The 72,089-nt window shown below is 39.2% G+C and overlaps 1 protein-coding gene and 1 pseudogene across 1 annotated transcript; both read left to right on the top strand.

The window, feature by feature from the left end:
* Window positions 1–4,875: 4,875 nt before the first annotated feature.
* LOC117998549 lies at window positions 4,876–5,487 on the top strand (annotated as a pseudogene).
* A 7,687-nt stretch (window positions 5,488–13,174) lies between these two features.
* Window positions 13,175–52,939, top strand: RAB11FIP2 (RAB11 family interacting protein 2). Its single transcript, XM_035029967.1, has 5 exons — window positions 13,175–13,527; window positions 19,297–19,739; window positions 20,437–20,905; window positions 45,183–45,228; window positions 51,023–52,939. The coding sequence occupies exons 1-5, from the start codon at window positions 13,175–13,177 to the stop codon at window positions 51,248–51,250; spliced, it is 1,539 nt and encodes a 512-aa protein (XP_034885858.1). The 3' UTR covers window positions 51,251–52,939.
* Window positions 52,940–72,089: the final 19,150 nt, after the last annotated feature.

Below are 72,089 nucleotides of genomic sequence, written 5' to 3'. Positions count from 1 at the left end.
CCCTTTAATAAATGCTCTTCAATTTGGTTTCTTAAAAATAGATATTTCATTGTTGATGTGGTTAGACTCTATTCAAGGTGTAAAATTAGTATGTGCCAACACAAAAGGGGGATAGTTCTCTTAATAACAGTTTCCATGACATGTCTTAAACGCTATGGCTATTTGGGGGAGATCCAAAAGAGCAGAGTGAGAAATATTTATAGCATGTGAATGTAATGAAAAATGTAATCATGAACAAACAATACATTAAATTGGTAGGACATCGTTTACATCAGATCACAAGAATGAATATCAAAAATACAGTCAATATTTTTGAAAAAACAACCAGCAGTGAAAAATTTATTTATAATACAAACCAGAGACTCCAAAATAATTTGTGGTTTACTTAATTCTTACCGTTCATCCCGTATTCTTTTGAATAAGCTGAAGGAAGGCACCCGAGTAACTACCTCAGCTGTTTTTAATTTTGATATTGAATTTTCAGTGAGATGAAAACTCTAGTCTGTATAACAAAAAGAGATGGCATGTCATTTTTAGAAATTAGGATTTTTTTCCCCCTCAATGTAGATTCCTATTTAAAAAAAATGTATTACAATAAATTACTATATTTCCAAATTGTCTCATTATTTCTGGGCAAACAATAATTGCATATAAATTCTGAATAAAAGAATATCACGTTGCATCTTATGTGTTCTGCAATATGCACTCATAGAAAATCATTACAGTAACAAAACCAGCTGCATGTAATAGAAAGCAAATGATTTACAATGTTACTATGAGAAACTACTTTATTTCATATTATCATAAAAAGAGCAGAACTGAATATTTGCATGACAAACAGAAGAATCCAGGAAATTCCAAAAGCAACTCTGGTTTTCGTTTTTTTTTTTTTTTTAATAGGTATTAATGCTGGAAGGTGATTTGAAAGCCTTCTACTCTAGAGAATATTAGCAATTATAATTAGCAGTCATTATTAGGCCAACAATTTAAAAAAAACTGCAAACATTAATAGAATACAGAAAGAAATACTTGGAGTAATATATGCTTCTATCATACAACATCTACGTTCCAAGAGCTTACATTTAGTGATTTTTGAACACTTTATTTCATTTAAGCTGAGAAGTAGAATGTATTTTGTTCCTAAAGGAAGCTTGACCCTGAAATCTGAACCACACTGAAAGTGTTCAATGTCTATGTTTTAGTATCTTTTGTATGTCAATAATCGTATCTGCCTCCCAACAGCACAGCCCAAGTGACTTGGCCCTGCCCACATCCCTAATGAAGGGGAAACCCGATGCAGCCCACAGGTCCCCAGCTCTCTCCTTCCACCCTCCCTATGCACAGGTGATGGAAACCGAGCTGCTGTGATGTGGCCTGCCTCAAGAAAAGTTGAGCTGGGTTGACAACACTCCTTCTGGGTCATGAACTTAAGTCCTGGCAAGGAGAAGGAGCATTCAGATGAGGAAGATGTGAGAGCCGTGAGGCAGGGACAAGACACAGAGTCCAGGGTAGGAGTGGGTAGTAAGCCACACAGTGAGAAGAGGAAAAGAGACTGAGCTGAGAGGCACATCCGTGGTGGATCACAGGGGCAAGCTGTAAACCCCGCTGCTGAGAATCCCAAACGTCTCGTGCTCCAGCTCGGATCTCTGGGACACCAAGCCCAGAATTGGCTCCTAGACTTCAATATCCATATCTCTATTCCCTATCTCTAATTTTGCTCCACTTAAGCAATTTAACTGGTAGGAATCTCAGGTTTGTGCAGCCCAAAAAACCTATAAACTATATACATAGTATAAAATTATACATACTAATAATATATATCCCATACACAGCTTATAAATAATATAATAAATGGTATATAATATTATGTGATTGCATATTTTATATTTAATATAGTATAGTATAATGTTTACAATATATAATGTTTACATATAGTTATAATAACATATTATGTACTATTAAATATATTAGCAATCACATACCTATTATATACTATATATTGCATATATAACATTGTAGGCATATATATATATCACTAAATCAGACACAGGGCCCAGGACTCAAATATCTATGCCTGAAATCCAAGCCCCAAGTTCTTCATTAGAACTATCAAATTAGTGTTCTCCTCAGTGATCATGCTTTTTAGACAATCAACTGGTTCAAGTTATTTAATAAACTTTATGGTCAGAGCAGTGGATGAATATAAAACGTATTTTAAGCATAATTTAAAAAATATACAAAATGAGTACAGTAAACTTGTTTATGTTTTCATTACTTACCATCATGTGTCACAGTGACATCCTACTATAACACACCAAATGCTACAACAGGGTAGGCATCCCTCTGAACCTTGGTGTTCTTCTAGGATGTCTTTGCTTTAGAAACTTGAACAGTATTGGTACCCAATGGATGAAGGATATGTGATTAACTGTATCAAGTGCTGCTCATCAGCCAAAGAGGACGACTGAAAATTGACCCAGGCAATATGTAGGTGTAGAATGGCTGAGACAAAAATCTGATTGGAGCATGTTCAAGAGAAAATGGGAGAAAGAGAGCAAGTGTGGACACATCTTTCCGGAAATTTTTCTCCAAAAAGAAATGGAAAAGTGGGATGGTAGCCAGAGGGGATGTAAGGTCAAATGAGTCATTGCTTTAATATGAGAAATATTAGAGACTCTCTATGTGGATGAGATTTGGTCCAGCAGGTCCCAGTCTCCCTTTTCCCCCTTCTCCCTGACCAGTGACATCTTTCCTCAATTGCATTCCTTCCAAAATTCTTCATTTACTGCATGAACTTTGGTTTTTATACCTCTTTCCCTCCTGGCTACTTGGAAATGGCAAAGCTGAGAATGGATCCTGGAACAGCAATGAGTCTGGCTCTGCTTGATGCTGCCTGAAACTGGGAGGAAAGTCACAAGGGGACTGGGTACTACTGGGAATGAAAAACACATCAGTTATTATCAACATGTTATCAACCTTACAGCCACATGAGCTTGCGAGAGTATGTTTTTCCAAGAAGGCACTAGGCTTTTCATTTCACAATAAATTTAAATTCAATCTGTCAATACAACGTAATCTATCTTTTCTGCAATGGTCAACCAGTTTTGATCCATCACATATATTTATCCACTTAGCTATCAAGTTCTTATTTATTCACTGCCTTATAAAGCTGATTGGATTTAACATAGTTTGAATGATAGCAAACTAGAATTTTCTTGCCTTTAAATCTGTTCAACCCTTAATCATTTTAAGCAACTTTTGATGCTAGGAGAATGTGTGAATGCTAAGAGGTATATATTTAATAGATACACACCTAAAATTATGATAAAATCTTATATTTATAAAATTCTTATATTTATAAAAAGTTTAATAAAATGCTTTTACATACATTATTGTGTTTTACTCTGCAGCAAATATCCAATAAATGTAATTGGTAGGTTGAGATGGTGTGTGAGTTTTGTACTCCCGAATGAGAACCCAGTATTTTTCCACAAGAGACTACGTATCAGTATCAGCATTTTGTCTTTTGATTATGAAAGTGCAAGAATTCAGGAATGTAAACAGTGATTTTCTTTTCTCAACGTGTTCACTAATACATTTCAATCCCTCTGCAGTTTATGGATGTCCAACCGCTGCTTGACGGAAGATGCTACGAGTTGCAAAATAGATCAATTGTTTTTTGCTTGTCTGTGCTTTCACTAAAGCAGTGCTAGGCTCTGGGATTGTGTCAAGGATATTATGATAATGCTCAAAGCCAACTGGAGTACAGGAGTTGTTCAAAGGATATGAAGGATTTGGTTTCCAAGCTTCCTGCCTCGTCCTGATGAGAGTCATGCCTGAAGAGGAGAGTTCACCACACAGACTCCCTTCATTCTTCCTGATGGGTTAGGAAAACACAGTGGGAATGTTTGTGTTGACTGTAATGTTACCTCTTTGAAATTAAATGAGATTGTGATGTTAAAGAGTTTAGCATAAGGTGAGCAATCAGCAAATGTTAGCTATTGTTTTTATTAAAAGAGATAACATGCTTAAAATTGGAGTAGTGGTACATGGGAGTCAGAAAACACTGATTAGTTGCCAATGTTTGTTACTAAGTGTGCCAAAGGATGGCATACTGTTGTTTTCAAATTCATTGTTTTCACAATTCAATGTGAAAACCTAGTATATTAAAATATTATCTGATATATGATCAATTAAGTTTCTAATTCAGCTACTTGTAGAGATGGAAGCTGTGTAATTTAGGGAGTCCTTATTTTTCTGCAATTCAGAAATCAGATTAACTCTTATGAAGATGTTAAAATGATAGTTTAACAAATCATTATTAAATTTCAAATGAAGGTTTGAAATATTATTAAGGGGTTCTTATATTTCTGTTTGGAAAAAGGGTCTAACAACGTTGCATTTGGCTTAGGACAAAAGTAACTCAGGGTCTTCATTCCCTGGCTCTCGCCCACTAGGCATCTGCTGCAGCCCCAGATCCTTAATTACTTGGTGAAGAACAGCCCAGAACAACTGTGCTGTCCATTCTTTGCCTTCAGATATGAGGAAAGCAGTTGCAAAGAGAAGTGGAGTTGCGCCATCAACCCAACATCAACAAACATCTTTTGAGCACTTCCTACATACCAGGCCCTCCCTTAGCTGTGCCCAACCCTTCATTTAATCCCCCCAACAACCCATTGTTTAGGCAAACAAACCTAAATTTAGAGAGTTGACATGATTTGCCCAAAGTCACACAGGTAGTTAGGTGCCCAAGGGATGAAACATATCCTGGGCTAGGCACTCAAGGAAAGTTGAGCGAATGTCTGTATCCCAGGAACTGTGGAGAAAAATCTTGTTTTAGAAAATGTTGCCAGCCCTTGATTCTAGAAGTGCCTAATGCACGAGACTTCAGGAAGCCAGTTTGCTCCATTCCTTTCCAGTGTCCAAGTGCATACAGAAAAGGAAAACAAAAACCCTCAAAATTACAAAGAGGATTTAGGCAAAACTTTTAACTTAGAAATTCGCCTCCTACGTCTACCTGTCCATGTCTTACTACTTTGACCGCGATGACGTGGCTTTGAAGAACCTTGCCAAATATTTTCTTCACCAATCTCATGAGGAGAGGGAACATGCTGAGAAACTCATGAAGCTGCAGAGCCAACAAGGTGGCCAAATTTTCCTTTAGGATATCAAGAAACCAGACCGTGATGACTGGAAGAACGGGCTGAATGCAATGGAGTGTGCATTACACTTGGAAAAGAGCGTGAATCAGTCACTACTGGAACTGCACAAACTGGCCACTGATAAAAATGACCCCCATTTGTGTGACTTCATTGAGACTCTTTACCTGAATGAGCAGGTGAAATCCATCAAAGAATTTGGTGACCACATAACCAACCTGCGCAAGATGGGGGCTCCCAAATCTGGCATGGCAGAGTATCTCTTTGACAAGCACACCTTGGGAAACAATGATAGTGAGAGCTAAGCCTTAGGCTTTCTTCCCATAGCCACAAGGGTGACTTTCCTGGTCACCAAGGCAGTGCATGCATGTTGGGGTTACCTTTACCTTTTCTGTAAGTTGTACCAAAACATCAACTTAACTTCTTTCATTTGTACCATTCTTCAAACAAAGTAATTTGGTACCCCTTTCCCCCCCCCAAAAAAAAAATTCACACAAAGCCCTTCATACTTGGATGGGAGTGGTTTTTTTTTTTTTTTTTAACTTCTTCAATATTTTTAAGACTTCAGGTTACAAGGGCACAGTTATAGGCACAAATTACATAATGTAAATACCTTATCCTCTTGCATAAGCCTGATAAACAACCACAGTAAAATACAGTGGCTCATTGATGTCAGACTGTCGGGGAGATGTTCTCGGTAATCTGAGATCCAAGTACGGCGATAAAAGAAATTTACAGTTGCTATTTTATTGAGGAAGAATTTAAGTTGCTCAAGGTCATATAAGCCATTTGCTGTTTGAGTCAAACAACTTTTGTCAGTTCAATGTTCCTTCCGTTATACTACTTAACTTCCTGGAAGCAGGTATTTCTTTTAGGTCTACATTGCCAAGCTAAGTCCTATGCTTAATTTTGTATCATCAGTGATGATTCCAATAACTAGAAAATGATTATAATACAGTCTTATGATAATCCTTCCCTATATCTTAACCTGTAAGTGCTCTGAAGGTGACCTAATTCAGGGCTGGGTAAAAGATAAGCACCCAGTTCCAAGCCAAAACTATCTTTATTATCAGATATTCAGATGGACTAAAACATTGTTCAGGCTGGTTGAAAACTGCTAGGTAGAAATGGTATAAAATCTGACCTTGGAACAAGAAGAGTTGGATCTGTCCCTCAAAATGCAATCCCCCACTCCACCCAGCCAGTCTTGTGTATAACACACACACACACACACACACACACTATATCAAATACTTTTAAAGCCCTTTGCTTTGTTTAGCATAGATTAAATAAGTAGAAAGGGAGAGACTACTAGATTACCAGATCCTACGTAGGGAAAAAAAAACATAACCACCAAATGTTTTTGCCAACTGCCCACTACTTTAATGTGTCCCAAATGAACATATATATATTAGTTCCAGAGATATAATAATTTTAATCCCTTATTATTTGTTTAAAAATCCTCCATCTTGGATTCTAACTGAAAATGAAGAACTGCTAACACGTTTACAAAGTACAAAGGTGATAAGTTTACATAACTCTGATAAACATTACTTTCAATATTACTCAAAATTATCCAGTCTCTGTTAACCTCCACATACATCTGTCTATACAAGTTGCAATGTTCTAGGAGATTTCAGAAAGGCTCATGATGATGAGACAACTGAAACTTGAAGACAGATCTAAGTTCCACAAAACTTTTTTCCATAACGATAATCTTTGCTCTTCAGTAATTTCATATATATGTAAATTTATTTGATTTTATAAATATAAACTAATCACATATAAATTAATATCTATGAGACATAACTTAAAAGAATATACTATAAGTTATACATATTATATGTTAATAGTGCATATAGTATAAAAAGATAGCAAATAGTATATATAAGTTAATAGGAGTTAATGGGTATTATATGGCATGTATAATATGCATAATTTATAATATACATTATATTATATGTCATATCTATTATGTAACACATATATATCATACACATTATATATAAATAGTACATATTTATATATACACAATAACATACATTACATATAATATAAAAATATATATAATACATACAAAAGGACTTTGAGAATTCTGAAGATGGAAGGGAACCCAGTGGCACAGAAAGATTATGACTTGTCAGGATTACAACTCTTCAGTTGCAGACCCAGGAATAGAACACAGATCTGATGCTCAGGCCCATGGGTTTTCCACACTACCTACCATTCACAAATTCCTAATAATTTCACAGCCAGTTGTCAAAAAGAGGCATGATTACGAAAAAAAAAAATTCCCTGCACATGTACATAGGAGACATAGACAGATATGTCTGCAGCATTGTTTATGATAGTAAAAAATGGGCAACAATTTAAACATCTTTTGGAAAGAAAAAGAGCAAATGGGGCTTATTCATCTGGCCCAATACCATAGAAGAGCTAAAGTAAATCAATTCACCCTCTGTGCATCAACATGCATAAGTTTTTGTTGAGAGAACAAAAATTTCACAACATAATAGTATGATAGCATGAGGTGGAAATTAAAAGCCACACAAAATATTCTCCTGTGCAAATATCTATTCTGGTCCATAAATTCCTACCCTCCTCAGTCAGCATGTCTTCATAGTTCGAAAAAGCTACAAATAATACGAACAGTAGTTGTGTTTATTACTACAAGTGAAGAGTTTAAGTCTTTCCCAAACCACTTACACTTAGGTGTAATTTCTTCCAAATCTCGAGCTGTTAAGTGTCAATTTCCTCATGTACAGTCTATTAATAAAAGTTTTATTTACTTCCTTTCTGTGATGATCATTTTCATTTGGGAGAGAGAATTCTCAAGGCATTTGGAAGATTTTTTTTCTCTTGAATTAGAGGATCCTTTATTAATAAGTTACATAGAAAGGGAATCTGCTTTAGTATATTGACCAAATTCAATTAAATTAAAATGCAATTTGCTTCTTCGTGTTGTGGACGTACTACTTCGAATTATTAAATATTATAGAATGCTTTAGTGGTTCCTATTATAGACTCTTATTTTACAGATGAAGAAACAGAGGTCCAAGGAAGGAAAATTACTTCCCTAAAGAGATGTAGCTAGTAATAGGCAGACTTGGGATTAAGACCCAGGTTGCTGACTAGAGTTCTTTATATTACACACCACACTGCTTCTCAAGTACCACAAACTGTGTCCATACACTGCTCCATCCCAGAAGATAAATCAATCAATCCAGTGATGAAAACAAAATGATCATCAAAACCCCCCAGATACTAGCTTATTGTGATAATTTCAAATCAACTTGCCAAACACTCTTTTCTTTCTTTCTTTCTTTTTTTTTGACTGGTTATGTGAAGATTAATCTATCTATGTATCTTCAACATAACTCTGGAGTTTTGCCATATGTACATAAGTTTTGTATATATTTGAGTTGTATGTATATTTGAACTGTGTGTGTGCATGTGTGTGTGTATTTGAAGTCTGAAGATTGTGATATTTTGGGAAAGCTTCTTGTTGCCCTTATGTCTCTGAACCTCCAACTGGAAAATAATGAATATCTGTTATATAATGTACATGGGAGTGACCTAGTGGGTTATTTAAACACTAAGAGCACTATAATTGTCCTACAATCGATTCACAAGGTGCAATTTTAGAGACGCTGATGCCCAAAGGGAAAAATCTTTCACAGTGCTTGGAATAAGTCTCCTTATGGGACTTGACTTAAAGGTGCAGCACTTAGTAAATATTTTCAACTGGTGAAATCCTCCACTATTGGAGAATAAGTGTTGACTATTTTTACTTTCTGGTAAAATTGTTCTTATTCATTGCAACAGGCATTATAACAGTTTAAAATTAGAAATTTCAGCATTTTACTCCTTTAAGATGTGTTATTTTCCTAAGCCCTGGTATTTGGTTTCTCAATACCAAACATCTCTGCACATATCATTAGACATAGGATATGTGCAGGATTAAAAAAAAAAAAAAGTGACTCTCTTCAACTCTGGTATGTTGTCTTTATGTATGCAATCCTTCTCCCCCTTTTAAATTACTGCCCCAGTAGATCTTAAAATTAGTAAGAAGGATTTTTAAAACTATAAGACAATAAACATTTTGCAGAACCACTTTGATTCCAGATCTTAAATAACTGCCATTATTTTTCTCTCTGAGCCAACTACATATTTGACCTAACTGACATGGTTTTTACTCTTTTAATAAACAATCAGAAAAGAAAAACACTTTCTTATAGGAAATCACTTCACTTTTACCATGTAATTCTGGCTTCTATTTAGCTCATTTTTGTTGCTGTCGTTTATTTTCTTCTCTGGGGCAAAAATAGGCTATTTTCTTATTCTGGCTTACAAACATTAGGTCATAACTTCTGATCTTGCCAGATAGTAAATCTAAACAATTTTGGCTCTAGCGAGGTTTTGGGAAAACTCAAAAGAAATTTAGGTGCTACAGGAAGAGATGCTAGTAATTCTAGTTGTTTAGCTCTTGCCTTTAGAGTATTCCCTGAATTGTGTTGGCGGAGTATGTTGTTGCATTGCTGTGAACTATTGCTGCCAACTTCCACCCTAGAGATAACTATATTTCAGAGATGAGTGAAATGATACTTGTAAACAAGTTTATAATCATTAATAAAGCTTACCAAACAATTTAAGCTCTTTAGAAACACACATCCACTATCATAATTAATTGCCTATCGTTTATTTATTTACATTTAATAGAGACATGAAGACTTTTAAAAGTGCAATTTGTAAAAATTCTAAACTTCAATTTGTTTTCATGATGTTTATTTTGTTTTTGTAAGTTTCAGGTGTCAAATTATTTCTCTCTAGAGAGGCTGGTTGAAATTCCACCATTGACTATTCAGTGCACTCTCTAAAAATCCCTAAGAATATTTTTCTTTAAAGTTGACAACTGCTCACTCTGGGATCCAGATGCTATATTCACAGTACGATGATGATTTTGTTTTATTTTCCACATATGGTCTTTTCATACACTGTGTCTCAGAGATGGAAAATTCTGCTTTTTTTTTTTTTTTTTTTTAACATTTTTATAGTATGCTTTCCGTAGAATGACCTAAAACCAGGTCTTTTCACTCTAGATGGTATCTAGCTCAGGATTACTTAAGATTAATCTATAGTTTGTTTCCCTGAAGATTCTGGTGGTAAATCTGGTGTCTCTTTCTGAAGCACCTACTTCATGCAGAACTCACACCAGCCACCGTGTGTAAACAGCACTAAAAAATTGGGAGTTTCTAATACATGAAAGGAAATCTATAGACACCAGTTAAGTGTCAGTGGGTCCCTGAAAGAATGTGCTAGAATTTGGGTGCTCTTTGAGGTTTGTGTCATTGTCCTTTAGTGTTAGAAAAGTACCTTCCATCCACAAGACTAAAATAACATATAAGGTCATTCCCTCTCCCACTAAGGTTCTTCAACGACTGCTCTTCTGACGCAAATATACTGGGCCCTCGCATACCTCCATTCAATAAATATTTAATGAAAAGGCCCTTGTTTGTTAGTTTTAAGGGCCGCAGCTAGTATCCTGTAAACATGGGACCCTGAGGAACATGGAGAACATAATGTCTTCAAATGGAAAAGTTTTGAACCTTGCCTAAAAATAATAAACACTCTATCTTACTCTTATGGTCATTTTTAGTTGGAAAAGTATATGCACATCTATCAAATTGTTTTACTCTCAAAATTCATCCTATAAAGGGAAAAGAGGCATTAAGTCATTCACTAAACCAAGTACCTACTGAATGCTAGGCACTGTGAAGGGATGATCCATGATACACAAGGCAGTCCAAAGAATTTAGAATTTCCTTGGGAAGATAAGCCATGAACAGAAATAAATACAATAAAAGTAGTATATAAATATCTCTTATAATTGAGAAATAGAAGGGCAAAAGGAGACCCAGTGCCACACTATGCTAGGAAATGTACATTATCTCAGAATACTCCTCCAAACTATTTTAGTCACAATAAAATAAAAAGCTATCTACAATCCAATAGCCATTTTATCTACAATGTATGGACAAAGAGATGGAGGCTCCCAGAATCTCAGTCCCTGGCCCAAGGAAGCTAAGTGCCCATCACAGGCTACATACTGAATTTCCAGCAGAGACAGAACATCCCAGCAGGGCTCCTGACTCATCAGCCATTACCCATACTTTTCGCAGTAGATCTGGCTAGTCCAGAAAAAGCTCAGTATTAACAGATCTCCCATTTCCTTCTCTTAAAAAGCCTCCTCCTTTCCAACAGCACTGGTGTCCATCAGGTTGTGCCCTTAAGTGTTGTGGACGTACTACTTCGAATTATTAAATATTATAGAATGCTTTAGTGGTTCCTATTATAGACTCTTATTTTACAGATGAAGAAACAGAGGTCCAAGGAAGGAAAATTACTTCCCTAAAGAGGCAACAGTCTGTAGCCCTTGGTGAATGAGAATCATCTCTGGGTTTGGCTTCGGAAGTTGGATAGTCTTACGGGGCTGGGAGCGCCCAGAGGGTGTCCTAGACACAGTCTTCTTGCCCCTGGAGAGACTGAGGGTCAGGGAGGGGAAATGACTTGTCCAAGGTCACACACTGATGGTGGCCGACATGGGGTTCAGGAACCAGGTCTTTTGGCTCTAGCCAGTGTCTCTCCGGATCTTTTTTAATTCCTGTGTTGGTTTGGGAATCTTTTATCTGCTTTCCTCTCTTCCGTTGGGGGTGGGGGACGTCTTTCCATGGAATTCGAGAAGAGTGGGTAAGGGGTTGGGGAAAAGCGTGTTTTCGGTCAATGAAGAGGACTGACGCATCCCGCCACCATTTATCTAACGCCCGCTCTGCGCCAGGCGCCAGGCATCAGGGTACAACCAAACTGTGTTAGTTTCCAGGGGCTGAAATCGGGTCTCTCCCTAGATCGTGCAGGCCCGGGCCTTGGTAGCCACCTCTAGGAGCACTCCGCCGCTCCCCCCTGGAGCCTCCCTGCCGGCCTGTGCAGGCCCCCCCGTCCCCGGGGCCCGGCGCCCTTCCAGGCCCCAGCAGCGAGCGCGAAACCGGGGAGGAGCGCCCAGCCCTGGGCGGGGAAGCTCGCGCTGCGCGCCCCCGGTCGCCACGGCAACCAGGGAGGCGCTGACCCCTGACCCCGCAGCCCCGCCCTGCCCCGCCCCGTCGCGTTCCCGAGCTCAACATGGAGAAGGCCAACCCGGAAGTGCCGCCGCCGCCGCCCGCCGGGTGTTAGGAGCAGCCGGCCGGGCGAGGCCGAGCCCCGTACCCGCCGTCCTGCAGCCCGTGGGCCGCCGGCGCTGGGGCGGCCGCGTCCCCTGCCCCCCGTCCCGCTCCACGGCCAGGCGACCCGCCCCCGCCCCCGCCCGAGAGGAGGAGCCGAGGCGAGGGGGAGGAGGGGGAGGAGGAGGAGGGAGAGGGAGAGGTTTGCGAGAGGGAGCCAGGCCGCGCGAGCCGCCGGCGGTTCGTATTACCGGGGTCGGAAGGAGGAGCCGGGCCGGGCCCGCCGATCGGCGCGGGCGGGCGGGAGACGCGGCGGAGGCGGGGGCGGCCCGGCCGTGAGGAGGCAGGCGTGGGGCCGGGGGCTGCGAGGGTGGGCGGGCGAGCTCTAGTGGGTCGGGCGGGGGGCGCCCTCCCACCCCCGCAGCCCTCCGCGGGTCCTTGGCGGCCAGGCCTCACCTGCCCGCAGGCCCGGGAGCCGGGAGCCGCCGCCCACGGTCCGTCCCCGCGGCCGGCGGCGCGTGGAGGTGCGGACGCCAGGCGTTGGGGTCCGCGCGGAGGCCTGGCTGTGCGGCCAGGGGATGGTGGGCCCCTGGGCTTCTGCAGTGGAGAGGGCACCCCCAGAACAGCCGTGCCTCCGGGCTGCCCCAGCGAGGCGCTTGACAGCGAGCCCTGGGGAAGTTGGGCGGCTGTGAGTTCGCCTGTCGCCGTTAAGTGCCCTTAGGATGCAGCGATTAAGGAATTAGGCTCTCCCTCCGGGAGGGGCCCTGCCTGCGCTTGAGAACTCGGTGCGGAGAAAAGGACGGGATGATGCTGTCCGAGCAAGCCCAGAAGTGGTTCCCTACCCACGTGCAGGTCACAGTGCTCCAAGCCAAAGATCTTAAGCCAAAAGGCAAAAGTGGCACCAATGACACATACACTATAATTCAGTTGGGCAAGGAAAAGTACTCCACCTCTGTAGCTGAGAAAACCCTTGAGCCAGTCTGGAAGGAAGAGGCCTCTTTTGAGCTACCTGGATTGCTAATGCAGGGGAATCCAGAGAAATACATTCTTTTCCTCATAGTTATGCACAGGTCCCTGGTGGGTCTGGATAAGTTTTTAGGGCAGGTGGCAATCAACCTCAATGACATCTTTGAGGACAAACAAAGAAGGAAAACAGAGTAAGTTATGTAATTTATTTTGAATTTGGGGGAGATTAACTATACCTTATTTATGGATATTCTGTTCTTGGAAATTATTTGTATAGCTGGGGCATTGGTTTTGGATTGAAATATGACCTAGTTTTAAGCACCATATCTGCACGAATCTGAAGTAAAAATAGCCCTTGTGAAGAAATATTTTTTAAATGGAGGCATTAATGATCCATTACTCTCTCATTTTTAAGGTAAACGTCTTAAATAATTGAATATTTTGCACTGAATTTTAAGTAAACTGGCATTGTTTCACTACTTATAAGAGGACTGGATCACATAACATATGTTCAAATTGTTATGATCATTAAACATTACAATTTGCCAGGAAATGGGACATCAGAAAATTAAATCCACCAATATAAGGTCTCATATTGAACTCTGAAGCTGTCAAAAGATAAATTACCAAATTTAGAGCTCAGTATTTCATTGCAGATTTACAAACACAAATTGGCTTTTATTTTAGCTCAACCATTTTTCGGGGTCAGTACATCTTGATGGAGTCTAAAGCTGTTAAAAGAAAAAAATTTTAAAAGTGTTTACAAACATTCCTAACCTCGAATACACGCTAACATTTTCCTGTGAATTTACAATGTATTGGAGTTAGTATATTACTTCAGAATTAATTTTGTAAAGCCAGCGTGTTTAGACTATGTTAAATGCTCTCAGATTGGAGACAGTGATTCAGTTCTTGTGATGAAGTGATTTAATGACCTCTTCACTGCAAACATGACCTTTAACCTACGACTTTTAAGCTTAGGATAGGTATAGTCTCATTTAAAAAAGGATAATATAAATTAGCACTTGGATATTATGTCTTAAGTTGAAAAATGATATGTTTTTAGAGATAGATATACTCACCCTTGCTTAAACCTGTAATTATTCTGATCTGAGAGAACCTTAAGATTAACGGAATTAATGAGAGAAAAATATAGGTTGAATTTATAAGAGGACTTCAAGTTTCCAAAGCAGCTTTGGTGTTTCTTTCAGTCATAACTGAAATTTATTTGCCCTTTTAAAAACTTTTGATAATGGTAACTTTCTTGAAGTTCGTGTTAATTTCTTGTATTTTAGAACAAGTGTGTCTTATTATTTTCTGTACATCTTCCTGCAGTCTTCTCTTGATTTGTGTTTTTATTTTTATTACATTTTTTTAAATTAGGACTTCGTGTAAGATTTAATATGTGAAGGGTAAAAGGGTAGAGAGATAAGAAGTACTAGGAATGCAAGAGGAAAACTGGTAAATATTTAATTAGGAGATAATATTTTAAGAAAAATTTTCAAAGAATGTAAAGTTGAATATATACGGGTGATTTTTGACAACTGTTTGTTACCTACAAAATGGCATTGTTTCCTCTGAGGAGTTCTTCATCAAATTGAAACTGAAAAATGGATAATCAGCAAATAATTTGCTTCAAATCACCAATTTTGGATGACACTTGCTCTATAATATTTAAAGTGCTTTGAATGTAAACTTTTAAGTATATTGTAACTGCAAATTTTATGCTGCGTTTTTTGGTAGTTTTTATGTTAACGAATGACCTATTACAGGCCTTCTCTGAAATCTAAATTTTCTGAGTGAAAGTAGGCCCAACTGTGAATCCAGAGATTGAGAGGATGAAATGAGTTTTTAAAATTCCTTCTTGTTTTACTCCTTATCTTTGGCAGCATCTGAATGACAGTATATTTGGCCATAAGCAACTCTCTCCTATCGTGGTCTCCCTACAGAAATTCTCTATTGACTACTATATAAAATTCATTTGAACTTTCAGGGGGAAAATACTTTTAAATGTTCTCAACAGGGCTTGTGATGTTATTGCATGCAAAGTGATTTTCAGATGTTATTAAATCCCATTTTCGTTGTGGATAAATGAGGACCACATATTTGATGAGATAGCTTTATTGGTAATATTTCTAGTTTTTTAATATATTTAATAGCTTCCTTTTCCAGCACAGCTGTGCATGTGGCACAGTACGAGATGAACTCGAGCCGCCGGTGTATTGCAAGAAAGATATTTAATATTCTGCACAGTGCTGAGCCTTGTCGGCATATCCCCAAGTGCTTTTTAGAAAACCGGTATGAGTGATGAAGGCTACCAGCTGATTTAGAAGTCCCATGAAACTGCTGGGTGTGACACTTTATACTCTTGACACTGAAGACAAGTATTTACAGCTTGTCTTCCAATTGTGTCATGATAGGCAAAGAAATGTGATGGCTAAAACTATTACTTTACTTATTTTTATAATTTGAGATTAAATGCCTTTCTTTTTTTTTTTTTTTTTTTTCTTTTAAGGAGAGGGAAAGGGCCTGAGCCAGAACATTTTGAGTGGGGCATGGAAAGAGAACTTCTGTATCTCCCACTTTTATGGGTGTCTGGGTTGGTTCTGGCATGAGATTTAAGGAAATAATACAATGTTTAATAATAGAACGGTAAAATCGTTCATGCTGTTATGTAATATCTATTGATTTTTTTACAACAGGAATGGGTAATGTTGATTTTTTTTTTTTTTTTAATGCTCATGAAAAGTAATAACAATCAGAGTCCCTAGAGTTAGGTATGACTCAAACACATGCAGATTTTAGGACTTTTGTGTGAGTCTCTGCATTGCACCTGTGTCCTGGCCCCTGGCACCCTTCCTGCCAATCTTGTCCTGTTTCTGACCACACAGCACCAATTGCTTGGGAATAGTTCCCACATGTGTGGTGGTTTTTGAACATGGACCTGTGCCCACTAAAAATTGAACAGAGGCCATATACAGTTTAAAAACAACACTCCAGAGGTGAAAAAAATCAGCATTAATCCACTAAGCCCCAAATGCTGTGTCTTCATTTTATCTTTCTGAAGCCTGGGAAAATAAGTGCTATCTCTGGAATGATTCTTGAAGGTCTCATTAAGACTTCCCCATTATATCACTTTCAAAACAAAGCAGCTAAAGTAGTTTGTCATGCCTAAATTTTAAGTTTTATATATTTGTTAAAAGTTCTTTGCAGTTTTTTTTTTCTTGAAGGGTGGGGAGAGGATGATGGAAAATACACTGTATTTAGAATTTGTATTCAAATACTGACTTGCTTGATTCTTTAAAGCTTACCTGAGTAGAGTTCCCTACCATAAAACAAAAACAACACAACACACACAGAGTTGTAGCTTGGTTGTGTTAAGAGTATAGTTTTAGAAAAAAATATTAAATAAACATTTATCGAGTGCAAGGCAAACTGCCTTCAAGGAGCTTACCCTTTAGCAGGAGAAGACCTGCGTTGCCTTCTTCCTTGGTTGTCACTGCCTCCTGATTGAACACAGCGTTCTGTAACACATGGCCAGCCCTGCCTTTAACCTTATTAACATTTGTGGTTCATCAAATAGTAAAGAACTTCTATTTTCATGCAGATGTTACTCATCAACTTGGATATTTTCCTTATTGACTTTAATCTGACATTGGGAAGTTACTTAGCCTTTGTGCCTCAATTCCCTCATCTATGAAAAATGGATGTTAAAAGTAGATGATTGATTTGGTCTTATTTCTGAAATTCAATGAGTTTTGATTACTCTCACCTCCTACTATCTATTGGGTTATTGGTTTATTTTTTTCTCAGATTTGCTTTGATTTGTTGTATACATGGAAGAGGACATGCTTAGGTTTTTTTTTTTTTTTTTTAAAGATTTTATTTATTTATTTGAGACCGAGAGAATGAGAGAGACAGAGAGCACATGAGAGGGGGGAGGGTCAGAGGGAGAAGCAGGCTCCCCGCCGAGCAGGGAGCCCGATGCGGGACTCGATCCCGGGACTCCAGGATCATGACCTGAGCCGAAGGCAGTCGCTTAACCAACTGAGCCACCCAGGCGCCCGAGGACATGCTTAGGTTTTTTGTTGTTGATACACTTCTTGCAAAGTATATTCACTTATTTTGTGTAAAGCCTGGATGTTACAGGTATTTCCCATGTACTATCCATTAGAAGCATTTCTCCCCCCTTGAAAATGGCTTTATTTTCCAGAACTGGGAATTAATAACAGGGTGTGTAACCTTGCTTTTCGAGTATTAAATTTTTTCTTGTTCAAGGTTCTCTATTCCACAGAGTTTATTGCTGTCATTTTTTATTTCTAGTCCCTGTGTCTTCAGATTTCAATATTTGCTTCAAGGGCGTTTCTCAATTTAGGGTCTTGGGGTAATGCTTCCAATTATAAAATATTTTATTTTTAAAAAACTGCTTGCTTTGATGCAACTAGATCTTAATTGATTGAATTGCTTCAAATTAATGAAGAAAACATTTCTCTCGTGTGTAACTTGCTGAGATGGAACTGATATGGATGCTTTGTGCCAATTTTCTCTCCTGCCTGGAAAAGACCCATGAACTGGTCTTCCACCTGATGGATAGTAAACATAGGTTTCTTCTGGCATATCTTCCTGGTAACAAGGAGAGAAAGTACTAATGTAAAATTAGATCAGAGTTCCTTTGTAGCTAAGAAAATTTGTTACACTTGGTTAGAGCTGTATTTAAGTAATAACCTGTGTGCAGGTTATGCTTCATTGTTAAGTAATGTGAAAACACTGTAGAAACTCTTCTAGGCTTGATTTTGCAATTTTTTGGCTGTTTTCCCTGTAGAATAACCACTTGTATCACTGACCGCTGGAGACTTTCTTGTGGATAAAAATACTATGAACAAAACCAAAACAAACTTGGCTTCGTATATAGTAGCCCCCTCATATCCACGGGGATACGTTCCAAGACCCCCAGTGGGTGCCTGAAATTGTGGCTAGTACCCAATCCTAGATATACTATGTTTTTCTCTATATGTACATACCTATGATCAAGTTTAATTTATAAATTAGGCACAGTAAGAGATCAGTAGTACAATAGAACAGTTATATACTGTAATAAAAGCAATGCGAATGTGGTTTCTCTCTCTTATTGTCCTGTACTCACTCTCCTTGTGCTGATGTGAGATGATAAAATGCCTCCCTGTTGAGATGAAGCGGGGTGAATGACATAGGCTTTGTGACGTAGCATTAGGCTACTACTGACCTTCTGAGGATATGTCAGACGGAGGATCGTCTGCTTCCAGGACTCGGTTAACCGCTGGTACTGAAGCCGTGGATGAGGGGGACTGCTGTAACATCATTTGACAATGGGCAGTGCAATTCAGCAAACTGACTACAAGCATAAGATTTGGCTCCAATTAAAATAATTTTTCTTTGGTATTGTTACAGTAGCAATAGTAAATGAAGCAAATAGATTCTAACAGGAAGCATTTAAGCTTGCTTTTTCAAAAACTTTACAGGATTTATGACTATTTGTCATTTCCTACATTTTACTCGTTTTTCATACTTTATTCAGGAGAAGGCTTTGACCCACTTGATATGAATCTAAATTACATCTTAGGTAATTTTCACAGTGAGCAAACTATAATGCAGTGGTCTCCGATGTTAACGAAATTCTTTCAATAGTTTTTACAGAAGAAAAACGGGCTAAATATTTAATTATTAAAAATGGGGTCATTATTGTATAATGCTCAAGAGTAATGAACTGATGAATTCTTTCATAGCCTTTACCTCAATGTCTTTTAACATTAACAAATGTTTTTAGGCCACTAGCAATGCTTATGTCAGATGGACACAGAAGAGCTGTCGTGCTTAGATTGCCTTGATGTGTAATAGCTTTACCTGAAAACCTATTTATATATAACAGGCTCGTATCCTCTCTGCATTACATGTTACAACCCGGTTTTTTCCTTCTCTTTAAGGTGGTTTAGATTAGAATCCAAACAAGGAAAAAGAGCCAAAAACAGGGGTGAGATAAAGGTCAATATTCAATTCATGAGGAACAATATGACAGCAAGTATGTTTGACTTATCAATGAAGGACAAAACAAGATCTCCTTTTGCAAAATTAAAAGATAAGATGAAAGGTAGAAAAAATGATGGGACATTTTCTGATACGTCTTCTGCGATCATTCCAAGTTCTCACATACCCGATGCCAATACTGAATTCTCAAGTGGTGAAATACAGATGAAATCCAAACCAAAAAAGCCTTTTCTTTTGGGTCCTCAGCGACTCTCTTCAGCACATTCAATGTCTGACTTAACTGGGACCCACATATCTTCTGAGAAACTGAAGTCTGGCACCACTGGTCAAACGCACCTTCTGGGACGGCAGATAGATTCCTTTGGAGCAGTTCTGGAAAGTGGTAAGTGACACCTTCCAATTGTATCCTTAGTGATCCGAACTACCGTTGTAGTTTTTAAAGTCTGACTTATAAAGTTAGAAAATAAAAATTGCAATTTCTTGGTAGTTTCTAAGTTTAGTCGTCAGCTCTTTATTGGGTGCTGAGTATGCTCAAAAGTGGTAAGTTTATTAAAGGCAGAACTTGTCTGTATTCAGCACTGTGTTTATATTATTAAATGATAACAAAAATGAGTCCCAGTTGCTTTTCATGGCCTCGCCTCTTTTTTTTCCTGCTGTTCCTTTGGTCTTGAAAGCCTGAAGCATAAATAAATGTTCCATTTAATCAGAACGTTCCTAGAAAAAAAATCTTGTATGTTCAGAAGTAGCAAAGTATATTTAATGCTAATGATGACAAAAGTCTGAGAATTTATAGCACCTTTATGCCCACCAGAACCTCTAGTTTTGACATTATAGCTTATGTGATTTTTTTTTTCTGAGCTGAGTAAATTACTGATTGTCTAGCAATATGCTAATTATCATTAGTCTACCTACTTGTGCTATACTTTACCATTTTAAGATTGTTTTCCTTGATTATTTTAAAGGTTAATATCTTTAGCTAATTGCTCTCATTCTAAAAGCAGCAGTATGCACACAGAATGTGTCAAGTAGTGTGATGTAATGTGTCACTGATTATGTGCTAACTACAAAATTGTTTGCAGGAAGTCTCAAATCTCCACACAGAAGAACATTAAGCTTTGATACTTCTAAAATGAACCAACCTGACAGCAGTGTGGATGAAGGTGAATCGTCTCTCGGAAGACAGAATGACCCATTTACAAATGTGACTGCTTCATTACCCCAAAAATTTGCAACACTGCCAAGGAAGAGAAATCCATTTGAAGAAAGCAGTGAATCATGGGACAGCAGCATGAATTTATTTTCAAAATCAGTTGAAGTTAGAAAAGAAAATAAAAGAGAGAAAAGGGAGAAAGTTAGCCTGTTTGAAAGAGTGACTGGAAAAAAAGATAGCCGAAGATCTGATAAACTTAACAATGGGGGATCTGATAGCCCTTGTGACTTGAAATCACCTAATGCATTTAGTGAAAATCGTCAGGACTATTTTGATTATGAGTCAACTAATCCGTTTACAACAAAATTCAGGGCTTCAAATATAATGCCATCTTCAAGGTAAGCCTAACATTGGGGGAGATTGTGCTATTTTGAAAAATATTATACTTGAAAGTATCAAATATCCCTTTTAAATACTTGAATGTTTTAAATTCCTTTTATTTGACTTGAACAAAATTCTTATCTTATTTTTATAATTAATTATGGAGCCAGGCAACATTGCATACATCTTTGGAATTGAACTTTTTATCTTAGAAGGATAAAAGATTATTAATCCCTACCCTAGTCTCTTTCTACTCCCCTGAGCAAGAAACTCACTGGAACTTACGAAGAGAACGACATAGCTTTTGATGAGACATGGTGAGAGTGAATCACCACTGGGTGTTAATTCAGGCCAGAAATTAGGTGATATGTTATGTTTCTAGATACTGTTTTCCAGGGATTAGTTCACGGGCTCTCTGGAGAGGATTAGTGGACCAATAGCAGCCCATGGGCTGTTCTTTTAAGAAATACTGGCTTAGGTTAAGTACTAATGGTTTTCATCATAGGTGTTAACTACCGTTATCAAATGTCTGTTTAGAAGCAGCTTTCATTTGTGAATGTTTACTGGAATTTTGTGACCCTTGTGGGTACTCTAAATATATCAAAGAGTTTTCTATATGATGACTTATGGTCATAGGAATAATCACTATCATGATAAAGATTTTCAGAATCTGAGTTCTCAGTTACATATCTAATGGTACTTTTCTTCTTCCTTAGTACAAGTTGGAACTGTATACCTTTAAATGAGATTATAGATTTTGCAGAAGTGAACGGTGGAATAGCTGTTTAAAGAAAACTTAATCAAAGAATAAGATGAATTTATTGGAAGCCTAAGCAGTTATGGAATAGCAGGGTAGAGTGTTTGCCATGGAATGTAGTTTTTCCTCAAGGCAATAACATATAGAATACCAGCCTGAGTGGGAATCCTGGCTCAGTAGCTCTGTGACCTCCATAAACCTCATCGTCTCCATCTTTGAAACAAGGAAAAGAATACCTGCTTGGTAGCATTGGGTGATGATAAATTATAAATCAAGTACATGGTATAAAGCCAGGGCCTAAATAGGGAACCCGTGAATGGTGGCTGTTACTACTATGTTTTATTATACTGTCATGTCATATTTTATTCAAAAAGTGCTTTGTTTTGTCCCACCATAAACAGAAAGTGTAGTATTAACAAGCACCCTTTTAGACCATGCTCTCCCACCTGTCTTCTGATCTTCTACCGATGTGTTCAAGTATGCAGTTAACATTTTCAAGGGAAACGTGTATTTCTTTTTTTTTTTTAATTTTTTTTTTTTAAGATTTTATTTATTTGCGAGAGAGAGAATGAGAGACAGAGAGCATGAGAGGGAGGAGGGTCAGAGGGAGAAGCAGACTCCCTGCTGAGCAGGGAGCCTGATGTGGGACTTGATCCTGGGACTCCGGGATCATGACCTGAGCCGAAGGCAGTCGCTTAACCAACTGAACCACCCAGGCGCCCCGGGAAACGTGTATTTCTTTCATTTTCTTTTAGCAGTAAATATTTGCTGTGGCTTTAAAAAGTATTGCTCAGTTTTCTTTATAAACTATACTCCAAAAAATATATTTTTATCGTGTGGCATTAATGTTTTTTCGAAGAGTCCATAGTTTCGTTGTGCTACTCAAATACTTTATTTTGGTATTTCACATCGCGTATTCCACATATTGTCTTAAGTCCTAAATTATAGAGGTAAATAGAAATATATTTGCTTTTTCTCCCTTTTGCTAAACTTTTTTTTGAAGAAGATAATGAAAAACAACTGTCTGAGGTAACTTAGAGATTGGGTACTTTATATAATTTTAGACTCAAAAGCAAGAAAAATGGGAAGTGGTAAGAAAATAATGTTTTTAAATTATGGCAGCATGGGGAAAAATAAGTATCCTCAAATCTTTAATTGCCCTATACTTGGGCTGTTTACATGGATTGCCACGGGTTTTTAAAGTGAGTGTGGCATTTTGCCAGATTTAGGGCTTTGTTTGGGTGACTTCAGGACAAATGCTGTTTCTATCAAAATTAGAGCTATTTCTTGATAAATGCATAAAATGCTTGCAAGTATGTAAAACAGGATTTTTACATTTTAAGTCTTCCTCTTCTTCATGTTCTTTGGGATGCCAGGTATGAGGCCAACAACATTGGTAGGTTCCTGGGAAGTTCCTCTTCCTCTGTGTGTCGAAAACCGTGTTTGTGGTAAATAACATTTGCAGTTAAAGGGTTGCTCTAATTTATAGTGTAAAAAAGAAGGATTGACTATAAGTAGATCTAGGAAGAGAGTGCAGTTGGAAGTTCTGGAAAGCAGCTTGATCTTGAGTGGAATTTGGGAGGATACAGTCGAGGTAGTTTCGTCTTTATGTGGCCTTGTGTTCCTGTTTCTCCTGCCGACATCAGCCCTCAGTTATGGGAGACATTTTAGATTTCTCACGTTCACATCTCAGTCAAATGCACTTTGGAAGCTAGAGACTCCTACCACGAGGACATGTGCTGCAGATTATTTTTTCCAGTAGCGCTAGATGGATCTATTTAGAGTCTCCTGGACTCTTGTGACTGGCGTCTGTGAGAATACTGAGCAGAGTGAAGGGTAAACTCTGTGGCTGTGGACCTGCATCATGCTCTTTGTGAGTGAGCTGGCTCACCTGGGATCGCAGGTGCAGGGGAACCGTGCTACTGCCCTGCAGGGGGATAGGGTGTGATTAAACCTGGAGAATTTTCTTTATTCCGAAAAACTTGAAAGTACTAAGGAACGCTTTCTTAGAAGTCAGAGTTTTTATTTCTTAGTAAAGAAAAAGTAAAATCCACCTGAAGAAATCACCTTGTAAACCCCCCAAAATACCACCTTTTGCTTCCGTTCTTTTAATAGGTCCTATAATATTCTTGCATAAAACCGATAGGAGAAATGAACAGAGAACGGGGTTCTTTGAAACCCTTTGCTGCCCTGCACTTACTAGTTTGCGGCTTCCTTCCTCTTACCTGCCCCTCTTCTTTGAAGCCTTGCTTGCTCTTGTAGGGAGAGGTAGTTGATCCTTGTGGGGCAGCCTTAGTCTTTTCTTACGTTAAGGCTTACTTTCTGTGGGCATCCCTTTGTTCACCAATAGACCAGTCACTGATCTCCCTCCCACCACCATGAACAGCTTGAGGGCGGCGTCTGCATTTCATTCATCTTTCCACCCGTAATCTCCAGTCTGATGCTTGGTAGGTAGTGGGTGTTAGAAAAAATCATTTTTGAATCACTGAACACGGAATAGCAGACCGATTTCCTAAAATGTGCTCTTATTCCTTTAGGCTCCTCTTGCAGCCCAGTGTGGGCTGAAGATCTTCTGGTACACTGAAAACAGATGCACAAAGGCAAATATGTACATTTTTACGTAAAACTCAGCTTTAGTCACAACCTAAGTGAGTGTCAAAGGGCTCTTGAAATTTAATATTCAGACCCTACATAGCACATTTCTGGAGTTTCTTAAGAACTCCGTGTTAAGTAGGTTATCAGCTGTCATAAACAACCCCAGATCTCGGTGGCTTATCACAGTCAAAGTGTGTTACTCGTTGTTGTCGCCGCCTGATTCACGATGACGGGGAGGAGGGAAGTGGGTGTTTTGCTCCATGTGGTCATTCAGCTCCACACCGTTATTCAGGAACCAGGCTCCTTTCTTCTTGTGGTGCCACCATTTACCACACGGCCTGCAGGGACATACAGCGGGGGCAGAGAGCCGAGGGTCACATGTGGCACGTCTTTCTGTGCCAGGCCTGGCCATGGTGTGCATCACCTCTACAGCTGTCCCCTTGGCCAGAGTCCATCGTGTCCCAACCCCAGTGCAGCCAGGGAAGAAATCTGGCTCGGCGATGGCCCCAGAAGGGACTGAGTTGGGTGTGGTGAGGGCACCTCATTGTGTTTGTGGTCTGTGCCAGTTCTGAGAAGTCTGGATACCAGCACTTGGCTGCACGACTTCTACTGCACATGCGCTGGAAAGTGTAGTTGGAATTCTTGCCGTTTTCAGGAAAATGTTTCATCAGTTTATGATTGGTATTGTTTGTGTTTTCAAATTATGGCTACTCTTGCTTTTTAATTATAAATCACAGGTAGTTTGGTGTCATCAGTCTCAACTAATGTGTTGTGTGGTTAACCCCACAGTTTGTAAAGAAATGCTTGTTTGCATCAGCAGTTACATAGTTTTCCAAAAAAACAAAACAAAAAAACCCTCAGTGTTTGTTATGCCATTTTTAATCATTTGTTCACAGCCATGTCTTCTTTAACACTAGGCTGGTCTTCCAGTGGAAAGTGGAAATGGTGAGTGTGTTCAGCAAACAGGATGTCCTGTTTTTTTTTTTTTTTAAACAGAGACACAGCTAGACTCTTAGCTAGGTGGGGACAGGTGATGAAGTTCTGGCTTATTGAAGAGTTCGTGGAACAGATGTCTACCGCATCCAGGTCTGGTCCATGAAAATGTCCTATGCAGTCAGCTGTATTGCCTCTCTTCGTTAGTACCTTAGGCCAGGGTTTGGCAAACAAGGCTGGGGGCCCAGATCTGGTTTGCTGCCTGTTTTTGTAAATTATGTTTCAGCTGCCCACAGCCTAGCCACTGGTTTGTGGCTGCTTTTGTCCTACAGCGGTAGCGTTGAGTCAATGTAACAGAGACTGTGTGGCCTGCAGAGTTTACTGAAATCGCTTGCTCAGCCCTAGGCTGGCTGAATGGGGATCTTTGAAAAGGGCAGAGCCGTAAGACAGGGCAGCCTGAGTCCCTGAATGTTGAAGTCCACCTAACCAAGCATAACTGTGAATAAACCTTATCTGAATGAGACATTCTGAGACTATTAAGTGAACTGCGGTTTTTGCATTTATTTATCATAACACTTAGCATTATTATTTCGTAGTATTTAGGGTACAGGAGCCATGGTAACTTTGGTCTGTTTGAAAAGCCTAGTTCAAAAAAATTTAAGAACCACTGATTTGTAACACCAAATCCAAACTCTTCTAACTTTCAAGACTTACTGTATTTTAGGCTTTTCTTGATGGTCCAACTTTTCTTTTACTATTCCTTATCTCTCTGTTCTAGGTAAGTTAATTTCCTTACCTCTCTCCTCCGAGGCCCTTGTAAGCCTTGCTATGCCCATTCCTTAGCTCAGTCCTGGAATGCACTTAACTCATCTGAGTGTGCTCAGCCTATCCTTGAGGCTAAAAACTCTTTAATTCTTTCTCGATTAATAACATGGTGTTTCCCTTTGGCTTTCTGCTGATATAGAACATAACTGCTCTAGGATATCTATTGTGTCTGGGTCTTAGTCTTCGTTACTAAGTTATCTAAGCTTCTTAATAGCTATGCTGAATCTTGTCTTGTGGGTGCCTGCCCCACAGCATCTAGATGAGTGGATGTCCTCAATGCTGATCATCAGCGCCTCCTGGGGATTTCTTTTCAACTGCAATTTGTTGGGTCCTATCTCAGACTGAATTAGATAGAATCTTTAGTGTGAATGGGCCCTGAAATGAAAATCAGCATTTTTAAAACTTCCCACTGATTCTGTCAGGTTTAAAAAGTACTGATCTAACTTATATCATGTATTTCATAAGACTTCAGTAATTACTAATTGATGAATAGAAATCTGCAGTTCTGTTGGTAAACTGATAGTTGAATAGATGACTTAGTCACATTCACTTTGCTCACAGGGCCCTAAGTAAGGTGGAGGACACCGGAGGGAGGTCAGCCAGACTAAAACAGGGATGTGGAGAGGAGTATAAGATTTGGCTGAATAGCTAAGAAACATCTAAATTATGGTAGGCATTTAAGATCAGGCAGAAATTGTCTGAGTATTTAATATTTATGGCATCTGTGGATGAATTGTTTCTCAGAGTTCAGGTAAAACCTAGACATCAGTAGTGATGAACAACACTTAAAAAATATGCTTGTGTTTATACGCTACCTATCATAACTTGAACAGAAACTCTGTGGTGTGTGTTCTTCTGAGGCTCCATGAGAAAGTTTAGGATTGAAGGACTGCCCCCAGTTAAGAGAATTCATTACCACAAGGAGAAAGTTTGTTGAGTATGTCTTATTCTGAAATGTAAAATAAAAAAAAGTGTGTATATATGTATATATATATATATATAAGCATACTCTGTATGAAGAGCTGATGTTTGATTTTAGAAAGGAAGCTCATTGGAGAGCAAGAACTTATGGGAAGTATTTTTACCAGAGAATGTTGATTTGGGAGTATTCTTCTATATGTGACTCATACAAAGAACATGATTTCCCTTCATTATTTTCTGCCTTATTGTCATTGTGAATATCATGTAGCAAACTCCTAGTTGTTCTATTTAACTTAATGGTGTGTCTTATAATATCACTCGTGGTGTTATTGATTCTATTAGCATATATGCATATATTTCCATTTACAGTATTTACTGTGGAAAAACCTACATGTTGCTTAGCTGGTGAAACAGTTATTTTTTAGGACAGTACAGAAATAGTGTCTTAAGATTAAGAACTCCTGTCTATCACTAATATTTTATAATTTTGCATGACAATATGCCTTTTACTTTTGGGATCAGGTTGACCTACATCCCTTTTTCCCTTCGTCCTTTCTTTCTTTCCTTAACTCATCAATTCCTGTCTATGGTTGCATCATACCTTTCTTAGAAGCTACAAAAAAATTGGTTACCTAGAATGTATATTTAAATGTGTTTCTAATTTTTACAAATCACCATAGGCTTATAAGCATGTAGTCGTTATTATGAAGTTATATAACATGTCCATGAAAAAAAAGACTGTTTACTATAGGCCTACATTTTGATTTTAAAAAGTTAGAGTAAACAAATGTTCCAAAAGAAATGATCCTATTCATAGTTTTAAAATGCTCTGTATGGACCTTTTTTTTTTTTCCCCTATATGAGTTTAAAGCTCAGTCTCTGGCATAATAAACCTTAACATGTATAAGGTTTATTTTAATAGCAATATTTATTTTTTGTTCATATTTGTCTAATATTAAAGATAATTTTGCCCTCATTCATGACAGGCCATAAATCTTTTACACAGCTGAAACTTCGTGGCCTCATTTACAAGACAGAAAAAAAAACTTTTGAATGATTTTTAGAGCCATTAATCCATTAGTGTCCAGGGATTTGCAGAATGTATCCAATGAAGCAGTGACTAGAAACATGAAATACGCAATATGATTAGTTCCCTTAACACTAACTAGAACTTTTATGCTAAACTCCCCAGATACTACTTGAAACTTTTTTACCCTTTGTCATCCTAATACTCATTATAATAGCTCTCATTAATTGGTACATCTCCCAATGGGTTAATTTGCAGATACCAACCATGCCATCCTTTTGCTACCTCACTAATGCAAATTGATATTTATAGACTTCAAAATTGAAAACAAAAAAAGCTCTGTAACAAAAAAAGACAAAACTTTGCTAAGTCATTGTTGTTATTATTATTTTGAGTTGAGAGATTGAGATACAGAGAGATTTTGTGAGAGAAGAAAACCAGCCAAAAAAATCCACAAAAACTACTGTAGGCTAATAAACTGATGTGAAAATTTCTCAATTTACAGCACTTGACAGGTGCTAAAAGAAAAGCATCTTTAATTTTAATGTGTTGTTAGGACCTCTTTAGAGAGACTGTACAAGTTATTAACAAGGTCCTCTGAGACAGGAGACGGGTAATTAACAAGACCTACGGAGATATAGTTTAGGTAATTAACGAGCTCTTAGGCACTGGACACAGGATAACACAACGAGTCCGTAGTTAAAGAGAACAGGTTGTTATGATATGATCAAATACAAGATAATAGTATGTAAGTCCTTCTGAGGTTTCTGATAGGAAAGTATTAAGATTATATTCCAGTGACCCCAGTGCAAATCAATATGTAAATTTTAACTTTTAAGGTAGAATTTGAGAGGATTATTTCTTTGTCAAACCAACAAGCTTGTTACATGTAGATTAATAATTGTTGTTAATTGCCATTAATGAACATGTGTATTTTGAGAACAATACATTGGAAAGATATAAATTATATTATTCTAAATTATTTTAGACATTTATTGTTCTGTTTCTTTTTCACCAGTGGCCTGTTGGGTAAAATTGTCTATTCCAGATTGACCTTACTTTCCTTATCCCCTTTAAAGCTGTCGGGATCTGGCCATTGAGGAGGCTGTTCTTCACCAGTGTAGTTTTTATGTGATATGCACAGCGCCACTCAGGTTGATACGGTACTTTCTAGGTTGAGACTTGATATTCCCAATTTCAGACATTTGGCATAGTTATTTCCTGCATAAATTTGAAATTGTTGGGGTCTGAATCGAGTTTTGGTTCAGAAAACTCCCACAGTCAGCAGACCTTTATTATAAACATGTTATACTTTGAAGATTAAAAATAAAAAGAAAGCCCTTGCATGTCTCCTGATTCATTCCATTGCCTCTTCTGTGTGACAACTCCAGTCCTTCCAGATGATTTTTTTCTGAATTTCAGATCTGATAATCAAGTGACACTTTCATTTGCATTATTTTTAGAATATTTACTATACAAGAAAATCAGAGGTTTATTAATATATAAATTCCTGCTCTTAGAGTTCATAGAAATGGGCATGTAAATATTAGGTCTCCATTCCATGCTAAGGACTGGACATTGTAGAGGCAGTGGGGAGCCATGAAGATTTTTAAGTTAGGTTGTGATATGATCAGAGTAACATCTTAGATAATAGCCCTGTGATGTGGGGGAGACTGGTAGGGACAGGAATGGGAAGGGGGAGGACTTGGGGCAGGAAAACCGATAAGAAAGTTAGTATGGTTGTGAAGGTGAGAGTGGATGGAGGTTACTTGGCAGTGAGGATGGAAAAGAAGGGAACATCTTGGAGATACATTCCTTTTGTATGTGGAGGTTGGGATGGTAGGGGATCGGTAAAGGAAAAGAAGCAACGAGGATTATTCCAACGATGTGTCTTTAATCAGTGTCTTAAATTTGATGAAACACAGCATGTAAAAACTGTACAGACGGTCCCCAACTTATGATGGTTCAGCTTATGAATTTTCAACTTTACGATGGTGGTAAAGTGATAGGCATTCAGTAGAAACCATACTTCAGAATTCTGAATTTTGATCTTTTGCTATGCCTGGGATATGCCGTAGGATTCTCCCTGGTGAGGCTGGGCAGCAGCAACTGCAGTTTGCAGTCAGCCACGTGATTGCTAGGGCAGACAACTTAACCCTTCTCGACTCATCCAGCCATCTTGTTTTTCACTTTCAGCACAGTATTCAGTAAACCACATGAGATATTCACCACTTTATTACAAAATAGGCTTTGAATTAGGTGATTTTGCCCAATTGTAGCCTGATATAAGTGTTCTGAGCACATTTAAGATCGGCTAGGCTAAGCAATGATGTTTGGTAGATTAGGGGTATTAAATGCATGTATTTTCAATTTACAATGGGTTTACTGAGATGTAACCCCATTGTGAGTCAAGGAAGATCTGTATTAACAACGTCAGGTCTGTTGTCAGTTGGCATTTTAGTCTTGATGGAGAGGTTTGAGGTTTTTTTTTTTTTTTTTTATGAGGTGCTGTCTTGTTTATTTTAGAATTTTGTTTTAGAGATAGAAATTATGTATTTTGAGTTGTTGAAGACAAGCAAGTTAGAATCAGTACACTAATTATGGTTCTTGAGAGTTTGTTTTTGAATCCTGAAACACACTTGGCTTCTTTAACACATTTAAAGTGTGTTCACCTTAGAATTGTAATTACTACATGTATTTCTCTCCAGCAGTTTTGGCTTTACCAAATCTTGTCCCTGTTGGACTCCTTTTGTTAGTTTCTCATAAGAGAATAACTTCCTTTTCTTTTATATTTAGCCCTACTTCTGTGAACTCTACTTTCCCAGGCCCCTACTTTTATGTTTAGAACACTTCCTTTTCGGCCACTATGACTACATCACCTGCGGTTTACTTTTTGCCCTAACAATAAAGCTTTAGCTTTTGGAACACATGTACTGTTTCTGTATTTTAATAAGTGGTAGTAGTGGTACCTGTGGCAGGGTGTTCTAAATAGCTGCTGGTGGTAGAAAATAAAGCAACTAATTTGATTATGAAATGATTTTCCTTTTACACATTTAGCTAGTTCCTAAGAATATTGGGATCCAGACATTTGACATTTGTCTCCTTGAACTTATATTTTAAGGATAAATGATTGCTCTTTGATGTGTTACATACAGTATTAGTATATAACATAATTATAATATAAATATTAAAATGTGATATATAAATATGTATTCTATATTAAATATAACGTATCATACATCAGGTAAAAAAATGTATGTATTTTATGTATTTATTTATTTTTTTAAAGATTTTATTTATTTATTTGACAGAGACACAGAGAGAGGGAACACAAGCAGGGGGGAGTGGGAGAGGGAGAAGCGAAGCAGGCTTCCCGCTGAGCAGGGAGCGTGATGCGGGGCTCGATCCCAGGACCCTGGGATCGTGACCTGAGCCAAAGGCAGACGCTTAACGACTGAGCCACCCAGGCGCCCCTTATGTATTTATTTTAACCTTAGAAATCTTTCTGACAAAAGTGCTAATACCACTTAAATAGCAATTACATGACTCAGCTCTGCCTATAGTAAAGCTTAATTCAAATTGCCAGTTTTTAAAAATTGTTTTAACAGACATGTATGTGAAGCTCTACCAGGGCTGGGGGTGGGTGGCTTGAAGATAGAATTCATAGAGGATAAAGTCCTAGTAGCCACATAGGGAGAGGAACGTGTAAGCAGTGACCCATGTTCCAGGCAGAATGAACTGTGTTGAACAGAGTTTACTGTAGAAAAGGTAAAGGAACAGTTTGCTAGAAATTGGAAAACGCTTCTTCAAGGAAGAGGCCTTTGAGCTTGTTCTTGGCCATCAGAGATGGTTTTATAATTGGGGAATGAGTGGATAGACAGTTATTTCAGTAAATAGCAAGAAAGCTTATTTTTAAAAATTGAGAGATGCATTTTGAAGGAATATTTTATAAGTAATGACTATATACTCTTGTATCATTAGCTCTTTACTCACTACTTGGTAATTCTACCATTTCTTTTTTAGTTGGAGTCATGGAGCTATACTCCATGCCTGGTAGGTTCCTGAGGAAGTATGTTTGCTACTTTAGGCTACCAAGGAGCCAATTAGTGAGTGCCCTGCAGCGGCTCTGCATTAGGTATAATGACCTCTTTGTTATGGATCCTGGAGTGGGAATGGGGGTGTTCAGGTTAATCACATATTTTGTTGACCAGAGGTATACGGTATATTTTGTTTCATAACGGATTTTTTCCTTTTCAAAGAAATTAAATGCCCCAAATAAATGAAGAATGGAAATCATACTGAACATAATTTAATACTTGATTCAGAATATATATATTTGATTACCTTCTTCCACTCAAAGATGTTATAATATAACATGAACATATAAATATAGCAATAGTAGAATATTGTAAAGGAAGTATAGGATAGGTATTAAGAGTTCAAATTTTGGATTCGGGTCTGGATTTGAGTCTGTTGAATAACTAGCTGTATGAACTTATCTAACCTTTCTAAGCCTCATTTTTTTCACCTGTAAAATGGGATAAAGTGCTGAGCATGGTTTGCCACAGGGTGAACCTAGAAATGGTAGCCCTCGCTATGACCTCACTGCACAGTGTCTACAGAATATGTAATAGTTGCTTTAAATAAGTTAACTGAAATTATTTCCAAGTACTGATGTATTCTCAACTTAAAGTAGAATTTAGGAGCTCATGTTTCTCACTGACTAGTAGAGGATCTATACATTTGGCAGAAAACAATAAACTTGATAGTTTTTCTAGTTTCTTTCAAGAAGTATGTTCAGTAATAATCTTTGATAAACTGAACCACATTGACATTAAGTAAAATATTCCCAGTATTAAGTAGAAAATTTGTTTTATTGCTCTATAAGGCAAAGGTATTATAATCAATAGTGCTGTAAAATCCTGTGTTCACAAATCCTTCCGTAGCGCTAATAAGGACAGGGCAGGGCAGACAGCTCAGTTTTGGCTTTTCCTTAAATCATGATGGAAATTTTCTAAACTCACGTGGCTGAGCTTAGATTAAATTGTTAAAGATGACAGTTCAAACTCTCATTATAAGAAGGATAAATGCTACTTAACGGAAAACTCTTCAGAACATTCCAGAGTCCTCTGCAAAAAGGGTCTCTGCCTTAGGAAATTCAACACAGGCACCAGTGTATCCCTTCTAACGGAGATTTGAAGGTGGGCTCTTCCTTTCATTTCTTTGTTCAGGAGGGTGCCTTCTTTTCTCTCTGGTTTTCACTAAGAAGATAAGATTCTGCTTGAGGAGTCTCTGGACTCAAGGTTCTTTAATGTGCCTGAAATAATATTAATTGCATTTTTAGTATTTTGTCATTCTGTTTTTAAAAGATATTCCTCATTTAAGAGAAAATATGCTTATAAACAGAAGTTAAATGTGAGATCTTTTTGTATTGCCATCAGTTTATTTTATGGAATAATAGGGATGGGTAGAGTCTTAAAATGTCACTTTTTGTGCCTGTTATCTTTAGACTACCAGGAGACAGTATGTATTAGGGTGACATTCTAAAAAAAGATGTTTTAGAACTTGATAATAAGGTATGGACATTGCTCTCCTGTCTTGTATAAGAGTTGTTAATATTGTGAAACAGAGATGCATCAGGCCCTGTCTCTGTCTTTAGATCCCAGGCAGGTAGATACAAAATATGTAATTAATTGTCCTAATTGGTGATGCAGTTAGTAAATGCTCAGAAAGCTAAAAATGACAGATTAAATGGGTAAGGCCAGGCAGTCTAGGCGTCGTGGAAAAGGTAGAATTGGCAGAGTCTCAAAGGATGGATCTATGGAGAGAGGAAAGTGCTTTTATGAATGGAGGTTAAAATGAGACCAGGCAATGCGTTAAAAATGAGTGTTTTAAGTGGCTATCAGGGACCCACTACCTGGAATTGTTAAGGTCGGAGGTAGTAGTGGAAGTTGGACCTTGTTAATGGGAATGTAGCATACCAGAATGAAGACTTTGCACCTAATTCTGTAATAAGTGTAAAGATATTTTGGCCTTTGAGTGATGTGATGGAACACCCAATTTTGGGGACACCCAGAGAACAGTGATATGGGTAATGCATATATAATACAGGCCTGAATAGGAAGAGACACGAAATCAAAGAAAAGATGCCAGTGAGACCTCGTTTCTAAGTGTGATTTTTAGATTCAGAATAAAAACTGTTTAGAGTGAAGAGTAATTTATTTATGTAGCTTGTAGGAACAGGACAATGGGGAAGTTATTGTGGCAGCAGAAATTTGCAAATATGACAAGGTACACTAAAAAAATCAGTGGATGCCTGTGTTTAAAATGTTCCTGTTTTTTTTTTTTTTTCCTTTTTTTAATAAAAGAACCATTCAGAAAAAGCTGGCTGAGGGATACAGTATAATATGCAATTTCCAATGAAATCATTATATTCATCTACTTTTCGAGGGGCTAGGGAGTATATTTTAATACAAAACAATAAATTCTTTTCCAGTAAAATTTTATAATTTCTTAGCTCTGTGAAACCAGCTCTTGATCACCAAGACCTGGTTTTTGAGGCTGGGCTTCTCAGCTGAGGGTGTAGTGGCCAGAAGTCTCCCACTTACCCCAGCAGCTCTGCTTCCAAGGAGTATGCACAGGAGTCTGGGCTTTGTGTCACCTAATGGAGGGGCCCCGGTAAGTCTGGCTGCCCTGGGAGCCCCTCCCTGAAGGCTCAACAGAGATGACTGGCTGAGGAAGCAGATGCTTTCTGGCAGGAGCCTCATTGCAGGCTGTTTTTGAACATCTGAGGCCTTCCTGGTGACCAGAGGGCACCGTGGCTTCCTCTCCAGAACTTGGCTTTGTCCAAGTACAGAGCCAGCTTGGAATGCTCTTGGCCCAGGATGTTGTGGGCTCTCTGGCCTTCTTTGCCTTGGCCAAAGGGACCCAGGGCCAACTTGCCTTGCCCGCCCCTCATGGAGGAGTTCCTGTGCCCAGGTTGTCCTCAGCCCTCAGCCTCTCACAGGAAAGGCTTATCAGGGTGCTTGGGTTGGCCTTGATTACACAAGCCATAGGGCTTATGTTTGGAAATTTGGGAATGTATTTAAAATAATTATTTCATTTCTTCACCAGGAGAAAATGGTAAGTTAAACTGGACTGAATATGATATTCTTGATGAAAAATGCCTTAACTTCATAGATCTCTTTAAATCGTCAAGTTTTAGAACTTCTTCAGTGACATTCATTGATATTCATGATTGAAAAGCAGCTTGCTCTGAATTTGCTGTCCATGATCTCTGGTGTCATTGACCACAATTTTTAATTGTCTTGCCTATGAGATCTCATGAAAGACATCCTGTGAGAATATTAATAAGTAAATTACAGTTAATCCCCATAGACATTTATGTATTAGGTTTTGTTTTGCCATTCAGATATTCAGTGTGTGTGCCCAGTCCCAGGAGAGATAATGTAGTATTTTAATCTATAATGTCATTAATTTGATTTGTGCTGACTTTTTTTTTTTCCTCCTAAAAAGAAGGAAGGAGCAATATTGAGTTGTACCTTGTTTCTTAAGCCCTTTTGCACATGTAATAAAACTGAAATACGTTACAGGTTGTGTTTGTTAGTGGGATCTCTCTCTGGACACGTTATTTTTTAGGGTTTTTATAAAGAGGATCATTATAGGGCATTTCTTTAAGCTCCTTTAACACTGAGCTTTTGTGGAACAAATGTTTTCAGGGTTTACCAGAAAAATCTCAAAATTAATCTGTATTGTGGTCAGATACCTAAACTGTGGTAGACCTGGTTGGATAAACTGGCTAGTTGAATTGATTTTATTGCAGGTCACCAATTTGAAACTTATTTCAATTCATATTGGCAGTTGTAAGTATCAGAATAATTCTTCCTATCTTAAAAAGAACTGAAAAACATTCCATTTAATATACTATCAGGTCTAGATATAATTAATCTTTGTTCCTCAGCAAAAATGATTTCCTCTGCTCTTTGAGGACTTGATATCTTGTTGTTAAAACTTTTATTGACCTACCGTCGATTTGCTCAGTCAACCGTTAGCCCAGTTCTTAGAAATTTTTATTAAGTCCTGGCTTTTGATTTATTCAGTATATATTTATTAAGCATCTGCTGTGCTCTAGGTACTGGGTCAGATGACAGGACTGAAAAGATTAATGAAATATCATTCCTTTCTTCAAGTAATTTATAGCAGAAGGGCTGGGGAATCCAGGAATTAAGATAGATGCACAAAAGGCAAACTTTAAACAAAATTTATTTTTAGAGCAGTTTTACGTCATAGCAAAATTGAGCAGAAAGTAGAGAGAGTTCCTATAAGTGCCCCACCCCCACACATGCATAGCATCTGCCATTATCAGCACTCCCCCTAGGGTTGTGCTTTTGTTACAGTTGATGGACTTATAATGACACATCATAATTCTACAGAGTCTGTAGTTCACATTAGGGTTCACTCTTGGTGTTATACATTCTGTGGGTTTGGACAGATGTATAATGACATGTGTCCACCTGTGCAATATCATGCAGAGTATTTTCACTGCCCTAAAAGTCCTGGGTGCTCTGCCTGTTGATCGCTCCTTTCCCCCAGACCCTGAAAACCACTGATCTTTTTGCTGTCGCCATAGTTCCTGCCTTTTCCAGAATGTCATATAGTTGGAATCCTGCAGTCTATAGCCTGCCTTTTCACATTGGCTTCTTTCACTTAGTAATATGTATCTAAAGTTCCTCCATGTCTTTATAGCTCATTTCTTCTTTAGCACTGGATAATACTCCATTGTTTGTATGTACTACAGTTTATCCATTCACCTACTGAAGAACGTCCTGGTTGCTACCAAGTTTTGGCAGTTATGAATAAACCTGCTGTGTGCAGGTTTTTGTGTGGACATAATTTTCAACACCTTTGGGTAAATACCATGGAGTGCAGTTGTCATTGTGTGTGGGTTGTATTGTAAGAGTATGTTTAGTGGGGAGCCTGGGTGGCGCAGTTGGTTAAGTATCCGACTCTTGGTTTTGGCTCAGGTCGTGATCTCGGGGTCATGAGATTGAGCCCTGTGTCAGGCTCCTCACTCAGTACGGAGTCTGCTTAAGGCTCTCTCCCTTCCCCTCTGCCCCTCCCCCTGAGTGAGCTCTCTCTCTCTAATAAATAAGTCTTAAAAAAAAAAAAAAAAGAGTAGGTTTAGTTTTGTAAGAAACCACAAACTGTCTTCCAAAGTGGCCATACCATTTTCCATTTCCAGTAGTGAATGACAGTTCCTGGTGTTCCACATCTTCATTGGCATTTGGTGTTGCCAGTGTTCTGGATTTTGGCCATTGTAACAGGTGTGTAATGGTATCTCGTTATTGTTTTAGTTTGCATTTCCCTGATGACATGTGATGTGGAGCATCTCTTCATAAATTTATTGTCATCTGTATCACTTCTTCTGTGAAGTTGTCTGTTGAGATTTGGGGCCCATTTTTCCATGGGGTTGCTTGTTTTCTTATTGTTGAGTTTTAAGAGTTCTTTGTATATTTTGGTAACAGTCCTTTATCAGATGTCTTTTGCAAATATTGTCTCCCAGTCTGTGGCTTGTCTTTTCATTCTCTCAGTGCCTTTCACAGAGCAGAAATTTTTAATGAAGTTCAGCTTATCAGTTCGTTCTTTCATAGATCATGCCTTTGGTTTTGTATCTACAAAGTTATTGCCATCCCCAAGGTCATCTGGATTTCCTCCTAGGTTATCTTCTAGGAGTCTCACAGTTTTGTTTCATATTTGAACCTGTGGTCAGTCTTGAGTTAATTTTTATGAAGGATATAAGGTCTGTGTCTAGGTTTACTTACCTTACATTTGAATAGCACTTTGTCATAAAAATGTCATATTCATTTCTCTTAACCTTCTTTCAATCCTAATTTTTTGAAATAGGTGGCATCTCTTATTTCTTCATTAAAAATATGCAATTTAGAGCAAGTAGGTTGTACCTGGGTACTAGGGGTTGGGCAGTAAGTTTGGAAAGATAATTTGAGTCAAATCCAATAGGCTTTGAAAACCAGGCTAAGAAATTTGTTATTCAGGAGGAAGTTGAAGGCCAGAAGTTAATTTTGACAGATGAGTAACAAGGTTAGACTTGAGCTTCAGAGTATCTTACCCAGCCACGTTGCTTAGGCTGGATTGGACAAGGAAGGACTGGTGGAGACTGGTAAGAGGCTGTTGGCAGTAGTCTGGGCTGGGGGTGATGTGGTTTTGTGATCAGAAAGGTAGCAGTGACCATGAGTAGCAAGGAAACATGAGAGAGCCATGTCCAGGAGCTGAATGGGAAGAATCTGCAGCTTACTGATGAGGCAGAATCTTCCAAGCTGAAGGCCGGAGTCCAGTGGCCTCCCTGAGGCTTCACCTGGGATGACCAGCAGACTTGGTTATGCCAGAAATTGGAAAATCAGACTGAACTGATACAGAAGTCAAGATGGTGATTGGTTTGGGACATGTTAACTTTGAGGTACGGGGGGATATCCAGTCTGAGACTTTAAACAGACATTTGTAAAGGTGCTATTCAAAGGATAATGCAACCGTAGTGGAAGATAAAAGATTGAGCAGTCACCAGGCCATATCACGGTGGCAGGGGAAGTGGGGGGGAGAATATGAAATCACCAAGGTAGAGTACAAAGAGGTCTGAGAGCAGAACCTTAAGAAATATCCAGTGTCTTTCTCATAGGGGTGAGAAGATGAAGATGACAAGGAAAGGGTGTAATTGGAAACGTAGGAGAACATCTCGGCTACCAGGTATCACAGAAGAGAGTCTCAAAAGGAACAACACAGTCATTGTTATCAGATGGAGCTGAGAGGTTAAAGAGAATGAGGCTATTGCCTTTGATAAAAATAGTTTGTTGGTGACCTTTATAAAAGCGGCAGTAAGTGGTGGTGGTGGGGGATGTGTTGGAGATTACAGAAGGTGAGTGAGTAACAAAGTCAGCAGGGGTTACTCAGGAGGGATTAGAAATTGGCAAAATAAAAATGGGCAGTATAGGAGGGGGTAACAGGCTGTCAACATGCTCTGGGGGGAGAGGTGAGTAAACACAATGGATGAGGGAACAATTGGGATGGTAGTGGGTCCACAAAGCAGGTCCGTCAGAGGGAGCGAGTTGGGGAATCAGAAGATGAAATTGATCAAGTGGGGTTTTGATTGAATGGATCTGAACGTGAGTAGCAGTATTCCCACCTTGATTACTCTTCCTTTGGAAACGTGTCTAGAGAAATTCTGTTTGGGAAAATATGTTATAAATTGTAAGGTAGTATACAAATACGAGGTGGTATTCAAATTCAAGTCACTTTAAGCAGTTACGCCATTTCAAAACTGCAAGAGCAATCAGTCTTTAATAATGTAATTCTAAATTGAAAATAATTTTGAACATAAAGTACTCTAGCTCTGTGAATGTGAAAAGAGTTGTTAAATGAAGGCCAGGAACTTTTTTGTGGCCAGCATGTAAATGTGAATTATCATTTACAAAGTAGAAGACATTGTATATTCTGGGAAGACAGAAAAGAGTGTTAAAATAAGTAGTTATAGAGCAAAAGCCAGAAATTGAAGGGAGAAGGGAAGTGTAGATAATTCATATGAATAATTGTGGGATATTGTTTTTTCTTTGGCTCTCTCTTCTTTCTTTTTAATAGATAAATAGGACAAACCTTTGTCCTTAACCGCTTTATATTATGAAGTTAATAGTTTATGGCATTTCTTGTATATTCTTGTATCAGGTATAGAGCCCCAGCAGGAAACAACTGACATGCTCAAACAGATAATTGAAGAACGTTTAGTGAGAGACCATTTACAGAGGGGTGCCTGGGGGTAAGGACCCCGAGGAGGGAAGGTTTAGCCCCGGGAGCCAGCACTGGCTAGAAGAGACAGCTGTGTTAGTGTGAAGGGACAGCTGTAGCTCATCTGTGGCCATTTATAGAGAAGCTCCTGCTTAAAACTGTAGCCCAGCAGGGAGGGCCTGAGGCAGCAGTGAGACGGGGCTGGAGCGGGGGACCCATGCCCTGACCGCTTTCTGTCCCCACTCTCTTGCAGGTGCCTCCCAGGGCCAGAGAGTAACTGGAAGCCACTGGGCAAGGCAGCGCAGAGGACACACTCTGCTGACGTCAGCCTGCTGGGGTGCAGGGAGGGGCAGAATATGGAGCAGGAGGGGCCAACAGAAAACAGTGGGCACAGTTCTTTGGAAACCTCTTGCTTTGGAGCCTGTGTCCTACCTCTTTTAAGATTAACTTGGACATTTTCTTAGTCACTTCTGATTGCGAGACCCCTCAGGAAATTATCCTGCACTCCCTGAAGCGAACCCTCTCTGAGCTCACAGCAGGACTGAAGGGTTTAGAAAGTGTGAGGGGAAGAAGTTCCTGACTAAGGAGCTTGGACTGTGGAGTTTGGCTGCCTTTCTTTGCATCCTGACTGTACCACTTGATAACTGTGTTACCTTGAGTAAGCTTCTTAACTTCTCTGTGCCTCTTTCTGCTGCTGGAAATGGAAATAAAAACAGCACAGTACAAGGATTAAGTGAGCTAACATGTAAAGTGCTCTGAAGGGTGCCTGGTAGCACAAAGTCAATAAAATATCAGCTGTTGAAAGGCTTACTGCCATTCTTTGCCCTTGCTTCACTGTCAGTGGGGTATTTTTTTCTTTTCCTCTTTTCAGATTCATTAGAAGTTTTCTGTTACGTTAGAGTTCTTAGTTTATACTCCTCTCCCAACTACATTTGTCCCCAGAGTGAAGCCCTGGGTCTCTAGTGCCTACTCTCACAGTTAAACAAGAAGAGCAATAGCATAGTGTCCTTTGCAAACGATCTTAGAAGTTATTCTGTGATCGTTTAAAGTTATACTTATTTCCCATATACAATAAGGAATTGAATGGTGTTTGAGAAAGTTACTCCTCTGCTACACATCCCCTTCCTTCTTTGCCCCCTTCCAGCCAGGTGGGTCACCTCCTGGATTTTGCAAATAACTTGAATTCCCTTATTAAATACAAAATGGGTCACAGTGTAGGCCAAAAATGTATTTAGCTTTATAATTTCAGCAATAATGGGGCTTGGAAAGAGATATCATGGAAGGGGTAATAATACTTGTTTTTAAATGCCTTCAGAAGAGCTTCAAGTGTTGTTACGTGACTTCTCACTGAAAGATTTGAAGTCCTAGAGCCAGGAATTTACACAGTTTGCATTGTCTTATGCTAACAAGACAGTTAATCAGTTTTAATAGATCTGTGTTCTTCTGTGGGGTTTTTGTTTTTTTTCTTGACAAGGACTTTATACATTTTCACTCTCAATAGTCTCTAGTCTTTCTTAGATATTTTTGCTCTAAAAGAATGTATTTGTTAGAGAAAAGGAAGGACAAAGAAGAAAATGAATGCGGCCAAATGCCTTAGTGACTCATGCAGTGGTTAGTTTTATTACTTTATAAAGGTTGGTTGGCCTTTCTAGTCTGTCTATGAACGGCTGGTCCATAGCAGCTATTTTAGGACAGTTTCAAGTTCTTACCAATTATTTCCTTGCTCAGTATTTATTTTAACTTCAGAATAACTAATAAGTGACGTTATAGAAGAGATACTAATGATTCCTCAAAATATATTTGGTAGTATTCATTTAAACTTGTAAATTAGAGTTTACTTGGGAAAAATGCTTTAAAATTCGGGAAATATGAGGTAAAAAATTGACCTAAAAACTTTAGAACGTTCGGGTAACACACCTTCTTAGCTTAAAATATTTTTGAAAACACAAATTTTAAAATACTTTCATCAGCTTAAAATTTGCTTTAAAGGTCTTTGTCACCCCCAAACTCCTTCAGTTTTGATTTCTAAAACGAAAGTTCCTTAACCATGAAGTTGAAATTTGTGTAGACTTTTTCAGTAGGAGCATGTCTAAGTTCATCCTTACACCTGACTAAAAACACCATTTCCCTTACCCTGTCAACAACTCAGTGGAGCAGTCAGACTGCATTATTCGATATCTTGTCCGACAGGAGGACAGCGTTCCAGAGAGAAAGATTAACACAAATTGGTGCCACACTTCGGTAAATAGAGACATTTTATTTTTCACCAAGCTAATTCAATCCAGTTCAGCTAACTCTTTTTCCCCCCTAAGGACAGATCAAAAAAGGTAGCCATGAATGACTGAGTGTGTCATGTGTTTGACACGTCAGTGTGTGAAAATAAAGCCGACCCCAAGGGAGGGGCCGTGCCTTCATCCTGCAGACAATGCCCCGCGAGAGCCCTCGCGCTCAGCTCTGCGCTGCGCACGGCTGCCAGTCATAATGGGGGTAGCGGGCCGGCTGCGCACGACACCCTTTCCCCGGCCCGGGGGCGACCTTTGTCATTTCAGCATTCTTAAGAATTCTCAGACATTTCCCGGGCTGTCACCGAGTCTCACTTGAGTTCCGTAGGCTAAAGCTACTGGATGTTACATCTTGGTAGTTTTGTGATTTTGCTAAAATCCGTGTCCTCCATGTTGGTTTTCGAAAAATCGGCATTACGGTAAATCTCATGCCAGCATTTCTGTTTCTCAGTTCAGTACTTTCTTCCTGAGACAGAGAAGGATATCTGTACAGTCATACTGTTGTTCACGATAGTTGTCATTATTGTCAATTGTAATGGTATGGATTATGCTACCGGACATGAGTTGTCCAAATAGCATTTATGAAAGAAGATTAAAATTGTCAAAAACTTGCCCACTGCTCTAAGGGATCAGGTCCAAGAGCCCCATCTTTTGCATCAAGAGCCTTCAAGGGCTGCTTCCTCCCCACGGGCCTTGTGTTCTAGTCCCTTCCGTGTCCTGTAATGGTGTCGTCTCGCAGCCGCAGGCCACGCGTCTTATCTTCAGAGCCCTTTCTCTCTGCCAAACCTGTCCTTCCTTCGTGCAATTTTAAATCCTCCCTTTTCCTTGACATGGGCCTTCCTTAGCTAATTGCTGCGATGGGACATTTCGTTTTCCATGTGGTCTAAAAATGAGAATCTTGAGTGCGCTCCCCTCCCTCCACAGGTGCAGCTCTGCCATGTGCCTGCTCAGAAGGAGGGGGGTTTGTGTTCTGAGGAATCCGGGAGTCCTGTCTGTCCAGGGCTTCAGCAGGGTGGCCGGGGCTCACTCAGCACATCTGTGTGCAGAGAGCAGGGCTAGGCCGTGTGTCCGAGTTAGGAGGGCAGGGGCTGGAACCACACACCTCCCCACCTCCCCCTCTTACTGGCTGGCCACACTCAAGTTACCGAACCTCTCTGTGACTCGTTCCCTTATCCTGAAAATGAAAAATCACACCTCCCTTATGGGTTATAAAGATTAAATGGGTTAATTTTGGGAAAGTGCTTCGAGGAGTATCTGGCACAGTCTAAGTGCCATGTAAATGTTTATTAAATAAAATAATTCACTGAGCATGTTCTTTTAGTCACTGTGCTGAGTGTTGTTAATGTTGTTAACCCATTTCATACTAACAGTAGTCTCCTATGTGTGGACTATTGCCATCCCCCTTTTACAGATGATACAAAGTTAAGTGACTTGCTCAGGGTCACACAGCAAGATTAGGGCAGAATTGGATTTGAATTCACGCCCCTTGGCCCCAGGGCCGTCAGTCACTTCTCTCCTCGAACCACGGCGTGTACCACAGACCTGAATGGAAATCATGTTGTGCGTGAGACTATCTCTGTTGGCTGGAGAGCCATGCGACAGGATGTGTTTCTTGACCTATTAGAAAACAGTGTGCCATGAGGGGATGGCCAGGAGAGGTTAGCCCTCCAGGACTAACCTGACGTTGATTGCCTTGGACTGGAAATTGGGGAGGACGGGGACCACCTGTGTTTAGCAGCCCCTCCCATGACACTCCAGGCCTAACTGTGGCTTGTTGGATTTTATTTGTGTTCATTTCTTTTAAGCCACTCTTTGCTCAGGCTCTTGAGGCTTTGCTGGTACACACTGATGCTAGTCTGGAACCGTACAGAACACTGTAAAGGCAGTGAATAAGAATGTGGGTCAGCTGCATCAGCCTGTTGCTGGGGTGTTCATTTGTGGGTATTTAAAATATGTTTTAATCTTCTCTGCCATGTCACCCAGCTCTACTGAAATATACTCAGTTTATCCACAGGAGTTCTAGCTAGAAAAGGTCAGTCATCAGTTCTGGAAGCTCGTGCTACGAATCTTAGTCATAACAAATGAAATGTTGGACATGTGAGGCCTTCTCTCATGCAAGAAATGCAAGTGTGCCCCATGGGTTTATAGCTTGGGACATGTGCCTGTAGGAAGAGAGACTGACCAGACGTTATAGCCAGTGTTGAGACTTTTTGTGCGTGCCATCAAAAGTTGTAAAACTGAATTTCTTCAAAGGATTCCAATTATTTGGCTGATAAAACACAGATAAAGAAAAATGTCTATTTTACAGCTAAGTATTTTTTGGGGGGGGGGGGTATAAAAAGATTCCTAGGACAGTAATGCTTTGTAGAGGCTCTAATGTCCAATACTCTTAAGTGCTGGGTAAAAGTTAAACTTGAATAGCAATGATGAAATATTTACTCATCAGATGGCTTTGAAGTTTAGCCACTTTTTGGTTGTAGTCCCTTCCTAATGGAGATGTTTCAAAGAAGAAAATGATTGTAGCATTCAGCTGTGATATTCTCTTACTCTCTGCATGGAAGAAATCCATTTTGTTTTGGTCCATTTGGGTATTTACATTTTGAAGACCACTTACTTAGAAATCACATTAATGACAGAAATAGTTCATACAACTCTGAACTCATTCTCATTGATAGGATGATGTTTAAAAGTTAATTTTTCTAATACCTATATAATCTTTTTAAAAGATTGTTTTAACTCTGGCATTCTACAGTCTTTCCAACTAAAATTTATTGAATTCTCCACAGTTTATATCAGAAGGGCCTCAGGTGAGTGTGCATATAACATGAATAAGTGATAAAATTCAGCTGTATAAACTGTCTTACTGGGTAAAATCGCTTATGTTTAAAGATTTTTAGAAACTATACATTTAGAGGTACAGTTCTTCAGTTCTGATAATAACTGAAAGGTTTTCTTTTAAAGTTTAAAATTGTAGGTGCTTGGGAATGTTGAGTCAATATTGTTTTTCTCCTGCATCCTGGGTTAAGTTTCATTCATCCATGTCATTTAGGACTTCAGAAATTGTTATTGCCGTGTTGGTTAGGAGGGTTCTGTTTTTATGTTTCCTCAACCATGCGGACTGTGTGATATACTTTTAACATTTGTGTTTGTCTTTTGTTCCTTAGTTTTCATATGAATCCGACAAATAATGAGGACCTCAGGAAAATCCCGGTAAGTTGCAGAGGGGTTAGTGCATTACGGGAAAAGAAGCCACAAGCCGGCCTTCTGGCTGGCATACATTTTTAAAAAGACCTTCATCCTGAATCCCTCAGTTACCCTTGGATTATAGTTTAATGTGGTAATCTGGGGAGAAAGAAGAAAAGCAAAATTCCAGCTTTGTCTTTAATATACGATAGGGTGTGACTTTATGATCTATAGAAATTCAAGCAAATATGATCGTTCTAATTGAAGCCAATTTAGAATCCACATATTTTGTTTACAGACTGTTTTAAAATTAATGTGAAAGCTGTATGTCAGGGTCAACATTATAGTTAGGAAATAAGAGCACGTGGAGAAAAATGAACATTTTGTTGTTGTTGTTGTTGTGGCAAAAATCGAAGAAAGAATAAAATTGCCTTATTAACATTGAACAATAGGAAAAGCATCCTGGCAAGAGATCTAGCTAACGGGGAGAGGCTTTGAAAGAACCGTTAGGACACTTACCTTCTTAGAACAAAACCAAATATATGAACAGGCTTGGAAGCGACCAGCTGAATTAACTCACAGATTTTGCAAGGACTATTCAGATATCTTAACTTCATTTTATTATTATTTGAAGCCCAGGTTTGACTCTCTGTTCCGAGTTCCACTGCATCTTCAGTCAATTCTAAATGCATCAAACCTGGAGAGTAAGTTACTTTACAAAAGTATGGGCACATGTTCTTGGTAGAAAACTGAATTCTCACTGAATAACAGAAATAGAGCCTTTATTCCAAGAGACTGGTGGTTGCTGTTTGAACCATCTGTCCTTAATGTGTGTGATCCAGATGTATAATAAGAATTTTTTAAAGCAATAACATATCACAATTTTCTAGGATGTGATTTGCCTAGAAGACAGTGTGGTGTGGTGAATAAACCATTCTAAATGTAGTTATTTGTACTTAGAACGGTAGAAAACACTATAGAAGCAGAGGACTTTGTGCTGCGCTTTTGCTGTTTTATGTAAATGATTTATAAGTTTTGATGTTTCATAAATACTCAAGTCTTTAGAATATGGCAGTCTGGTGAGAAATGTCAGAATATATGAAGTCAGCCTTTGATCAGATAGTAAAATGAATTCTATCAGGCGGTTACTTAATCTCAAAACAAAATGCAACATCAAAAAATCGATCTAATGTGCAGCCATTGTTTATTAAGTAACCTTAATTACAATTTCTCTGTGCTTGTAAATGTACTTTTCCCAATCTTGTAATTTATTGCCGTAAAAGCATCCTTAGAATTCTTTAAAGAAATAAAATGTGAAAATTGTTTTAGTTAAAGGATTTAAAGGTGATAAAAGAATCCTTGATGTGTGATTGTTTTTCTCTGGAATACTAACTATTCTAAATGGCAGCGAAAGGATTACTAGGTGTTGTTAATTTACTGCAGGATACAATTAAGAGGAGAAAGCTCATCCTTCTACCGAGCGTTATTGAGGAAAAGTATTTGAACAATTTTTATGTTGAAGATTATAAGATGTTTGAAGTAATTTACATTAAGTTCTCCGATAATAGCCGTCCACCAAGTTATTTCTTTCCCCTTCTGGACATAGTATTTTGTAATTAAGTTTGTGTGTCTTACATGCTGTTGCCAACACCTGTCTGTGAAAGCTCAGTGTTTAAACAGGAGGAGTAGCCAGTTGAAAGGGCAGTGCGAGCTCTTTAAGGCCTAATTAAGAACTGAAAGGGAGATGAAGGCAGTAGGACAAAAGATGTGAAAGTAGCTGAGATGATATTCCCAGAGCAAAGTTCCTCATTAGAACAATAATGAGATGATCAGAGAATGCCAAGCCTTCATCTTCTCTCTCTCTCTCTCTCTCCTCTGGCTGCCTTGGATGTCAGTTAGTGCCCCACCAATATTTGGTTACCAGGACAACCTTTCTTTAAATCTCCAGTTATTTTGAGTCCTGATAATTTGCTTTTGTTGAAATTTAAATATTGCAAAAAATATACATTTCCTCATTTAAAAGGCTAGGCTATGTGTGAAGTAAAAATAGATCACTAGTAATTCTCCAAAGTCTTTTGTACAACTCTGTTATTTAAAATTGTGATTGGAAAACTTCTTGTGATAATTCTGCTGATCTCTCACCTACTCCCTATTTTCTGATACCTGCATATGGAAATTTTTAACAGAGGTTGGGTCGGAATGACAAAGGATCGGTTGTGAAAGGGGAAGAGAGAAGACAAATTTACATTAAATTTCAGTGTAAGAAGACATCTTAAAAACACATGTGCTATCTGTGTGGAGCCAGGGGAGTAAATATTAAGTACTTCGGAGTCCCACTGTAGGTTTAGGGGGTCTCTACCAGTTTGGAGGTTTCTCAGTTTTAGAAGTTTTTCCGAGAACAGTATTAGAAGTATCTTTTGGAAAAATAATTATGTATTTGCCTGAGAGTTTTCCTCTTCAAGTAAAATACTTTTTGTGACCAGAAAGTTAATTTCCTATTGTATGGATTAATATTAATCTTTATTATTTTATTGGGAACTATATCAACAACAGAAGGAGAGGTAGATCTATACATATGTATTGAGTATATCAGTCAGTTTGAGAATCTCAGGCCTAAAATTAGAGGGGTTAAATGCTTTTCAAATATGGGATAAAATCTGGAACTAAGCACAAAACTGTTTTTAATTATTATATATTCTTTTCCAGAATATAGTTTATAGTACATGTGTTTCTAAGATGTTTTCCTGCTTAGAAACTTGATGCAGAAATTTGGGGGAAAATTTTCACATAAAAGGACAAATGGAAAATGTATTGAAAGGTCAGAAATATATTTTCAGGAAATCTGTACATAAGTATTAGATGGTTGTGAGGGGGAAAATAAGCCAAATAATGGCTTTTCTACTCTAGATTATGGCTTTAAAGCATTGAACATTATCCTGGGATGATGATGAATTATTTTGAGAGATTAAATCGTTAGATTGATTCATATCATGGCATTAAATGTAAACTACGTATGTCAGAATAAGAATTTTTCAACATGTCTTTCATCCTCATTGTCAATGTTTAAAAAAAGTTTCAATCACATTATCTGGTAGTACTGGTGTGGTTAAATATAACAATATAAATGATTTTCTAACTGTGTATCATCACTTAGTTTGGAGAAATCAGTTCATATATGTGTAACTTGATTAAGATTAGAGAGACTCAGATGCTGTTATTATGTTAAACCAAGAAAACATAAAACAGCCTCAACTAGTCAGTAATGAAACCCATTTAGTTCGATTTCATTAACCCCTGCAATTCGCACAAGAACGCCTATTTTTCAGAATATGTTTTATTAGATAAATGAAATCACATTAGTTGGATGTTATTACTTTTCTAAAATGCAGTTCAGGAAAAAAAATTACTTTGTAGACCAGGAAATTTTAGAGTTGAAAGGAACCGTGGTGAACATCTCATTTATCAGATAAGGGAAGTGAGGCCCAGGCTGGTATCTGTCTCAAATCTATGCAGAATTACTTGAGTTACAGTAAGAAAGTTTAGCTTATTTTTAATAAATTTAAAAAATATACTTACCTCAATACTGTGTCTTATCTTTTCTGTAGAAATCTGCTTAATATAATAAATGTTTAATAAGATTGTGGTTAGGAAATTTTAAGTTTTATATCTCTAAACTGCTCATGACCAATTAAATAAATTAGTAAATACATGAGTGTGAGTGTGTGTGTGTGTGTGTATACTCTTATTACAAAAGATTGAGAGAGAAGAAAAAGTAAACCATACTTGTCTCCAGGGTTGTGGTAAAGCAATATTCTTAAATGTTTTTTAGCGACAAAGGTAATACAACTGCTAAAGTTGTATCTGGTCCCAGTTTCTATTGCTAAAATAAGTTGTTTTAAATACAGTCTTAGAGAATTTAAGCTCACTTTCCATTGGCATCCCCTCTATTCATTCTGTCAATGTAGCGGAGGCTCTCACTTACCATAACATTGCAGTAGCTTTACAGAGAATCTCAGCCCCTCCAAATGATCTTACCCACTCTGCCATTTTAATTTTCCTAGAACTTCACTTCAATCATTTTCTGCCCCTGTTTAGAAACCTTCAGTGGCTTCCTGTCACCCATTGCAATAATCCAGCGTCCTCGACGGTCTGTTGGAACCTCCCATCTCAGTCTCTCCATGCCCTGCCCTGAACCTTGCTTTCCGGCACCCATTCTCTCCTGATCACCTGCTGTTGAGCCCACTGTGCCTTCAATCTGGTTTCCTCCTTTAAACAAGCAGAGCCCACTGCTTGGGATGCCTGTTTTCCATTTCTGCTTGGCAGAGTCTCTGAAGGCCTAGCATGAGCTATATCTTCTCTATAAAACATAAGCGATTCCATGAGGTTGGAGCATTTTCGATCCTGAATTTTTCCCTTTTTCCTTGAGAAGGGAGTGACTTTGGTAACCGAAGCATCGAACTGATAACTGTACTTCAGTGTTTCTCTGATCGGCAAAGTCAAGGTGCTTTGGGGCCGAGGGGATAAAAAGTTACACTTCGGCTCTCGTGATGAGCACTAGACATATACCAAATTAAAGTAGATCCTGAAAATGAATAAAGACAAATTTAATCCAATGAAAACAAGAAAGAAAAAGGCCTGTTTGCATTCACCTGCCAGTCCCTGTTCTCCATCCTCCATGGAATAGATTAGATATAGTCCTTGAGAGCAGGACTGGTTTCCTCAGTGTATTTTTCCTTACAGCCAAATGGAAATGTTTTGAAAGAAAGTGATAAAAACCAGTTCTAAGCTGTTGAGTTTTAAGGATAGAACTGTGTATAAAAAGGCATAAAGGTTGCTCCTTTATATTTGGATGTTACAGTTTATATAATAAATCTAAATATTATACACTGTAGATGATGTTCCAGTGCTGTTTTGATGAAATTTCTGACAAATATTTTTCTTTTATTATTAGAGTGCTTTGTAATAAAAATGAATTAAATCAGTGTCTTTTTCTGTTTTGTTTATATTATTTTTGTGTAAAAAAGAATACCGATAGAATAAGGTTAGCAAAATAATAAGTGAAAGGAGAGAACGCAGATAAACTAATCGTGAGTGTTCCTTCACATGATGGTAGTTGAACTCCCGAGTTTCCTAATAACCAGGGCAAAAAGGGAAATAAGTTATATAGGGATTAGCACTAGGAGGAGGAGGAAATAGACTGGTTCCTCAGGGGAGAAGCAGCTTCGTTTGCCTCTAAATTAAAACAGAAGTTACCCCCACGGGGCTTCTTCCAAGGCTGCTCATTGATTTAATTCTGGAGGCCTTGAACAGTTCATAGCAAAGTGGAGAAGCACATGGGATACTGCTGATACTGCTGCTACTTGAAACCATTTTCAATAGAAAGCCAAAGTCATAACATTAAACCACAGTTCATTGGAAGCAGTTCCATGAGGACTAAGCCATTGTCCAAATGTATAGTTTTCAGTAACTTCTTAGAGTTGTTCCGAGTAACTCTTAAGAGATCTTTAGTTTTAATCTATTTTAGTTATATCTGTTACAGAACATTTTATCTCTTAGTCCTAAATTATATGGTCAATTTCGTATATTAGAACATTGTCCACAAAGTAAAAAGCGGTTCTAGAAGGATTTAGAATCACAGTCAGAGCTTTGGTGCATCTGCCCTAGTTCTTGCCTCCGGACCGGCTAGCCGCGGTGTGAACAGTCGCGTTGGGTCTAGCCACAGACACAGGATTTGAAAAATCAAAAGTTGAAGTTCAGAATAATTCTGAATTTGCCCGCCATGTTCTGTCTCCTGAAGTGACCCATCTTTTTCCTATTCCAGGACAGCAACCCTTTTGATGCCACTGCAGGGTATCGTGGTCTGACCTATGAGGAGGTCCTCCAGGAGCTGGTGAAGCACAAAGAGCTCCTGAGGAGGAAAGACACCCACATCCGGGAACTCGAGGACTACATCGACAACCTCCTCGTGAGGGTCATGGAGGAGACACCCAGTATCCTCAGAGTGCCGTACGAACCGTCCAGGAAGGCTGGCAAATTTGCCAACAGTTAATAAGTCAGTTGTGCTGCATTTATGATGAGGGGCAAAAAGGAAAGAAGAAAGAGAAAACGAATGAAGAAAATCTTGGTACCGCAAAAAACTGCATTATCAGGCGTCATCATATACTGTTTCCTTGCGAAAAATTATTTTACCTGTAAATATTAACAGGGACCATCAAGAGTGACCTTTGAAGTGAGCTCAATAATTGAAACATTTAAAGTGAAAACGGGCCAGATTCTCAATGAATAAGCAGTCCCTTAGGATTCACTGAGGTGCTGGTGCTGGCCTACTAACCTGCCACAGACCTAGGGGTAGCTGCGAAGTACATGACGTACTGTTCCTCAGGAATGGGATCTCATAAAGCAGAATCAATGCTCTGGCTGGGTTCTCAGAAGCCAATTTGTAGACCTACTTAGCTGCAGGAATACTGTTCATTATAAACACTAAAAAAAGTTCATATTTTATATGCATATATATGTACATGAATGTATGTTCATGTATCTTTGTACGTAAAATACATGCATATACCTCATATATATACATGTGTTTCTAGAACATTTAAAAACAACTGATTGCCTCTAAAATTAGGATACTCATTTCTTAATTTGAAAATCTAGTGTGTGTTCTGTCGATGCAAAACAAGTTGTCATTGCTGCCAGTACGGTGTGTTAGAGGGAAGCTGCTTCAGATCACTCTTGACTTTGCGAATCTTGGTTTCACAATGAGCTGCTCCTGTATGTTATTCCAGCATCAGATGTTTGCTCTTTTTCTAAAAGGACTGATTCCAAGGTTTTTTTCTTGTTTTTAAAGCGTGACATATTTGAGGAAAATTTACTAGCGTCACAAGAGTACGAATTTCTTGAGTTAATTTTTTATCTTAACATTTGCGTTTTGTTTAAGTAGGAGAGAAGCTAATGTAGTCTGTTCTGTTGAGATTCTGAATGCCTTTAAATCACTAGCAAAGAAAATATTAGGAAGTCAGATCTGAAAATAATTCTGAGGGGGAAAAATGTAGGTGATCGTCAGACGCCTGATAACCCAAAGCAAAGGACAAATTCTAGGAATGAAGAATTCGGCTTGGTTTCAAGTTACGTAAATAATAGAACAGATGGTTGCATTTGGGTCTTGAACCAAAATAAGAGTCACTGAAGGAGGAGTGAGTTGTTGGAACAGGCCTTCACTAGCAAGGCCCTCTGCACACTGTTCTACATCCACCCTTAAGAATTGGTTTATTGCAAAATTATATGTCAGCTCTTTTAAGTCTGCTCCCCCAAAATATCGATTACTTCCGTGAATTATCTTTATAGATTTGTACAAAATAAGCCTGAAATGTAAAGTGGAAAACAATGGTATGAAAATATTACTAGTCATCTGTTTATTTTTTCCCTTAAAAATCTGAAATACTTACCATGAAACACTGAATCTCTGTTTCTGGTTTTAAAAGAAAAAATTCACCCGTATATGGAGACCTATATCCTCCAGGCTTTTAATGAACTGCATTTTTGTCTAATGTTTATCTCCACAAAGACTTTATTGAAAATTCAGTACAAAGCAGATAGAATGGTTTTGCTCATTTTAATATTCTGAATCAGATAATACTTGGCCAACTGTATATTTGTGAGCTAAAATTGCTCATTTGTGTTTTCTGAGTTACCTTAGTTTTCCTATGAGAGTATATTGTTTTGAAATTCTGGGAACTTTTCCTAAATACAAAAAGTTAAATAATTTTTTTAAATGAAGAAATGGAGAAGGAAAAATAGCTTTTACCAACTTTTTTTTTCCACTTATAAATCTCTGTACTAAACCTCAAAATCTGGTTTAGAATTCTATTTTCTCATTTGAGGTCTTAGTAATTATTATTTTTTTAACACAGTGACATTTTTAGTTAGCGTTTTATTAAATATTATAAAATTCTTAGCATTTTTTTCTGTTCGTATAACTGAAGCTCTTCTTATACTTTTTAAAATACTAAAATCCATGTGTTTTCAGTATTATGACAGATGATCTGCAGATATTTTAATATGCTTTGGCCAAATTTGTTCCTTATAAAATGAACCAAGATGTCCGTTTTGTATTGGGGATTTGTTTTATGTAAATAGAATTCAGTAAGAAGTATTGTGCATATACTACTATTCTTTTTATGAGGAAATTCATTTCTAAGGAGAGGTTCTCTGCCAGGATGGAACTGTTAAGGATTAGCCTTATCAGACATGAATGATTCGGTTATAACTGAATCAATATTTTTATCTTTCAACCTGAGACAAGAATTGTGCTGAAAACGGAATCTGTACTTGTCACTGCCTGAAAATGTTCTGTCCCAATGTTTATGAACTTCTGCTCAGGACCTAGAGTCAAACTTATTATAAGTTTTCATAATTTGGTCAATATAAAACATTAAAAAGTAAAACTGAATTCCCGAGCAAACATGTCAGTGTTTCCTGTGTTTGGGCAGAAGTGTGAACAGAGTAGTTTTAGTTTCTAGCACTGTAGGGAAAAAAAGGCCAAAAAAGATCACCTCCGTTTAATTTCTCCAAAATGTAACTTTTAAGTATTCTAAGGGTATATTTTGTTAGTAGTTTAGACATAGAAATAAAAGACATGCACTCATTCAGTAATGCACAGCACAGTAGACTTATAGACAGATTTTACTTTTAGGCTTAAACAATGCATGCTGAAGAATGTTCCCACCATAAGAGAATTTTTTTAAATCACAGCATCGATATTAGGCTAACCTATCTTAGGCTAACATACTTCTGTTACTGACTAAAGTATTTCTGCTGTTACTTTCAAAACAGTATTGTTTTCCAACCGGTTCCCCTTCCATTTCTAAAATTTGGCTTTGAAAGTATTGAACCTGCTGTCCTACCACTTAGACTTCAAATTGCATTTACCGAATCCCAGGGTTATAGCTTAGAATTGTATATAAAGTGACATGTCACCCATTCATGAAAAACGTTCAAGTATTGCTTTTTGCTGCTGTATTGTGCATTGAACCTAGTTTTGCCACCCTCCCATGAATGTAGTATTATCCATAGATTATGCATAACTACATCTATTGCTTTCGGCAGTAAATGAAGATTTTGTTGTAATTTTCCAGCTGTGAAAATGTTGCCTTGTATTTAAAAGGATTTCATGAATGGAAACCTAAGTAAAACTCAGCTCATTAGTGACAGACTTGCTTTCCTCACATCCTTCCTTCATCTACTTCTCCATCTTCGCACCCCCCTCCCCCCACCTCCCACCCCTATAAGGGTGCTTATTCTTTAGCAAGGAGAGTCTTAAAACAAAAACAAAAAACTGCTGTCTTTAATGTATCTAGTAATTGTTACACTAGAGCTTTTATTTTCCTCTGTAGCTTTTTAGGAGAAGCGACCTACTTTGGATTTGTAATTGAAGCTGAAACTTTTTGATGTCCATGTACTCATATGTCTTATAGATACGGTAGGTGTCTGTGTGTGTGTGTGTGTGTAAGTGAAGTATAAAGCATGCTCATTCACTCGATCTCTTTGAAGTAAGAGGTAAAGGACCACAGCGCCGCTGGTTCATGGAGATGTAAGGGTCTGTCAGCACACATCGAAAGCCCCCATTTTCACAGATTTATAACTTTAATAATCCAGATGCAATCATTGGAAGTATTTAATATGCAATAGGTAGCACCTTAACTAATTAATCTGCATATGAAGGGTTTTCTGATGTATTTAATAAGAAGTGTAGAAGCTTTCAAGCATTAAACTAGAGTTGACGTTTTATTTCATTTATTTTCTTGTGTCGAAAATTTCCACTCTTACAATGGAATTGAGGTCTGTAAAAGATGATACATTGGACCTATTAATCTTTGAAACTTCCAGGTGGTTTGTATTTTGAGGTACAAAAAAAATGCTGCAGATCTAGAAGTGTATATATTTAGTAGGTACTTGAAAGATATAAGCATTATTTATAACTGAAGAGTATTACATCCTCTTAAGTAAAATGCTCTGGTAACTTGTATACATTTTTGCAGGTACAAACCCAAAAGTCTGTAAGCATTGCAGAATGTGACAGTTGTATAATTTATGTAATCTGATGCATGAATCAGAATTTTTATATAATATATAATTATCAATTTATTATAGTTGATTAAAGTGTTCAATCTTAATTCAGTTGTAATTTCTTATTGCAGGTAAAACTGTACAGTGCACGCATTTCTACATGAGTCCTGCTTGTCTTTGAAAAATACTCAGGATGCCTCTTATTTGGCGTATTACAGCAAGCGTATTGTAAGACCTACAAACTCACTTCACTGTGGGAAAGTAGTTTTGAAAAGTCATTGAGAGAGTGGTTTCCAAGCCCCCGAGACTGGACATTCTTCAACAGAGGTGTGAATGCCCTCCCTCAGAGGGCTGGAGCTTATGGTTTGGGTAGAAAATGACATTTGAGTATTTAGATGGAGGCTAAGGCCGAGCCTGAATGCTTTCCACTTATGCATTATTTCATTTATCCCTTGCAACAGCCCTGTAAGGTAAGGACCACTTAGGGGTTCAGAGGAAATGTAAGACGACGAATGAAAAATCTATTTGTGAAACTCAAGAACAGAGTTGGCAAACCCATAGCATTTCTTACCACTTCGGATTGTCCAGCTCGTGCAGAAGTGACTCGTTGATCACCCCCCCACTGTCTCCGCCCAGCAGTCCAAGGGTGCTCCTGTCCATCCTCTGCTGGCTGCAGGAGGCAGGCGTGGAAGGGCCCAGTCGCATGGCGGTGGGGCTGTGTATATGGATGGCAGCCTCTCAGGCAGCTGTATTACTCCAGACTGGGAGATGTGATCCATATGTAGTAGTTTTGGGGCATAAATCACACACATTTGGAGCAAGGGATTTCTCTGCAGGCCAGAACGTCTTCCTGTTTTGAACTGCTATCAGTTTTGGGGGGCCCATTTAACACATCCCTGCACTTGCCCCACTATATCTCTAGATTGTTCCCCTTTCCGCCTATCCCCAGGTTGAAGTTTCCTTAGTCTACCGAGACAAAGATATTTGGGGTAATTTGAGAATAGGGACATCTTATTAAAGTGGCCATTTTCCCCAAAGGATTTGTTGTAATGCAGTGCCTGTCTCAGAAATGTTTCTGTTCAGGTTTTCAAGGTAATGGCCTTGTGACATGGATGCTCGCATTCTACATTTTTCCCCCAAATAATTTTACATGATAACACAAATGTCATGCTTTCACATTTTTACTTAGAAGCAACATTTTTAGAAACCTATAATTACATGAACTAGAAATGCTTGATTCTATTATTTTACTTCTCACGCCCTAAAATTTGTTAAATGTTCAACGGTTTCATCGTTTGGTAGGTACACCCAAAAGCCAGAATTGATGCTGGGAAGCACAGAATCAAATTTCTCGATCAGAGGTTTTCAATGATCGTGTGTTGTGGCCAAATGGAAGCTGTGGTCCAGTTTGTTACTAACATTAGTACCAAAGTTTGCAAACAATTTATTTCTTTTCTACTGAGTTAGAGTAAAGATTTCACCATTAGAACGTTACTTGCATCCTGTTAGGCTCTGGCAAGGGAGAGGGGAGTGTAGGAGACCACGTCTGCAGGTCACTTGCAGGTCCCAGCCTACTTCCTTACTTGCAACAGCCTTCGTGCAGGGATTGCAAACTCCAGAGTGAACAGAGCCAGGTTAAGTATGGTGGGTAACCAAGCAGGCCAGGCTTAGCAGAGTAGCAGTTACGGGGAGGCCGGGGCCATCTGGAGAGCCCAATTCTTCCTCTAAAAGGGGACAGCAGCTGTTCAGCTCGGGCTCATGTGGCCACATGGAAGTGAAGCTGAGGCCAGGGTTGCTAAACCTGATCTTCCTAGAGAAAATGAAAATACAGATTTCTGTATGAAATACGATTTCCAAATGTTTGCAACGAATTCATTTTTTCAGCAAAGCCGAGGGCCACCAGTGTGCGACATCCTGAGTCACTATTTCTAATGTACCATCTGGTCGTCGTCAGAGCAATTCAGACTCTGGGTGTTTTACTTCCCCCAACAAATGATTTTGTGTTTAATCAAAAACTGGGTTGGCCGAGAGGCATGTGGGGTGTGTGTGAGGTGTAAGAACCCCAGCTCAAGACTCTTGCAGGGGTTGAGAAGGAGTCCCCGTTCAACGGGTATACAATTCCAGTTCTGCTCGACTAGAGCTCTACTGTGCAAACCTGTGTCTGTCGCTAACACTGTTTTGTACACTTAAAAAGTTGTTAAGAGGGTGGGTCGCATTAAATTTTCTTACTACAGTAAAGAACAAAGACTTTCCCCGATTAGCCTGTCCCTGAGCCTGACGTGCAGTTGCTTTGAACAAGGAAAACTGTACAGATAAATCCCAAGTTACGGTCAGAGGGCCACTGCACCAGCGTTTAAAGCATTTTAGAATGTTAGCTTGGGATTTCTTACATACCCTTCTTGTGGTAATTACGATTTTTCAGTATCTTGTTTATGATGGTGTTGCTTTTGGCAAAAATTGTGTTAAAACTTAGCGTCCCAAAAAAATACGGGGCAACTGGGTGGCTCAGTCGGTTAAGCATCTGTCTTCGGCTCAGCTCCTGGTCTCAAGGGTCCTGGGATCTGGCCCCGTGTCAGGCACCCTGCTCAGCAGGGAGTCTGCTTCTCCCTCTGCCCCTCTCCCTGTTCGTGCTCTCTCTCTCAAATAAATAAATTTTAAAAATCTTTAAAAAACCCAAAAACATGGGGCACCTGTGTGGCTCAGTCGGTTAAGCAACTGCCTTCGGCTCAGGTCATGATCCCGGGGTCCTGGGATCGAGCCCCACGTCAGGCTTTCTGCTCAGCTGGGAGCCTGCTTCTCCTTCTCCCTCCTCCTGCCATTCCCCCTACTTGTGTTCTCTCTCTCACTCTCTGTCAAATAAATAAAATCTTTAAAAGACAACAACAAAACTTTACGGCATTAAAAATTATTAAAAAAAAAAAAAATCAACCAACCCCCCCACCCAGAAAAATAAACAAAAAAGCTCAGTGTCCCAAAGATCAGTTAGGCACCTAATGTGCTGTGTTAAGGTCATAAGGTCTATGACAATTTCTAGTAGTACTTACTTTGTATTGAGTTGATGTGTTTTCATGTGGTTTTTTTAGGATATAAAATAACGTATTTCAATGAAAATATAATGGCTGTCAATTCCATAGTTTGCTTGATTTTGTACGTTAGCCATTTAAAATCCTACCATAATAAAAATAATAAAATAAAAAATTCTACCATATTTGACTCCAGCCAGGTGAGGAAAGGTGAATAGTGTAGGTCACCGGTTCTTACAGTGTTGTCCCTAAAGCAGCAATGTCACTATCATCTGGGAATTTGTTAGAATGCACATTCTCAGGCCCTTATCCACACCGACTAAATCAGAACCTGTGGGGGTAGGACCCAGAATGCCCTTTTAATAAGCCCTCCAGGTATTCCAAATGTACTTTCAAATTTGAGAACCATTGAGATAGAGCCCCTGCCCTTTTTTGGGGTAGCTTATTATAGAGAATCCTTTTTTTTTTTTTTTTTAATATAACTTTCCTTGTCAGTCCTGAATTTATGAATCTGGGAGGGGGTTTTTTGTTTGTTTTTTGGGTTTGTTTTTGTTTTTGTTTTTTTGGTGAAATGAACATGTTGTATTTTAAAGAAACTTAGTCTTCAAGTATGATGAAATGTCATAGAATGTTCGTAAGATAAGCACAATGCATTATGCAAAGTAGGTACTTAATAAATACTATGGATTTATTGATACGGATGTTTTGGTTTGTGCAGTAAGATTGGGGATTCTCATTGAGACTATGGGCCTCCCTGCAGACAGGCTAGAGTGTCTTCCTTTTGTTGTGATGTGGCTATTCCACGTTTGGTTAAGGAGGGCAGCATCCTTCTCCGCCTCACAGAGGCCTTTATCTGAAGTCAAAGATACTAGTATAGAGAAGAAATAGAGAACACAGCCGCATATGGAATGTAGTAGAATAAAGCCTGACTGTGTGTGCAATCAGGTAACGAACCTTAATAGGACAAATGCAGCCAGCTTATGACTGTAGGTGAGAGACTCTATTTAACAGGCACCTTGTAACATTGCTGGTTATAATCATTTTGTCAAATAATTCCAAAAGCTTGGGTGCCTGGGTGGCTCAGTTGGTTAAGCAACTGCTTTTGGCTCAGGTCATGATCCCAGGGTCCTGGGATCGAGTCCCACATCGGGCTCTCGGCTCAGCGGGGAGCCTGCTTCTCCCTCTGACTCTCTACCCCCTCACGTTTCTCACTCTCTCTCTCTCTCTCTCAAATAAATAAAATGTTAAAAAAAAATAGTTCCGAAAGCTTATATTATTTTCACAATCAAAACTGGGTTGAGTTCTCATTTCCAGGGAAATCTAGAATGAAATTTAAAAGTCTTGCAAGATCTGCATCGTTACTAGAAATGCCAACTAGTTAGGAAAGGCCGTTATGCATTAGGTTTAAGTAACATCATCAAAAATAAGGGTGGTGGGAGAGAGAGCATCTAGCAGGAGAGCATTTTATTGCTTTTTATTCCTCAGTGGAATAACGGCTAGAACATTAACTGCGTAAAATGGATTCCAAGCCATCTGAACACTGGCAAAAGTTGTTGGGTTGGGGTTTTTTTTGTTCTGGTTTATTTCCTCTGTGGAGACATCTGTGCCAAACACCTGCTTAGCTGACTGTGGAGAGCTCGGGGCATTAAAGTCACAGCCAGGTCAGAAACCTCAACTTGAACTTGTAGTTTGAACTTCTTTCAGCAAAATTCTGCTCAAGTTAGTCCAAAGACTACCAGAATTGGCTAACGTATTTCCTTTCCTGGTTATGGAGGAGGTGTTAATGAGGGGAAGATGGCAAGGAAAGCCAAGGAAGGTGGGTGGAGGAGACCAAGGTTGAGGCCAGGCCTGCAGGTAAGCTAGTTGCCAGCCTCAGATTAATGTAGGTTCTAATCTGAGACCGTACAGGACGACCACCTGTTTTATGAAAAAATTCATTTGTCATAAACAGTTGACTGATCCAATAGCGGCATTTAATGTTTTTATGTTTACATTTAAAGATTTTTTTATTAATGTACTGTTATTGAACATCTTTCATGATTTATAAGCTGTAAAATATTTTAATCCTTGACTCATTTGTTTACCAAGCTATTCACTTAATGCTATATAATATGTCGCACTTGAGACCATCTGTTGGGAATATTTGAATAATACGCATGCTGTGAAGATATGTACAGCAAGTAAAGCACAAAACACATGAAATATTCAGGAAGAGTTTGTGAAGACAATCCATGTATTTTAATTAAAAAAAAATGTGGACTGAAATCTAGCAGTAAGTCTTTCCAAAAATGCAACTCACTTCTTATTCTGGGCAAATTGCTCTGCTGAGTGGCATTAAGATGTCATTTTGACTTTAAGTGAATAGATTGTAAATGAAAACATTGGAAATCATAGTAATTGGAATTGTGCTTATGTGAGCTCTTCATTAGGTGTGAGGAGTGCTTGCAGAAAGACCGCACGGGACCCGGGGTAAGCGCACTGCTTTGTGCAGCAGGCCAGGAGGGAGGCTGGGACTGGGACAGCTTGGGGGTCTGGGGGTCAGGCCTGGACGAAGGGTTTGCGGGGGCATCGGGTTTAATTGGATGGTCTTGGGAACCCTGAGCTGGCAAGGTGACATCCTAGGTTGTACAGGATCCTTGAATCCTGTTGCAGGTTGAGGCTATTTGTTTATTTCTTTTCTCTGGATGGTGAAGGACGGGGGTAGAGGGCAGGTTGGCACCCAGCACGGACTGGCACCCAGCACTCCAGAGCAAGGGACCTTCTGTGAAAGATTGGAAACAGAGGTGTCCTAAGTCACTCAGCTGCGTGGAGACACCTGAATCTTGTACCACCCACCTTTCATTTGAGCTAGGAGTGATTCCGAGGAGACTTGCCCATTCCTGGGAGGCTTATTGTGACTTCGGGGTTACACCACTTGAGGAGCTAGGGCCAAGACACCTATCATGATGCCTCCTCCTAAGAATGTGCCAGAATGGTATACACATGAGACAAAACTTGGCTCCCACCAGACCTAGGGAATGTCTAGCTGATCATAAGTCTTCATCCTGGGATTCACCCTCCAGCGGTGCCTTCTCTGACTGCTTTGAACTCTCGTGTTTTGTGGTCTAAACCAGACTCCAACCTATTTTTAGTGCCTGCTACTTATTGGCCTCACAACGACAGGAGTGACCTCACTCATGGGTGTCCCTCAAACTCCCAAAGCACATCTCTTGTCAAAAGCCAGACTAAGACCACAGCCATGGACCACACCTTAATTTCTGATTTGCCATTGCAAATATCTCACTAGTTTAGTATATGAGCATATTACTTCAACTTTTTGTCTGACCCTTACTCTTTCAACATTATTATAGATTCCCTAGGTATTTATTATTATCCACCTAAAATAGTTTGGGATTTTCTTGTCTGCTGATTCCCACAAACGGGCCAAGCACTTTATAAATGCCTCTCTGTTTTCTCTGCACTGAGTTCCTCCTATTTCTGTAGTGAATCGTCGAGTTGAACAGACTTCCCCAAAGTTAACCCTTCAGTTTGGCAATCATTAGTGTTCAGCATTTCCTAGTAACTACATGAATTTCAGTATGCATTTTTAAATGGTAAACTTACTCCTATCTTTATTATTTTTATATCCTTATTTCTTTGTCCTGACCCGTTTGTTTCATCATTTTTGAATTGTACGTATCCTGGCCAATCCCCTCAGATCTTTTGTGGAATGAGCTGTCATGAATACATTTACATCATATGAATACATTTCTTCCAGTCCTGCTGGTTTCACTCCACACAAATTGCCGCATCTGATCTCTGCCGACCTCCAGCAAACCCCCAACCTACACATTTACTTGTCTTTGAGTCTAATAGTTATTTTTTTAATGTTATAAAAATATACAAAGAATTCCCGGCGAAGAGTTGAGCCTCTAGTCATTGGAACCCCAGTATTGACAGCTAGCACAGTGCCTGGTATACATCAAATAAATATTCATTGAATGAGTGATCAAATTATTTTTACCAAGATCCACATAGTTATTACGAATAGCTATTATAAAGAGTGATTTTATCTTATAAGGGAGCCCCCTTTGAAATGAATGAAAATAAGGGTTTTTGATAGGTAGTAGGAGTTGGGTCTAGAGGAGAAATGATTGCTACCAAAACATTGCTTAGGGGAAACTGGGAACAGGCAGAAATAAATTCATCTCAAATTAGAGGCAGCCTATCAAAATTTAATAAGCATGCTTAATCAGCTTCTTCATTCAATATTTTAGTGAGGGCTTGACATGTCCCACTGTAGATATTTGTTTACTTGTCTGCGTGCCCTGCTCATCTGTATGCAAACTGAACAGAACAAAATAGCTGCTCACCTTTGCTTCCCTACCACTTACAGATCACACGTCACGTTCCAGGTCCTCACTAGATGCACGTTAGAGAAAGGAGGGGAGGAAGGAGTTTTGTAGCTTGTTCTTTGAAATACGATGTAAGGTTTTACTTTTTTGTTGTATGTGGTTTGGATGGCAGCATGCTGAGATTTTAATTATCTGCACTTTAAAATATTGCAACCATGGTTATTATAAAAACACTTTTCATTGTCCTTGATGAAGGGAGGAGCTCCCATTCTAATATGGCTTATATTTGTCATTAATAAGAAAGAAAGCTTGAGTGGTCCCTATTTGAAACGGGAAGTACATTGATCCACTTTTGCTTAGGCGTCTTATGGAAATTCTAGATATAAAAACAGTTTATTTAATTACATTATGATGCAAAAATATATCATCTTGATGAGCACACTAAGCAAGGTGGGCTTTTCTGTCTGAAGTGCTTTATTTAATGCACCTATCTTTCATTGAATAGTCAGGAAAAATGAGTCGAGAATAGAACCTCAGTGCAGCAAGGTAAATAGATTTCACCTCCAGTGTTAACTGATAAATAAACAGTTACCACTATGTTGAAGATGTTGGCAAAGTCTCCCACCCATCCACTGATTGGACCCCACAATCACCCATCCTTCCTTCCACTCAACAAATTAAATACCTGCTATGTGCAAAGTACTATCCTAAACACAAATGATACACAGTTGAACAAGATGGACAAACAGAAAGAGTGCCATAATCAATCAGTGATGTATACCAAGGGCTCAGGAAGTTCATGCTCCCTCTTCCCCACCCCATTTTTTAAAGGCATTTTTGAGTCTTTTAAGGTCTACTCAAGTTGGAGGAACCAGTTAAGTGTTATCTTCTTATGAGGGTAGACATTTATGTCATCTTGTGATACTGAGACTGGACAACAGCTAATGATAGATGTATCCAGTATCACAAAGAAGTAATGATAAGCTCACATGCAATTCTCCCATGACTCTCTTAGTTAATTCACAAGTTTAATTTTGACAAAATATAGTTGAAACCTGGGAGATGTTTCTGAACAAGATTGAAGAAAAAAAGAAAACACTGAATTATCTCCAGTATCGAGACAATTCTTGAATGATTAGAGGTAATGATGTAAATGGACTATTGTTAGCCCTTTCCTTTTTTTTTAAGATTTATTTATTTGTTTGAGAGAGAGAGCAGAGAAGGGCATGGGAGGGGCAGAAGGAGAGAGACAATCCACAAGTAGACTCCCCACTGAGCACAGAGCACCATGTGGGGCTCGATCCCATCACCCTGAGATCATGACCTGAGCCAAAATCAAGAGTCAGATCCTTAACTGACTGAGCCACCCAGGCGTCCCAATTGTTAGCCTTTTCTGCATTGCAGAAAACTCCTCATTCTCCACTTGGAATTGCAGCCATATTATTTAGAAATGAAAGATGAAGAAAGGATATTTTATTTAAGAAAACTTCATTAATGGGTGCCCAGGTGGCTCAGTTGGTTAAGCGTCCAAATCTTGATTTTGGCTCAGGTCATGATCTCAGGGTCGTGAGATCGAGTCCCGCGTGAGGCTCCACACTGGGCTCCACACTGGGCGAGGAGCCTGCTTAAGATTCTCTCTCCTTCTCTCTCTGCCCTCCCCACACCCCCATGCTCTCTCTCTCTCTCTCTAAAAAAAAAAAGAAAGAAAAGAAAAGAAAAAAGAAAACTTCATCAACATTTATGACACATGACTTCTTTGGAGAAAAATAAGTATCAAACTGCCAAATGGATTAAGAGTTGTATATAAAAGGAATTGTTTTCAGTAGCTTCTAAACTGAATAAACTGACTGAAAAATTTTCATATCCAGGATATAATGATGTCTGATTTAGCCTTTTTATTGAGAATAATTACCTTCAAAAGATGAAAACCAAACATCAAAGCAATGGGAAAAAGATGGGCCAATCAATAAATAGACTTACGGCAACTGAATGCCATCTGGAAAAAATACAAATTCAAATCCAAACTTCACTCTTTATACCAAAATAAATTCTATATGTTTTAAAAACTTAAACATACGATACAAGAAGCACCAAAAAAGTGTGGGAAACTTTGTTCTGTTTTTGTTTTGTTTCTTAATAATGTCAGAGCTGAAAAGGCCTTTCTGTTCGTCACAAAACCTAAATTCTATAAAGAAAAACATAGATATATTTGACTACAAAAACCTTTTAAAACACTTGAACAACAAAGTACCGTAAACAAAGTCAAAAGGCAAACGGTAAAATGGCGAAAGACTGCCCCACACGTGATAAACAAGGTCTAACTTCTCTATTATACAAAGTACCACCACACATCTGCAAGAGAAAGGTAAACCATTAGGAAAATATTCAGAAGACAGGCAGAAGAAACCCAAATATCCTAATAAACATCTACAAAATAGAAAAAACAAAGGAGATGCTGTGTTTCACCTAGCAGATTGCTAGGCCACAGAAACACACCAGCTGGCCAGGAGAAGGAGATGTGGGTACTCAGGTCATTCACAGTGTAACTGGAGACAAGCTCCTCAGAGGGCAATTTGACAAGATCTGTTAATATCTTCAATGCATCCCTTTACTGATCCAGTGATTTTTTTCTAGGAATTTATCTTACAAATATTCTCATGCTTGCCAGGATGCTGACTGCAGCATTGTTGATGAAAACAAAAAACTGGAAATGGGCCACTAGCCAACCATTTTTGGTATCTAATGGAGTACTATGCAGCAATTAAAAAGCAGGAAATCTGTATATAAGCTGATACAGCAAAATATCCAAGGTACATTGTAGAGAGAGAAGGAAAAGGCAATAGAAAAGTATAAAGAGCTCCAATAATTTTCTTATGAAACTATGTATGGTATGGGTATGTGTATTTGCAGGAACATTCCTGGAAGAATATATGAGGTGGTGGTTATTTATGAAACATAGGACTGGGTGTGTGCATAGGAGACAGATTAATGTTTCATAAACCCCTTTTGGCCTGTTTTAATTTTTCATCATATCCATGTGCCATTTTCAGAATTGAATAAGATACATCTTTTGATCCTTTTCAGGAATACTTGACTATTTTCTGATGATAGACTTGAGCCACTCTTTATTTAATTTGGGGGGTCTGTATTTGGAAAATAATACACAGAGAACCTCAGGTAAGCCACTGCCTTGCTGAGGTGAGGGGTTCACCATCTGGCCAAGAATAGGAGTCAGGCTCCTTCATTTTCAAAACTGTCAGCTTCCCCACTGTCACATCTGGCATCCAGAATACATGGGGCCCTTCTCCTTAGAGCACAGAATCCCTGTGACCCAGGCTCTTCATGAGGATTGATGCTGCCTCGGCTGGAGAACCACAGGGAGGGTGCTGCCCATTATGTGTTTCTTAGGATAAATTTCCGGCAGAAATTAGTCCAGGAATTTCTTTTTACAGCATGAGTTGTACAATGAAATTCTTGAATTCAGTTTCTTTACCAGAATGCTGCTTTCCCCGCCCCCCCCAACAGAATCTTAGAACCAAATTCAGAGCTCAGTACATAACTGGGTGCTTAATAACTATTTAAGGATCTGGTCTGGGACCAAGACATTTACTGTGAATCTTTTATGGGAGAAACCATGACAGCAAAGTAAACTGTAAAGAAATGATCAGGCTTGAAGTCGCTCTGATGAGAACCTTTCCTGTCCTCTAGGTGAGGGGTAGTTAAGGCATGCTTTCCTTCTAGGAAAAATAATTACCTCCTATGCAGTATTCTTGCCAAAGATATTTAATTTTAATCTAATTATGAGACATAAATCACATAAATCCAGAAGTAGCACATACTAATCAGTTGCCTGCGAAATCTTCAACGTCATGAAAAACAATAAACAAAAAAGTGTTGTTCCAAACTAAAATAGTTTAGTGAGACACGACCAAATGTATTGCTCAAATATTGGATCTGGATTAGAAACAAAAAAGGCAAAAAAAAAGATATTTGGGGGACAATTGAGAAAATTGAATATGAACTCTTATTAAGTAAAGTTACTGTTAATTTTCTCAGGTATGTGGATGTAACAGAATGGCCTTCTTACTAGGTAAGGGGCCTACCTACTAAAGTGTTTAGGACAGAAGCATTTTGGTGTTTGCAACTTATTTTATTTTATTTTTTTTAAGATTTTATTTTTTTTTTATTTATTTGAGAGAGAGAGAATGAGAGACAGAGAGCACGAGAGGGAAGAGGGCAGAGGGAGAAGCAGACCCCCTGCTGAGCAGGGAGCCCGATGCGGGACTCGATCCCGGGACTCCAGGATCATGACCTGAGCCGAAGGCAGTCGCTTAACCAACTGAGCCACTCAGGCGCCCCTTGCAACTTATTTTAAAACGGCTCAGAAAAAATACACAGCCAGAAAGCTAAAGCAAATGTAGCAAACGGCAACAATTTGTAAATGGAGATGAAGGGTAGATGGGTGGAGAGCGTGTATTTCTTTCAGCTCTTCTTTTAAGAAAGTTTGAAATTTTCAAATGAAAACATGGAGAGAAAAAAAAAACTGATTTGACTCATAAAATCATACTGTTAATAAACAAATACAGCAAAAATAATAATATTATGGTAGTTATATAGTAATAAAATGAAAATTTTAGTAGTATTAAGTGGTATTAAATAGCGATCATAGTATTTAATTTTAGTGGTAGCAAATCGTAATAAAAATAAAATAAAAAAGAAGACGGAAGACTTTTTAGGTTAGACTCCTTCACTTTCTGCTGCCCCTCCGGCTTTGACAGGTACCCCGATTCCTCCGAGGGGAGGACATTCTCTTGGTAAGGTCCCTATGAGCGTTGTCCTTTCTTCCCGGTCCATTTGACCTCTTTTGACTAACAGCAGGCCAGCTCATGGGCACCACCTGCCCCCCTGCGCAGCCTCCATTCCCGCCAGCCTCCTCGACCTGCTTCCTTACACCTTCTCCCGGGGGGAGTGTTTCCGTCAGGGTCCCAGGTGGCTTGTTTTTCTCAACCTTTGCCCTGACCCCCCCTTTCTGTCTTGCTCCCAGGTGTCTCTGCTTTCAGACCTCACCCCACCCCTTAAGCCTTTGTCTAATTAAACTGAAGTGGTGCCACCTGGCAACGTCTTCCGTCCTGGGCCTCCTTGGGTGGGTGGTTTTTGTTTTTTTCTTTTTTTCCCCTCTGGGGCTGTCATGAATTTCTTGTCAGCATCATTGGCCTTTCCTGCCCTCCCTTCCCTTTTGCCGGGGCAGCGGCATCCCCAGGTGTCCTGTTCATAGCTGTGATGTAAATTGCTGTTGGCCTTTTCCAAAACCAGGAAGGCCCAGTTGAGAGTGCCCCACGTCTCTCCAGGCACCTATTCCCAACATGGGTGCCCCGGGACATGTTCTCAATCATCAGCATCTGTTTTATCTAGAGAGGGCCTGCCTGGGTTTGTGTTCCCACTTGTCAGTAGCCCATGTGGCAAGAAAGGTGCCATTGCTTCTTCCTTCCTGGGGGCCCTCCCGCCCCTTCTCACCCTTGTTTGACCTTTTAACTTTCACACTTTGAAAGCTTTCCTATCATTCTCCTGGAATCCCCAAGACCTTCCAAATAACGCCAAAAGCAAATAAATCCAAACAGTTGAGGCCAATTTAATGATTTTCATACTGGGTCCACCCAAGCAAGGAAGCAAGTCATGGATAAATTCTTACCTGCATTTCCCAGATCTGAGCTGTGATCTGTCCAATGGGTTGGACTACTAGTATAGTGACTATGGTATAAAAATCTACCAAGAAGAGAAATGAAAACTGGAAAATTGTAGGAACCAAGGGACAGTCAGGCTTCGGCCTAGAACACTGCTATCTACAACATAGATTTATCCTTAGTTAAATACTTCAACAAATCAGCACTAGACACAAAGTACGGGTGGCCAGGTGGCACTGACACTGCCTTCTTCTCTTGACCCTTGGGTAGTCCTCCAAGTTCCCAACATTTGAGAAACAGAGACTAATAAAGATAGTTGGAGGATCTGAAAAAGTGAGTACTGACCCTGACCGAGTCAGCGATGAGCTTTGTAATTTTGTTCAAGTTACCAAACTTGTTTGCGTCTGTTCCCCCTTTTTGTAAATCGAGAAAGTGGGGCAAAGGGCTGGTAGATTTGATGACCTGTACGGCCTCCTCCGGCCCTAAAGCCCCATGACCGTGAAATAGGGTGGTCTGGGGTTTTACCTTCTTCCCCGATAGTGTCTAGAAAATGCCTTTGTGTATTTCATAATTCTGATAGCTCCGTTTTGAGCAGCCAAACCTGATCAGACCCCAGGGTGAGGATGATATAAAACGAAGCGGGAGACAAGTGAAGACCGGAGCAGGGGGCAGGCAGGGCAGTGAATCAACACCGGGGTATCTTCCTCATTGATCTGAGTCCCAGAGGAGCCTCTCGGCAAACACGACTGGATGCCCGCGCCTGCATTCTACACCCCCCAGCCGTGCCTGGTTTCATCACCTCACCCCGAGTGTTTGATGATGGTAACTTTGATCTGAGCCTGAAACCCCAAATCAAAGTGATCGTTTGTTTAATATTTGTCACACATCCGGAAATTCTAAAACCCAAAACAGAATAGAAAGCACTATAACAAGGATTTTTCTTTCCAGCCAATTAGGGTCATTAAACAGTGCCCTGATTCAAATAGTTGCCCAAGCTTAGAATTAGTGAGTTTCCCCAGCAACAAGTTACAAAAAGAGGATACCAAATCATGTCAGAGAACGGAGGGAAAATACAAACGTAGAAATAAAAGTATGATCAAGCAATTCCTCTGACGACAACATAATTTAATCTCAGTGGAAGGCAGATATAAAATGTGGATGTAAGCAATGGCATGAACTTTAAAGTTACTTGGAGGAACGCAGGTTTCCCCCGCTGTCGAAAAGTAGAGTCTCCTCGAAACCTTTCATAATTTGAAAAGGCGTGAAGCGAAGAAACAATCACCATTAATTTATAGGGGGGAAAAATGTGAGCATTTCCAGACCCCAAAGTGACCCAGCCTAGGCTTTTCTGATACCCTAGGACACATCTTGCTAACGGGGGCACAAAGCCAATCGAGATAAAGCCCAGGTGCTCACGGACAGTTCCGACGGGGCGGCTGGGTGCCGAGACGCCCAGGTGCCGAGACGCCCAGGGTCGCTCCGGGGCAAGGAGCTGGGCGGCGCCACTGCCCAGCCTCTCCCCGGGCCCGCAGCCTCCGCCGGCCTCCGGCAAACGGCGCTCGATGCTGTTTTCACGCCCCCGCCACCCTTTCTTTCCACCGAAGTGAAAAATCCCACTTCGCTGGGCGAAAACAGGTGCTCACGTAGGTCTTTCAGAAAAGCAAAGGGGCAAAATGTGAAGTTTGGAAAAGGAGGAGATACCCGTATTTGCCAATAGGTACACCTCGGTTACCAGCGTAAGTCAAGTGGAGAATTCAAGCCAGAGCGCAGCCCATATAGAATAATAAAACCTGCCATTTGGCCCCCGCTGCCCCTCCCATCTTACTACACATTCACTGCCAAGGCTGTATGACTCCATAGAAAGGCTGCAGTCCCCGCTCTGCTTCCAGAAAGGAAAAGCCTTTGCATCACTTGCAGGTTCTCGGTGCCCGGAGGGGGCGTGGCTTACCTGATGGGTGGGCGTGGGGAGAGGGCGGAGCATCTTTGCCTCTGAGGCAGGCTGTCCCCAGGAAGCATGCATTCTGGGGCATCTCAGTCAAACTGGGAGCTCATGGGTGCTCCCCACCCCCATCTGCAGGGGAACCTTTAGTTGGCCAGAGCTGACTGTGATTAAGTGGCCAATTTTATCAACTTCAGAATGGAGGATTAAGAAACCCGTTCTGGATGCATGATGTCTTTAATTTCATCTTTAACAAAGTGGATATTTTTGTCTCCGGTTGTCCCATTCCTCCTCTGTCTCAGGTTAGGAAGAAAGGGGTGTGATTTATTGTGGCCCCTGCAACTCCAATACGTCAATCGACGCCTACCTACAAGGAGCCAGGCTCATTCCCAGGAACCGAGTCTATAAAGAAGGCTAAGACTTGGTCCCTGCCCTGAGCAACTCGCAGTCTAGAATTATGAAATTCAGTTTTGTTACTTTTAATTGTGGACAGTGTTCTCCCTCACTCTTCTTTTGATCTCTTCGGGTGTTATCATTCTGTCCTATAAATAAATAGCATTATGTTGTCAATATGAATTATGGCAGAGCTATTTTGGTCCTCTTTGTATTACTGTTGGGTTTTAACAGCTCACACAGAACAAATTTGATTGTGTTTATATTTAAACCTTCTTAACAAGGGAAACAGAAGGATTAGATTCAAGAAAAACAGGAGCAGCATTCTGAATGTGTTTAAACAAGTTTTCCCCACTGATAAATAGAACTATTGAGTATCATTTTCAACTAGACTGACAAGAAAAAAAGCCATCCGTTCCCCCTAAAGAATTTGTACAATGCTCAAGGCAAGTTACAGCTGGATCCTCTTAAGGAAATCAATCTTTTCTAGTAAATGACTCGTAAGACCATTTAAATCTATGAAGCTTTTCAGTAAACTTATTCAATTAAAAGGATTTTCAATATTTTAACAAACATTAAATTACTTACAATATTCTTGCGATGTCAGAATGGAAAACAAAACACGGGGCACACCCAGCAGCCCCTCTTGTGAGCCGGACGCCCACAGCACCCTGCCAGCCTTGGGGTATGTCTCCGAGTAGACCGATGGAAGCTACTTTGGTGCGTTCATGCTGACAAATGCACTTATCATTCATGATAATCACTCCTGCCGCTTTAGGGGAAACATTTTTTAAGCACCTAAGTATTGGATTACATTATGCCATAAGAAAAGGAAGAAAATAATTTCCGTAATGACAAGGCAACATCAGTCAAGACTCTGGACCAGATCATCATATTAGTCTGTTCTTAAAGTAGAGCAACTTCTCTGTGTCCGGAGTATATTTCCTCTCAAATGGGGACTGTGACTTCTTCTAGAAGTCATTTGAAAAAGTTCACTTTATAGTCTAGGCTTTGGATTTCTATTTAAGTAACATTCATTTTTTTTTTTAATTGACAAAACATTCTAGTCAGAAGTAGGTGTTATGGTTCCTACCCAAGAAGTATTTGCTAGTGATTAGCATATGGAGCTGAATCAATGGAGAGATACGATGATAAGAAAAGCAGTCCTCATCTCTCCCTCCTTGCCAGTAGGTGGAAGTTAGAATTTATGAGGTATAAGTTTTTTGGTGCATAATTGAATCAATGTCAAGTGGGGAGAATCACCAGGTCTGAGGATGAACACAAAGAGTTTTTAAAGTCTTTCGAGCTTTCCAAAAAAAGAGCTGTGTTAATTCTAGAAGTACTCTTCGGAACCATAGAGCAAATGAGGTATCACTTGGTATTACTTTCCACTTAGGCTGGGAAGAAGGAAGTTGGCGGGGACGCAGGGGTGCAACATATTCCCATACTGCTG

The sequence above is a fragment of the Mirounga leonina genome, unplaced genomic scaffold (genome assembly GCF_011800145.1).
Source record: "Mirounga leonina isolate KUSES-001 unplaced genomic scaffold, KU_Mleo_1.0 Mir_114, whole genome shotgun sequence".
Classification (NCBI taxonomy): domain Eukaryota; kingdom Metazoa; phylum Chordata; class Mammalia; order Carnivora; family Phocidae; genus Mirounga; species Mirounga leonina.
The sequence above is the reverse complement of the archived record's forward strand: the minus strand, read 5'-3'. Positions and strand labels throughout refer to the sequence as shown.

Bases quoted from the DNA above. Each gene is read 5' to 3' on its own strand.
- RAB11FIP2 (XM_035029967.1), top strand. From the start codon at position 13,175: ATGATGCTGTCCGAGCAAGCCCAGAAGTGGTTCCCTACCCACGTGCAG. The intron at 20,906-45,182 runs GTAAGCCTAACA...TTTGTTCCTTAG, and splicing joins AATATAATGCCATCTTCAAG to TTTTCATATGAATCCGACAA. The intron at 45,229-51,022 runs GTAAGTTGCAGA...TTCCTATTCCAG, and splicing joins AGGACCTCAGGAAAATCCCG to GACAGCAACCCTTTTGATGC.